The 71262-nt window shown below is 37.8% G+C and overlaps 6 protein-coding genes and 1 pseudogene across 7 annotated transcripts in view; 1 reads left to right on the top strand and 6 right to left on the bottom strand.

Moving 5' to 3' along the window:
- Window positions 1-4225, top strand: part of LOC137713069 (AT-hook motif nuclear-localized protein 5-like) — a 4925-nt gene extending 700 nt beyond the window's left edge. For both annotated transcript variants that reach the window (XM_068452313.1, XM_068452312.1), the window contains 5 exons: window positions 1-384; window positions 870-937; window positions 1693-1824; window positions 3263-3421; window positions 3636-4225. The exon at window positions 1-384 is cut by the window's left edge. In XM_068452313.1, the coding sequence (XP_068308414.1) occupies window positions 1-384; window positions 870-937; window positions 1693-1824; window positions 3263-3421; window positions 3636-3863 (971 nt within the window). In that variant the 3' untranslated portion in view covers window positions 3864-4225. The remainder of the gene's footprint in view (window positions 385-869; window positions 938-1692; window positions 1825-3262; window positions 3422-3635) is intronic.
- A 114-nt stretch (window positions 4226-4339) lies between these two features.
- LOC137713070 (probable phospholipid hydroperoxide glutathione peroxidase) lies at window positions 4340-7905 on the bottom strand. The gene is made up of 6 exons (XM_068452316.1): window positions 7806-7905; window positions 6110-6186; window positions 5810-5871; window positions 5594-5712; window positions 5136-5303; window positions 4340-5011 (listed from the first exon to the last, which is right to left on the bottom strand). The coding sequence occupies exons 1-6, from the start codon at window positions 7860-7862 to the stop codon at window positions 4979-4981; spliced, it is 516 nt and encodes a 171-aa protein (XP_068308417.1). The 5' UTR covers window positions 7863-7905; the 3' UTR covers window positions 4340-4978.
- Window positions 7906-15726: 7821 nt separating this feature from the next.
- LOC137713657 (probable phospholipid hydroperoxide glutathione peroxidase) lies at window positions 15727-18482 on the bottom strand. Its single transcript, XM_068452984.1, has 6 exons — window positions 18376-18482; window positions 17638-17714; window positions 17485-17546; window positions 17101-17219; window positions 16047-16214; window positions 15727-15929 (listed from the first exon to the last, which is right to left on the bottom strand). The coding sequence occupies exons 1-6, from the start codon at window positions 18424-18426 to the stop codon at window positions 15897-15899; spliced, it is 510 nt and encodes a 169-aa protein (XP_068309085.1). The 5' UTR covers window positions 18427-18482; the 3' UTR covers window positions 15727-15896.
- Window positions 18483-20774: 2292 nt separating this feature from the next.
- Window positions 20775-22959, bottom strand: LOC137713288 (probable phospholipid hydroperoxide glutathione peroxidase 6, mitochondrial). Its single transcript, XM_068452577.1, has 6 exons — window positions 22728-22959; window positions 21866-21942; window positions 21622-21683; window positions 21373-21491; window positions 21093-21260; window positions 20775-20998 (listed from the first exon to the last, which is right to left on the bottom strand). Exons 1-6 carry the CDS (start codon window positions 22773-22775, stop codon window positions 20966-20968), a joined length of 507 nt encoding a protein of 168 aa, XP_068308678.1. The 5' UTR covers window positions 22776-22959; the 3' UTR covers window positions 20775-20965.
- Window positions 22960-33392: 10433 nt separating this feature from the next.
- On the bottom strand, window positions 33393-35132 carry LOC137712474 (xyloglucan-specific galacturonosyltransferase 1-like). Its single transcript, XM_068451544.1, has one exon. The coding sequence runs from the start codon at window positions 35130-35132 to the stop codon at window positions 33393-33395; it is 1740 nt and encodes a 579-aa protein (XP_068307645.1).
- A 2372-nt stretch (window positions 35133-37504) lies between these two features.
- LOC137712223 (multiple C2 domain and transmembrane region protein 7-like) lies at window positions 37505-44033 on the bottom strand (annotated as a pseudogene).
- A 9772-nt stretch (window positions 44034-53805) lies between these two features.
- On the bottom strand, window positions 53806-59373 carry LOC137712010 (probable copper-transporting ATPase HMA5). The gene is made up of 6 exons (XM_068451161.1): window positions 59083-59373; window positions 55686-57080; window positions 55325-55579; window positions 54898-55020; window positions 54320-54799; window positions 53806-54224 (listed from the first exon to the last, which is right to left on the bottom strand). The coding sequence occupies exons 1-6, from the start codon at window positions 59371-59373 to the stop codon at window positions 53808-53810; spliced, it is 2961 nt and encodes a 986-aa protein (XP_068307262.1). The 3' UTR covers window positions 53806-53807.
- Window positions 59374-71262: the final 11889 nt, after the last annotated feature.

Below are 71262 nucleotides of genomic sequence, written 5' to 3'. Positions count from 1 at the left end.
CTGGATCACAGGCTACTGGCGGCGGCGGCGGCGGACTTCATCATGCTCCACCTGGGTTCAGGCCCATCTCAAACACACTCATGCAACCTCAATCCAATGTGAGGGTCAGCTCTGCGGGATCAACATTCTCAGTAGAGCCTTCAAGACCCAATTTTCAACATCGTGGCAGTACCATGAATGTCGCTCCCGGAGTGCCTTCAGCTCAGCCTGTAAAGAAGAAAAGAGGGAGGCCCCGGAAGTATGGCCCCGATGGGCCGGTTTCTCTGGGGTTGTCTCCCATGTCTGCAACACCTACTCCTACACCGGGTTCAACCAGTCCGACCCCGAAACGTAGTAGAGGGAGGCCACCTGGGAGTGGTAGGAAGCAACAGTTGGCTACTCTTGGTAAATCTCTGTGCAATTTCTAATATCCTTTTTTTATGCCTTACTTTTGTTTGCTTATGGTTCTAATTTGATCAGTTTTTCTAAATTTAGTTGGCTAGCATGTAGTGGCCGATTATTGTTAGCATTTTCTTATCAACTTCGTTCATTTGATTTCTATAAATGGTGGTTAATTCATGCCAATTCTGCTAATGTTACTAAACTTCCTGCATTTTGTAAATTACTAGTAATGTCCTTGAGGTGCTCACTAAGAAATTTTTAGCACAAACATCTAAACATGTATAGGAGTTCAGAAGCAGAGATGCACGCAGAAGTAACAGTCATAGATTCTAATGTTATGGTTGTTTTATGTACGCTACACCTATTTTTTACGATAGTTAGTGCTTAGATGTTTGTAATTTTCCAGTTCAAGTTTTTCTATTTCTCACATGAAGTATAAAGGTGGCTTATTCTTACTATGTCTTGGACTTTTTAAACTGTTTTCGTAGGGGATTGGATGAACACTTCAGCTGGATTAGCTTTTGCACCCCATGTTATCACCATTGGAGCTGGAGAGGTATGCCATACGCCGCTCGTATTAGTAAGATACTAAGAATTGATGTCACAAACATTTTGTGATCTACAATGGAGTTGCTCCAATATGTTGTGTTCAACAGTCCCTTTGTGAAGACATAGGAGGTTGTCATTGTTTGTTGTCTTTATTTAATTATGGTTTCAATTCTGCATAAGCTCTTAAGTTCATGCATAAGGAAAGTAAAACAGATGAATACTAGAAATGGGCACTGATCATTCTTACCAGCCCGTAGTACGCTTGCTTCAGATAGCTAACTAGAAGCTTCTGAACCAAATAGTTTTTCGAATATTGCAGTGAATGTTTCTGGATCATGAATCTATAGGGGAATAAGAATTACACTATTAAAATTTTGCGTAATGCTTTACCTGTTATTATGTTAAAGCACGGTAGGAATTATTAGAAGTTTATAACATGTACAGTGTCTTGAACTTGCTTTTGGATGATAATTATGTGTTCATTTGTTGCCTAAATGGAATGGCCGTATCACTAGGATTCCAGAAAGTTGAGATACATAGTACATACAATTGCAAAAACACACGTAAGTAAGGCTACTCTATATGAATGCAACACTTGTCTGTCTACTGTTTCCTTAATGGTTTCTTTAGCATTTGGTTCTTGATGAAAGTCTTAATGTCATTGTTTAACTTGCTTTTGGATGATAATTATGTGTTGATTTATTGCTTAAATGCACATGAGCTCCTGCCCCTGTTCAACTTTTCCTTATTGTTTTTCTATAGGACATTGCAGCAAAATTATTGTTGTTTGCACAACAGAGACCAAGGGCGCTATGCATCTTGTCAGGAAATGGTGCAGTGTCTTCAGTAACTCTACGTGAGCCTGCATCTACTGGTGTCAGTGTCACATATGAGGTTAACTCAATTTTATCTCTAATTTTGCTCATATTGTGCCTAAGAAAGAATTCCATTTTAGATGCTTTTCCTTTTATGTTGGACTATATCTAAATTATGGATAATTACAAGAGTGGGATATGCTGCATGTTTTTTCATTTTATAAAAACATTTCTTGCAAATACTAAAGTTGTAAATTAGTTCAGTTAGTGAAGTGTTGTAACGTTTATGATTGCGAAGAGCTGTCCTGGCTCATTGTGCAAGTTTGTGGTTGGTTATATGCATAACACATCTCATTTTCTGTAATAATTTGAGCATTTTTAGTTCCTGATGAGAAATTAGTGCAAAAATTATTTCCGTAGGAAAAACATATGGAGCAGAAGAAATAACTCCATTTTAGTTCCTTTTCCTTGTGGGTTGGACCAGATCTCAGTTTTACTGAGAATTTCTATTCCAAAACTAGGATAGGAAGCTGCAAATTTTCTTCCATTTGTTTAAATCATTTCTTGTAAATACCTTAAGTTGCAACTCTAATTTAGTTGTTGAGCATTGTAACGTTTACAATTGCAAAGAGCTGTCCGCTCTTTGTGTAAGTTTGTGATTGGTTATAATTTGAGTATATTTCATTTTCTTTAATAGTTTGAGCACTTTGTTTGGTTCAAATAGCTGATGGGAAAGGGAAATTAGCGCAGTAATTAGTACTTATCAAATACATATGGGGAGAAAAGCAGTTGGTATACAGTGTGCCAACACGGCCTTCGGGCCACCAATATAATTACAACTAATGAAAAAATAGAATGAAAAGGAGACAAATGAAAAAGAGAAGAGGAGGGGGGCGGGGGCGGTAGGAGGCAGGGAATGTACGTGTGGAAAATGGTAAGAAAATAACTCAAAGGGTCTTGGGAATTGTAGATGTTGCCATGTGACAGCGCATTGGCTGTTTGAAGATTTATGGGTTGATGGTGGCTATAACAGCTGCAAGTCTCAGTGAGATCTCCAGATAATTGGAATGTTAGAATCAGAGATGCTTATGGTGATTATCGGTTAGGCAGTTGCCAACCCTTCTCAGTGGCCAAACCTAACATAATTAAAGTGGACTGGTTAATGCATTACTAAGAGAGAATGCCATTAGGAGTGGGGTTAACTGTTAGCGGACTCTGTTCGACAGTAATTAGTTCAGAATCTCAGATACTATCCAGGTTAACTAAGCTTGAATGCCTACTTCTGTCTCCAAGAAGCAACATTTCTCTTTCTTTTGTTCCATTCTGGAGCAGCTCAGGTTTATATATTCTTCCCGGAAACGTGCCTTGATTTTATCAAGTGGATTGTCTGTCATAGTATTTAATGCTGAAACAGTGAATCATTGCTCATAAAAATGCACTTACTTTTGCAAGTCCAATTTTTTGCAATAATTAGCTCATTCCTCCCTTATAACTCGGTTGTTTATGTGGCTCTGCAGGGTCGGTTCCAGATATTATGCTTGTCAGGTTCTTACTTAGTTGCAGAGGATGGTGGACCTCGCAATCGAACAGGGGGAATAAGCGTTTCCCTTTCTAATCCTAATGGTCATGTCATTGGTGGTGCTGTGGCAGTGCTGATTGCAGCGACTCCAGTGCAGGTATTTTATTTACTGCTCAGTAATTTGTTCAAAGTTTCTAGGCTCAATGCTAATGCCTATTTCCTGCTGGTTGTCTGCACATGCGCACATGTTGTGACGTGATCTTTGTCTAGCATCGGACGATGGACGATCTTAAAAGCACTTTTTATCAGTTCTAATTGTAGTGAAGGAATGTGGAGACCTATTGAGAGATCTGATTCATGTGTTGTTGCAGGTTGTGCTTTGCAGTTTCGTATATGGTGGCTCCAAGACCAAGAACAAGCAACTGGCTGATCCCAATAGCGATGAGAATTCCGAGCCACAGCATAGCGAGAAATTGGGTCTACCAAGCAGTGCCCCACCAACTCAAAATTATAATCCCTCCGGAGCAGGCATATGGCCTGGCTCGCGGCAAGTTGATTTGAGAAATGCCCACACCGGTATTGACTTGACTCGAGGGTGAAGATAAGCTGCAACAGACACATGCCAGGTTTGTATATATGTGTTGTAAATGAACTGAATCTGTGATGCAACTCTCCGACCCTTGTTCACCCACTGGTGGGTAAACAAGTTTGTGCTAACATAATCTGTAACAAAATCCATAACTCCAGGGGATGTTTCGGGTGACATAATTCACTCGTTGAGGAAGTTTCAAGTAGTGTGGAGGTTAAAATACTCATCAGTAGCAAGAAATTCTTTTGGCTTTTAGGTGGAAACTTCCTATTTGAATCAAAAGTCCATTTGAAGTTTGTAACCGATTCAAAAATGACAATTTGTAGAATTGTATGCTGCATATGCATGGATGAACGAGTCTCTTTTTCATTTTTTCTGTCTCCGGAGCAACTTGTGTTTCGCCACTTAGGTGATGAAGCATTGTCTGAGCCATTCAGGGCCCATTTGGAAGTGATTATGAAAAGAGCCATCAGTTCTGAGGAAAAGCGATTATGGCCTCAGAAGTGATTATAGCCCCCTTCGATAATCACTTGCAAGCATCCCGCTAATCTCATTGATTTGTCTGGTATCTTGATGTGTGGTTCCGTGTGTAACAATTTGGAACCATTACGATGTTTACCACTCCTATGAAACTATGATCTTATGGGAGTGTTTTAGGGGCAACACCGCTTGTATTGATCGGAAAAACGTAAAACGCAGTGAATCCAAAACACGATAGTGCAATCCAAAACACCACATGGAATGCTCATCCACCGTCTGCTCAAACAGGTGTGAGTTAGGCGGTGGTGGCGTGACCATATCCATCGGACCTTTATTTCGCGAATGCCACCAGACGGGCAGTTTACTTCAAATGTATATGTCCACGAGATTAGCATCTTTACACTCCTGACAACCAATTAACATACCGTGTTTTACAAGATTTAAAGTAAATTAGATAAAGCTAGTGAGTTTTTGAGACACAGGTCATTGTCAACAATGGTTCGGAAGAGATGATTACATCCCGACTCCCAACTAGGCCAATGTCAATCATCCAAAAAGAACAGATATCGTTTTGTTCGAATAGTGAAACCGGCAGGGAGCATGCACCCTCGGGTTAAGGCCTTTGCATCGCACAGTATTCATAATTCACGAGGCTTCCAAAAGCCTGTTTATGTCATGCTGCAAAAATAAAACAATGTCACACAACTAGAGTACTTGACAAAACCTGCAGATGATCACTGCAATAAACAACAGAAGCAGCATAACATAAGCATATTTGCGAATTCGACGTCTAAGTTTTCACCTGAAGGCTAAGGGGGGAAGTTGATGGGTAATAACGACCGACAGGTTTTCCTTGCTTGTTGACAAGGAACTTAGCAAAGTTCCACTGGATATCGTCTTCGAAGAATCCCCATTTGCCTAACTTCAAGAACTTGTACAACGGAGCAGTATTAAAGCCGTTTACTTTAATCTAACACAGAGAACAAAGGTGGTAAATTTACAAAATGTCTGAAATAATTACAATACCGACCAAGAAACACATCTAAAATTCTTAACCTGCAAAAGTTCTAAGGGAGTTATAAATACCCGCTGATATAGAACAATTATAGTTACAATGCAGTTCTTCGTCGTTTTACAAAGACAATACATGCATGAGGCATAGTCGAATAATCTTCTGGCTTGCCTAAATGCTCTAGTAAGTTTACGCTGTTGGAAAGCATGCAGACGTGACATAATCTAGTGTTTCAGTTCTGAATCTACCTTGTTAAAAATTGGGAATGCTGTTTTGAAACGAGTGCAGGCAAACTCTTGAATCTGATCATTACTTCCCGGTTCCTGAGCGTTAAACTGGTTACACGGAAATGCCAGAATCTCCAAGCCTGTGTCGCAACCACCGGTACATCATACAAAAAAAAACGAACCAAAGAGAAGAGTTGAAATATATGCTGAAGCTGCAAAACAGTACAGAATGCAAACCTTGATCTTTATACTTTTGATATAGTTGATTCAACTCCGTGTAATTTTCCTCCGTCAATCCACTGCAAAATCAGTGAAAACCAACAATGATTATAGAGTTTTTATTTTCTTTTTACAAAAGAAATAAATTAAGGGAATTGTTATTGGCACTCAAAAAATCTCATTTTACACTCCAAACTTTCTATAATTAGAAACAAAAATATACTTGTGAGGAGTGTAGAATGAGATTTTTGAAGTGCTAATAACAATTCCCTAAATTAAGAACAAATAAATGCGAGAAGGGCCGAATATGAGGAATACCATTGGGAAGCAACATTAACAACCATCACAACCTTTCCCCTGTACACGCTGAGATCGACATCCTTTCCCTTAACATCCTGCACAAACATATAAATTATTAACTATCAGATGAACTATAAACCAAAGAACAAAAAGATACTACTTCTAAACTGAATTTCTAGCATGGATTTAATCAAATACAAATCAACATTTTTTGTTCATATTCCCAACAAAGAAACGAGCCATATGTTTTGTGTTTTTCCAATGTTGTGTCAATGTTTCTTTCTCTCCCCTTCAATTATACTTTTGTCTTGGCACCCAAGCCACACTTGAGGAATATTATCAAACATCCCAAAAGGGGAGTATATATCCAACATAATCTCATCTCTTCAAAATTATTGTTTTACAATTTGGAGATTAACATTTGGCGTTTGGTTTGCAGATTGGAGCTCTGGAATGAGTATGAGATATCACACCAATGTTTGGTAAACACACTAGAAGTCATACCCTTGGCTTCCCTCGAGAATTCTTTTCCCATCATTTCGAAAAGCATGCATTATTGTTTTTTTGTGTGACAAATTTACCACTCGTCACACATAATTTCAAAAAACTCGAGTCAAAATTTTCCATTCCATCTCTTGAGAATAGACGTGGCTTGCAGGCTGAGTGACTAAGAGTTAACTACGTTCTTTGGTGATTGATTGCTGATGCAGGCAAGCCAATTTGCTATACAGCTCGGCCGGGCAAATACTTTTTGAGTGTGATGGAATATGCTCCTGACTTCTTAATCAGGTGAAGGAAGGAACACTCCTGGCCTTGGATTCTAGAACCTAAAGACGCAATTATGCCTTTTGCTATGAAATTCAATCTTCTGCACTAGGTTTAGCAACTTCAACTATATTTGTGAAAATATAAGTGCGTCGAATCGGTACCAAACTATAGGGACAAAGATACTCAAAAGAGATGATTGTCTTTATGGTGAAAGTGGTTCGACTATTTGAATGAACTTTGAATGTCATTGGGAAATATCCAATCATGGAACATTTTACTTCGCCGAGAAAGCTAATGAAGTCACCTTGTTAGGTTTAAGAATCAAGGACTCTTAACAGGCAAAGACTTAGGATAGATAATCAGTTTAACTTAGGAAAAGCTGCTGTTTAACCACACTGTCAAGACTCCTAACATAAAACTGATTCTGCAACCCTAGTGTCGTTTAGCAAAAATGTCACCTTCACTGGTTGCCTTTGGAAATGCTGTCTAACTAGATTGTTCTTGTTCGTCATCTGTCAACCCAAATATGTTTAACCAAACGGTATTTGTGCTGACTTTCAGTAAAGCAATTAGTGTTTTTTTTCCTCAAAAGTGAGAGGGTTAGCGTAGAGCGTTGATTTGTGTGTAGAGATGAAGGTCATCTCTACGTCGTACTGACTCCAAAAAATTAACAAGAATATCATTGAGTCCATCTTCTTGTTGAACAACAGTTTTCGTTTTCATCCTCATCTCCAAGCTCATAAAATATTTCTACAAGAGAATTACTATGATAATCCAATAGTAATATCTAGGAAAAATATTAAAATCATATTAACTCGTGAATTCATTCAACAGCCTCGATTGAATGGGGTCAATGGCGTGATATTGGGTCCAAACAAAGTGATATTGACCAGCTAAATAGAGAGAGGAGAAATGCAAAAACTAATTGAAGACAGGACTTGCTTACCTTGACAGAGTATTCGTAAATTGTTCCGTCTGGGTACTCATCGGGTTGGCTTGGCATTTTACAATCCGGTCCCAACTCTGAAGTACCACAGGTACCTGTGCTAGCTACAAAAGCAGCAAAATTAAGGGAGAACAAAAATTGCAAAATCCAGCAAGCAATTTTGGGTTTATTTTGTACAAAACTAAATTAGGGTTAAAGAAGAAAAGAACAGAATAAGCTTAATTTATCTTGCCTTGAGTCATTGTTGTAAAGCAGCCAGAAACCTTGTTTCCCATAGAGGATGTAGCCAATGAGAAATGACGCTCAACAGAAGAGGCTGTTGGAAATCAACTCCGCCACAGAATCAGCTACAATCCGGCCTACAACTCGAATTTAACTGATGCTTTCTACGAAATCAGCTCTTTAGTGCTTGAAATTATGATGTAGGTGAAATTCAGGGTGGGGTGGTGGTTCCCTTTTCTTGACGGTGGAGGTGAAATAACGATGGCTGTTCCGCCTTTCTTTTCCTTTACAACGGTGGACGTGGTTTAGTTTTGCATGCTGCTTTAGGGTTTTTTTCCTCTCTTAATTTTAATTAATTTATTCGATATATTAAATTTGTTCATAGTATTTAAAAAGGTTTTATCACAAATAGTCATTCATGTTTTGCCATCTCGTCAGTTTGGTCATTTATGTTTCAAACTCATCAATTTAGTCCTCATCTATTATTTTGGTTGTCAATGTTGTCTCTCCATCCTTGTCAATAAAAAATTTATGGGAAATTTTATTTAAACCTATGCAACCACTTTCTACACCCAACTTAAATTTTAAATATAAATTATCCTTTTTTCCCTATTGCATAATTACTATCAAGTACAAAATGAAATTAATAATAAAATTAAAATTTATCAATAAACCCACACACTATAATTAAATCTAATCATCACTCATTGTTTATCCTGTGTTCATTCTGGCTAAAACCCTAATAGCTTTTATGGAGAAAAACAAGTTTTTATTTTATTTTTTTATATTTTTAATTTAATTTAGTTTATTATATTTTTAATTTTTTTTTTATCGATGGATGGTAATTTTAAAGTTTTGAATTCTAAGTATAACTCGATTTATGAAAATTTGTGTTCGTCTGATTTCAATATTTCTTAGACTATAGAAAGATGAGTATTTGGGTTTCAAATTTTTTTTCTGTCAACGTTCTACAACAGTCGTAATGGAAGTATTGATATGTAAGACCCTTTCTATGGAAAGTAGAAGTATTAGTAATTTGTTTGGCTTTGGCATATCAGAGAGCAAAAGTTGTTTTCGTGCTAGCCTATCCTCCTATACGAAACTCTTCACTTCAACTTCATATTATAAATTTGTTGCAGTTCTGATTGACATTTGTTTTCCTTTTGAGAAATTGCTTGGGTTAGTGCATGTTAGTGAGTGCAGGTTAGATGAATTTCTTTCATCAAATAAAATTAAATAATTGCAGCAAAAAAACACACACAAACACCGAAACACAAATAAATGAAAAACAGCCATGGATGCTATAATGTTGTGCTCTTGTAGAAATTTGAAACTTTATCAAAAAATCAAATAATATGCAGCAACAAATTGCAGAGAGAAATTTGTAAAACAAAAAGCTCTGTTTCTAAAGAGCTCAAGGTGGGAGGGGAGACAAGGGACTCAAAAGAATTTTGACTTTCGAGTTTCTTTGAGATTTTATTTTATAATGGGTGTAAAGTTAAATATACTTTTTAATTGGGTTTGGTAGGGTACTTTAGGTAATAAATTTGGGTTTAAAAAAATATTTATTCTTTAATTAAAAATAATATGGATATAGAGAGTAAGTTGGATGTAGAAAGTGGTTAAATGAGTTCAAATAAAATTTCTTAAAATTTATTAGTGGATTGACGTGATACCCATGTAGGTTCCACAAAACAAGTCAAGTGATGCCACATGGATAATTAAGAGAATATGTTAGTAATTGAGATTATTAAAAGTATGATATAATTATTTTTAAGAAAAGCTTTATTGACATGGAAGTTAACATGTGTGAAGATGCTAATATTGGTATTATCTTGTTAATAACAGGCGTTTAAGGTTTTACTCCAAATCTAATTGGACAATGGTCCAACTCCTTATAAGCCTCTGCAAAATTTCTTGACTTTTCAACGTCAAACAATTCTTCAGTCCTCACAATAAGAACAAAATACATACTAAAAATAACCAACATCTAGATCAGAAGAGATCATAAATCCTCACTGCCAATAAGGTCATTGTAAATCATCACACAAGTAGAAATGGTTTTATTTAGTCTGTGAAACAGCAGGCTAGGTACTGCAATTGCTTAATGTTTTAGCAATTAGCACCACACATTACAATAGTAATGAGTCCTGAAGCAACACAATGATACAATAAAACGTACACAAAAGCAAAGCTTGAACTTATTTCCCCTCTTGATCATACAAAGCTTGAAATTATTCAGCTTTCACATCTCAGCATCCATTTTAATGACGAAAATAAATGAATGTGCTGCTTCGAAAAAACACTAAAAGGATTATAATTTAATCTAACGGTCATATGGTTTCCAAATATGATGATCTTTTTGTAGAGATGGTCTTTGAGGAAGACAAGATACATATTGGAAGACAATATCGTTTAGGATACTTGATTGATTCTCCTTGATCATAGGGACAGATTTGATCCACATAAATCAATGTAAATTATATTCTATTTCCTTCCTAGAATAGGCTACCTTGTATTATATAAGTCTTGTGTTCTATTGTAAAGAAAATAATGAAAAATATTCAAAAGTTTCTTCCCAGACTTCATATTCCTAGAACCCTAGCTGAGTTGCTTTTCAACATGGTATCAGAGCACCGTTTCTGGTGACTTTGAATACCCACACAACTTTTGCAATCCTAACAAACACAACATCACCTAAACCACCATGGGCGATCCAACAACAAAACCCACTAGGACGTCCATCGACACCCAAAACCCAAAGTTTACAGAGACATTCACAGATGTCTCAAACCCATTTACTCTACATCCTTCAGATCAACCTGGGAATATCTTGGTCTCCAAAACACTTCAAGGAGACAACTACAATACCTAGAGTCGTGCTATGCGAATCAGCTTGAGCGCGAAGAATAAACTTGGCATGGTTGATGGCACCATTGACCCTTCACCAGAGACTGACAAACAATTCGCATCATGGCAAAGATGCAATGATATGGTCCTTGCCTGGATTCTCAGGTCCCCGATGACATTGCGAGCAGTGTTTCTTATTACACGACAGCAGCCGATGTTTGGGCTAACTTGCAAGATCGTTTCTCACAAGGAAACGACTCACACATTTATCAAATCAAGAGAGAGATCGTTGAACACAAACAGGAACAACAATCGATCTTGGTCTACCACACGAAACTAAAAGCGTTGTGGGATGAACTGGAATCCTACAATGAAACTTCGACTTGCACTTGTGGGGGGTTGAAGAAGGTAAATGATCAGGATGAGAAAGAAAGGGTGATGCAGTTCCTAATGGGTTTGAACGACTCTTATGCAGTAGTACGTGGACAGATACTATTGATGCAGCCACTACCAGACACTCGGAAGACATACTCCTTTGTTCTCTAATAGGAGAAGCAAGTAGAGGTATCTCTGAATCGTAACAATATAAATCTACATGCCATGAATGTAACCCATAACAGGGAACCTGTTGCACCGAAAGGAAACACCCTTCAATGTTCATATTGTGATAAAAAGTACCACACTGTGGATCGATGCTTTTGCCTATATGGTTTCCCGTCTGGCCATAAGTATCATGGCAAATCAGTCAAGCCACTAAACAAAAGAAAACCTGCGGCAAACCAAGTGAAAGTGGAGATCGAGACCACCAAGGGCTCTGACTCATGACACAAAACGATGTCTAGTGAAGGTCCAAAGTTCACCACTGAAGAATATAATCAACTTATGGAAATGCTCAAGAAGAGCAACATTATTGGTAATCTGCAACATTTTGCAAATGCAACAGGTACATTCACACCTTCCTCTAACTTGTCAGAAGTCTCCCCAAAGAAAACTTTATATTGGATCATTGAGAGTGGGGAAACAGACCACATCTCTCCTTCTCCTCACTTGCTAGACAAGAAATCATTATCCATGCTGGATTCTATTCAATTGCCGAATGGAGGACATGCCTTAATAGACTCGATCGGTTCTATACAAGTTACCCCTCACATTAAACTTGATGGAGTGCTCCACATGCCTAACTTTCGAGTTTACTTATTATTTGTTAGCAAACTTACTGAAGCATTACGATGCATAGTGATTTTCTTCCCTGATTTTTGTGTGATACAGGACATGGATATGAGGAGGACGATTGGCCTGGGCAAGCGATATAATGGGCTCTACTACTTGGCACCAGAACAAAACCCTCGTCTTGCTCATCACATTAGCCGCAAACTCCATCCTCTGTCACCAACGATTAAGGCACCCTTCCGCCGGTCCTCTGCAAGCTTTAACCAAACAAGTTCCAACAATAATGTTTGATTCTAGTCATTCATGTGATGTTTGCCCTCTTGCTAAACAAACTCGTTTATCTTTTCCGTCAAGTTCTATTTCTTCTAAAACTCATTTCGATTTGATACATTGTGATATTTGGGGACCTCATCGAGTCAATTCCTATTCAGGGGCTCGATATTTTTTAATGATTGTTGATGATTATTCTCGTTATACTTGGATACATCTTATGCGTTTTAAGTCAGAAACACAAGGGTTGTTATGTTCCTTTATTGCTTGGGTCCAAACACAATTTAATTGCATGATCAAAGCACTTAGGGCTGATAATGGTGGTGAATTCACCTCTTTACGCTCTTTTTTTGAAAGCAAGGGTATCATGTTTTAGACTTCTTGTCCGTCTACACCCCAACAAAATGGGGTTGTTGAACGGAAACACCGTCATCTCCTAAATGTTGGTCGAGCACTTCGGTTTCAAGCCAATTTACCACCAAATTTTTTGGGGGAAAGCATACAAACAACGTGTTATTTAATTAATCGTTTACCTACACCTCTCCTTGATCACAAAACTCCTTATGAGATTTTGCATCGCCAACTTCCTGATTTTTCCCACCTACGGGTTTTCGATTGTTTATATTATGCTACCAACCTCCATCCTCACCATAAATTTGACTAACGTGCTCAAAAATGTATTTTTGTTGGGTACCCATTAGGTCAAAAAGGATATCGCGTTTATAACCTCACCACACACAAAATTTCTTCCACTCATGACATGGTATTCCGTGAAACCACGTTCCGTTTCCTCACTTAACCTCCTGATCATCAACCTTATACACTTGTCTTACCTATCCCCACCGACTCTCTTTCTCATCCTAATCCTACACAACCTACTACCACACAATCTCCTCCAGAACCCCATTTACCTACACCGACAGAACCTTCTCCTCCCACACTGACCACCATTGACTCTCTCATAGCACCTCACTTAAAATCTCCACCACCCTCTCCATCACGTCCTAACCCACTTGCCCCTCGACACTCTGGCCGCGCTCCTAAGCTTTTTGTAAGGTTCTAGGGCTACCATTTATATCATGTGCAATCTCTTGCTCCCAGCGCCACTCCTTCCTCTATGTCAAATACTCGTTATCCTTTATCTCACTATGTATCATATGCTCACCTTTCACCATCGCATCGCTCTTTTGCTTGTGCTATTTTGACTATTGTCGAACCAACTACATTTGCACAGGCTAATAGTGATCCTCAATGGCGTGCTGCCATGGACTCTAAACTTCTGGCCCTTGAACAAAACAACACATGGACTCTCACTACCCTCTTTCTTGGTCGTCACGCCATTGGTTGCAAATGGGTATACAAAATCAAATACAACTTTGACGGTACCGTCGAGTGTTATAAAGCTCGCCTCATTGCCAAAGGTTTTACATAATGCGAAGGTATTGATTACAAGGAAACCTTTGCTCCTTTTGCCAAACTCATCACAGTCTGTTGTCTATTAGCCGTTGCATCTGTTCGTAATTAGTCCTTACATTAAATGGATGTCCATAATGCCTTTATTCACAGTGATCTTTGTGAGGAAGTTTATACGAAGCTGCCTCTTGGGCTTCGTCGGCAGGGGGAGCATAATGTATGCTGACTTAACAAGTCCTTCTATGGCTTCAAGCAAGCCTCTCGCAGCTAGTTCCATGTGATAATCATGTCGTTAACATAAATCAAGACGATTGTAAACGAATTTCCACGCACCTTAGTGAATAGGGAGTAGTCGGCCATTGACTGCTGGTAGCCAGCTTGGTATATGGCAGTGGAAAAGGCAACGATGAGGGTGCCATCCATGTTCTCAAGCAATTTCTTCAATCCTACTTTCGAATTAAGAACCCTAGACAGTTGAAGTATTTCCTTGGTGTGGAGATGGCTCGATCTTCTCAAGGAATCTCCATTTCACAACGTAAATACACACTTGACATTCTTGATGAAGCCGGCTTACTCGATGCAAAGCCTGCAAAGTTCCCCATGAAAGAAAACTTGAGGTTATCTCCAACGGAAGGGCAACTTCTCCACATTGCCTCGAAATACAGGAGGCTTGTTGGGAAACTTATTTATCTCACAATCACTAGGCCGGAGATTTCATACTCGGTTCATATACACAACCAATTTATGCAACAACCAAGAAAGCCTTATCTTGATGCAGTTCATTATCTCCTATGATACTTAAAGGGATCACCTGGACAAGGGCTTTTTTCCCCTTAAAGGGGAGTTTAACATTGAAAGGATATTGCGACACCGACTGGGCTTGATGTCTACTTATGAGAAGATTTGTCACAGACTATTGTATATTCCTTGGAGGTGCACTAGTATCTTGGAAAACCAAGAAACAATCTACTGTTTCGCGATCCTCAGCTAAAGCGGAGTATCGTGCCATGGCCTCCACTACATGTGAGTTTACATGGATGAAGTTCTTATTGGCTGACCTGCAAATTGATCACAAGGGTCCGACAAAGTTACATGTGACAAACAAGCTGCACTCCACATAGCTGCCAATGCAGTTTTTCACGAACGCACCAAACACATAGAGATCGACTGCCACGTTGTTCGTGAACGAATACATTCTAGGGTTATTTCGACAGCCTATGTACCTATTGGATAACAACTTGCCGATATATTCACCAAGCCACTTGGACAATCAGCATTCCGTTCTCTACTTGGCAAGATGGGTGTTCTTGACATTCACACTCCACCTTGAGGGAAAGTATTGGAAGACAATATCGTTTAGGATACTTGATTGATTCTCCTTGATCATAGGAGCAAATTTGATCCATGTAAATCAATGTAAATTATATTCTATTTCCTTCCTAGAATAGGCCACCTTGTATTATATAAGTCTTATGTTCTATTGTAAAGAAAATAATGAAAAATATTCAAAAGTTTCTTCCCAGACTTCATATTCCTAGAACCCTAGCTGAGTTACTTTTCAACAATACATGGTTGGATTGTTGAAAAACAATGTGAAGTTGGCTCTACAAGGGTAACCGTTATATTGTTTCCAGTTATGATGATTTGGTAGAGATGGTTTTTGAGAGAGACAAGATATGCAGTGGAATCCTTAAGTACAATGCGAAGTTGGCTTTACAAGGTTGTTCCTCAAATAAGGTTACTTAGATGATCCCTTAACTAAAATCTCACTCCACTGAGAAATATATATCCTCAATGTTTTTATTGTACTCACCATGATGCGAGGTCACGCAATGAGTGCTAACATGAAAGATATATCTCGTGGAAAAAGAGACAGCTAAGTCTTTTCCCTATACATCAATCTGTGATCAAAATAACAAACATATCCAGATTAGGAAAGATGATTGAATCCTGACTGCCAATTAAAACATTTTCCATCATCCCACAAGGAAATCAAGTTTAAGAAACAAGCAGGGATTGCAACTGCTTAATGTTTTATTAATTAGCAACATGCCTCCATCCTTAACAAGCCTTCTGATATAATATACATACACAAAGCAAGCTTGAACTTTTATTCCAGTGTACGCAAAAGGAAAGCATATGTTGAAATCTTCACATCTGAGCTACTTACGCGATTCCCAACAGCGTCTTGATGTCACGCTGTGGAAAATGTATGTCAAAAGGCTAGAAAATTTGACAAATCTATAGATGAATCGAGATGATCAATCACAGTAAACAACAGAGGCAGCATAACAAGATTAAATTTGAGAAACAGACCTCGATGCTAAGGGGGGTTGTGCTTGGATAATAGCGGTGAGACGCTTCTCCTTCTTTGTCAACTAGAAACTTGGTAAAGTTCCACTGAATATCGTCTCCAAAGAATCCCCACATGCCTTCCTTCAAGAACTTGTACACTGGAGCAGTATTATCTCCGTTTACTTCAATCTAACACAAGAACAAGGGCGGATTCAGAAAGAAAGATCTAACATTATTGCAATACCACAAGGTTCTAAAGACGCTAGGTGCTAGTTGGGCGGCGGGCTGGGGCCTAGCGCTTAGGCGGCTAGGTAGGGTCTAGGTGGGCGCCTAGGTGGACTAGGCAGATTTAAGTAAATATATTATTTTTCATGTAAATAAGTGTCTGTTTATACTTAAAATATATATAATTTCATCATAAACTACAAAATAGAGTGACATATATATTATGAAGTATTGGAACATAATGAAAACATGGGGAATAAACATATAATGAGTATTTATTTAACCATTCAACAAGTCTTTTATAATTTACTGAAAAAAAATAAAAATACAAAATGAAAGTTATCTATTTTCTATCTAAGTGAGTCGCAACCTAAGTGGATGCCTAGGCGGGTCTGGCGGCCTAGGTGGGTGCCTACACGGCCTATGCAGGTGCCTCATCAAGTCTAGGTGCCTTATCTTAATTTTCAAATGCCTAGACATTAATCGGGATGGTGGCCAGTCGCCTAGCGCCTAGGCGGGGATTTTTAGAACAGTGCAATACCATCCTAGCTCTCAGATGCAGTTGAAATATCCGTAGGGAAAAACGCATGTGAAAGTTCTAATTTGCAAGAGTTCAAATAGAATTAAAATGAGCACTCATTACTCATTAGATAGGTTTTTTTTTTTTTAAACTTCAGCTATTAAGGTTTCAATAGCCTAAATGTATCGACTTTGAAATCCTTGAAAGTTGGAACTTAAACTTGTAGACACAAAGATCTTCAACCACCATCTGCTCTTCATCGTTTTACGAACGTGAGCTAATGGAAAATTAGAAACAATCATACAACATAATCTACTTTTCTGGATCTACCTTGTCAAAAATGGGAAACTCCGATTTGAACCGAGTGCAGACAAAATCTTCAATCTCTTTGTTACTTCCTGGTTCCTGATCACCAAACTGGTTGCACGGAAATGCCAGAATCTCAAAGCCTGTATCAACCTCGTAATATATCATACAAAGGTGAAAAGTAATGGAAAAAGGTAGAATTTCAACAAAATTTTTGAGGGAATTCATGTTTTTCTAACAAAAATTCGATCATTGCATATGCAATATATTAATTCGAAAGTTTTCGAACAAGCAGCAGATTAGCATGTATCACAGAGGGGCAGTCAGAACTCAACTTGTAGGAGAAGTAACTACATAGATATCAGCTCAAGAACATGTAAGAAAACCATACAAGTTCAAAATGCAAACCTTGATCTTTATACTTTCGATACAGTTCATTCAGCTCATCGTAATTTGAGTTGGTCAGTCCACTGCCGGGAAAATCATTGAAAAAAGAGCAATGAATCAAAGAATAAAATGAAAAAAACACGCCTAGGGATGAAAACAAGGGGGTGTATATACCATTTGGAAGCAACATTGATGACCAGTAGAACTTTTCCCTTGTAAATGCTAAGATCGACATCATTTCCCTTAACATCCTGCACTTACACAAATTAAAACCCCATCACAAGAAGTACAAGATCAAGACAAACAAATCACATTTCTCAGCTGAATCTCCAACAAAGGTTCAATACAAAATAACATTTCTTCTGTTCCCAATATATATTTGTTTAAACTTTTAACCTTTCAGGTATGATTTTTTTTCTTGTCATCCGAACAGGCGAAGGAAAATTCTCAAGACATGCCAAAAATAAATACCGAATTCCCATATGCTTATTGTTTTGATTGTGAATACATTCAACATAATCACTTTATTCAAGAAACTACTGATCTTCTGCAAGTGGTAGATTACCGGGTGGATTGACCTGGTGCTTAGGCTGTTCATCTTTAATCAACTGCGTCTCGAAGTTCAAACCACATAATTACTTTACTCAAGAAACTACTGATCTTTGCAAGTGGTTCATTACCGGGTGAATTGACCGGGTGATTAGGCCATTCAACTTTAATCAACTACGTCTCGACGTTCAAACCATCCCCCTCCCCCTCCTCCTCCTCCTCCTCCTCCTCTTCCCCTCCCCCCTTAATGTATTTAGACTAGAGTAGTTATATCGCTCATATTATGCAAAAAGAAATAAACCAACAATCTGCAACAAATTAAGAAAATTAATCATAAAGTAATTGAGGATAGAAAGGATTTACCTTGACAGTGAAGTCATAAAATGATCCAGGGGATGGGCTAAGACTAGCCATTATTTTCTCTCTTTTTTTTTTTTTTTTCTCTGTCTCAATTATTTGTCAAGCTAAAGCTCTCAGCTACCAGACCAACTATGAGCTGTATACTATAGATAGGAAACTCAGATAGTGAACCATTTAGTAGTCTGCCTTGTTTGACTTGGGTAGCTCCAATATTGATTGATTCGTCCATGGTTGTTGTCTTAAAGCAAATTCTGCATCCTGGAAGATACTAATTAAATTTAATATGGTTTAATTTCTTTGATTGATTCCTACTATAATACAATTGATACACAGCATGAAATTAATATCTGGCTATTGATACAATTAACACTAAGTGAGAAGGTAATCATTCCAACATATTTGCTCAAATTAACGTTGATTGGATTCTAATCTAAGCATGTTGACTTTCTCAACAATACTGCTGAGGGTCTATTGGACCAAACTTTCTAATTCATGATTTGGGAAAACTTCTATAGAAAACATATGAGGAACTCCAAGCTCCCTAAACAATGCTAGGTTGTTCATGTATATTAGGGTTTAGTGCACTTCAACGGACGTTGAGTTAAAAAACAAGATACTTATTTACGGTCTTCTATGTGGCACGGGTTGAAGCTTATTTTTCCTATTGTGAATAATAATAGTCGTTGGGTTATTGGTGATGGGAAGTCAGTTTCCTTTTGGTTCGACAAATGGTTGGATAACTTGATTAATGGCCCTTCATTATCTTCGTTCATTTCACCTACAATTCTTCCTAGGGCTTCAAAAGTGATTGAAGCACAAAGTTGGTCTTTGCCAGATTATTTTGTAAATTTATTCCCTTTTGTAGTGCAGTAGATTCTATGTCTACCTTTGCCTTTAAATATAAAGGATGACAAAATTGATTTGGGAGCCTACATCTACTGGGAAATTTTCCTTTTCTTTTGCCTATCATGTTATTCGACAAAAACATAGTGATTGTGCTTGGGCTAAGGTTATTTAGTGACATTTTATCCCACCTCGACGTCTATTTTGGCTTGGCAGCTTCTTCATGATAAACTTCTTACTGAAGGTGCACTTCAACGACGTGGTATTTCTTTAGCGTCCATTTGTTGTTTATGTCTTAATATGAGGAATCTATTGTAATCTTGTCTTTGATTGTTGGATATCTAGGCAGCTTTGGAGGTGGTTAAGCATGTCAATTCGATACCTCTTTATCTTTTTTAGATTCTTTGGTTGTTTTTGGCATGCCTATGTACGTAAGCCATTTTCCCAACAGTTGGACAATCTCTGGGATTTTGCGGGTCTTTCTACTATTTAGGCTATTTGGAACGCTCGAAAGAAGTTTATTTTTAAGGGTCGCCCAATCTATTTTCGTCGTCTTTGCATGTCTATCAATTATGGGGTCATTCATGGTGGGAAGTTTATTCCGGGTTATTCTTATAGTTTTGACACTCGTAACATTTCTTCTTTGGAGATCTAGCCTATCCCTTGTAAGGCACCAATAATTTTTCATGTGCTTTGGTCTTCTTCTTGGTTCCTTGGATTAGACTTAATACAGATTGTTTGTCCATAGGAAATCCTGATCCTGCTACTTGTGGAGGAGTTTTCAGGGATTGCCATGGTCAATTTCTTGGTGGTTTCTGCCAAGGGATTGGCCATTGCAACTCTTTCTTTGCAGAATTATTAGCAATTATGATTGGTGTAGAGTTTGCATATTAGCGGGGTTGGCATTGTCTTTGGTTGGAAAGTGATTATTCTATTGTTATTTCTGCTTTCCAATCGATTGATTTTGATCCTCCTTGGCCTTTTTGTACGCAATGGTCTATTTGTTTGGACCGCATTCGGAATATGACTTTCTAGGTCTCTCACATATATCGCGAAGGAAATGTTGTTGCAGACAATTTTGCTAAGATTGTCTTGTCCTCGCCAAATTTGGTATGCCATAATTCCCTTCCGTTGGCAGCTCATGCTACTTTGTTTTCAGACTGTGCTTGCTTTCTTGGATATCGCTAAATTAATTTGCATATCAGCATACATGTTTGACTCGCTTTTTTTTGTCTTTTTTTTTTTCTCTCAACCTTGTGATGTTTCTTAACTTGTTTTGTAGGTTTAAACTTTTATGTTTGCCATTAAAGGGGTTAAATTTCACGCCCCCCATCTTTTCTTGTATCTTATTGTTTTCGTTTCTAGAAAGGTAAGATTTATGTCCCTCTTCTTTTTCATATTTTTTTTATCATTTTTTCTTGTATTATGAGTAACTTCGTTTTTGTTATCAATAAAATTACCTTTGTACCGTCATGGTTTTCTAAAGACATACATATATATATATATATATATATAGTGCTTGATTTGACTAGCCTAACCTCAAATCTTGAAGCTAAAACTTGAAAACACAGACCCTCAACTCGTCTGAATTCCGACTGTTTTTTTTAAGTTATACTTCCTTGAAACATCAACAGAGTGCAACCCTTACAAAATGTTGAACAATACAAAGAGATGCATTCTTATTACAGCAAGTGCCTTTTATTCCTCAACTAATTTACTCCCTCTCATTTGTTCATAGAGAGCTGCCTGTTCATGCGACCCCCAACAGTTTCTTTACATCCTTCTGCAAAACGAAAAGGAGACAACAAACCGCAATTTCATTATCCTAATTCACTTTTTCAGTTCAATGCAATTGTCATGAATGTATGATTTCTTACCTCGATGCTAAGAGGAGAAGTTGTAGGAGCATAACGGTCAACGACTTTCCCTTCTTTGTCAACCAGGAACTTGGAGAAGTTCCACTTGATGTTGTCGCCAAAGAGTCCACCCTTGCTCGACTTCAAGTACTTGTAAATTGGAGCAGCTTTCTCACCATTCACATCCACCTAAAATTGGTTGTTTGTAAATCTCCAGCTCTAGAAAATAACACAACTCCATGAAAAGAAGACGCTTTCGCTGTTTGTTCATATTGGAAATGACATCCTAAGAAACTCTTACCTTATCAAAGATGGGATACTCGGCCTTAAAGCGAGTGCAAGCAAACTCTACAATCTCATCATTTGTCCCCGGCTCCTGAGCTCCAAACTGATTGCACGGGAATGCCAAGATTTCCAATCCTGCAAGGCAACAGAAGCAAGTGTGAGCTACAAGCCTACAAGGCAACCAAACGATAGGGAGTTTCTATGAAAACAGCCATGGGGTGAAGTACAAACATGCATACGTAATAAAAGATTCACAAAAGCAGACCTTGAGTTTTGTATTTTTCATACAACTGAGCTAGCTCTGTGTAGTTTGAATTAGTCAAGCCACTGCATCAAAATTAAATAGCAAACTATAATAAGCTCACACTTCAGACAAAGACAAACAACGTTGGCTGATAATGCATCCCATTTTATGAGAATATAACCATCCTTATCAGATTTTCTTTCTTTTAGTATTTTTGTATGGAATGCACGTAAAAACTCGAAAGAAAATAGAAGATATTGCGTACCACTGCGATGCGACGTTGACGATCATCAGGACCTTCCCTTTGTAGGTGCTAAGATCAACATCGTTACCCTTGGCATCCTGCGAGTAAACGGACACATTATATATATTCAATTATTGGACCCACCAATTTTTGGGGATCAAAACTGAAATAAGCTACAGTGGTTGGCTCCAAAGGGTCAATCCAAAACTACTAAAATTTCAATTATAAGGAAGATAATTAGAACTCAAATTCCTTTCTGTTTGGTTTTATTATTAAAAGCGTATTCTACAATAAACTACACTAAGAGAGAGAGTGGGGATGGTTTGATCGCGGGACGCACTAGATTGAAAAGGAAGGCTGACAAGGGCTATCCACCCCTTACAATTAAAACCCAAATTCTAACCTGCTAAATTAAACGCAATTTAAATTAAAGCATGGACATTATCATAAACTACCCAAATTCTAACAAACTGGGGAAAACCCAAGCATTCCCGACATCAGTTTTTCTTTTTAACAACACTATTTTCGAAACGGTAATGTCAGGAAACTAAAATTTTAAATCAAATTTGCAGACCAAACGGTGTCACTTATAGGATATAAGTACGTTAATCAATACTTAGTATAATTCATATCTAAATTTGCAAACTAAATTATGCGCGTCATCCAAATGATATAAGCACGTTAATCAACACTTCCGTAATAATCTACCCATCAACATCTATTTTATTTATTTTACAAAATTTAATTTAAAAATTTGATCCCCTACCATTTTCATTTTCAAAATTTAATGGAGAACGATACGCAAAAACCCAGCTTCTAACCAAACAAAAATCCCCAATCCCAATTGAAAAATGAAAATAATCAAAATTCGTGAAAAGCCAACCTTGACAGTGAAGTCGTGGATGGATTTACTCTCGGACTGGCTAGCCATTGTACGATTCAATCGGAAAGTTGACGAAACCGGGCTCTACCTTGATCGACGGCGAAAGCAGCGAAATCTGCGACGACCGCAAAAGGGTCTGCCGGGAATCGGCCGAGAAGTTCTTTTGCAGAAGCTGAGAAGCAGATGCAGTGGTGACGGTGAGATTTCGTCGGAAGAGAAAGCGAGTAGTAGCACAGAGCAAACGGGACTCAAAGCAGAGAATTGGCTATCATCTAAAGGAGTGGAATGTGTTGATTTGCGGGCCCACACGTGGAGCGATACTAGATTGACACGTAGGTGCTTTCGTAATCCCACACGTGGAAGTGTAATGACAAACACTTTGTGTTGTCTTCGAAATGGGGAAAATGGACGGGTTGACCGTTGATGGTCGGACAAACTTTGTTTGATCATTTATAATCTTTTTCTATACCAAACTTAAATTTTATATTTAAATTTTCTATTTTATTATATTGCAAAATTATCATTAAGTACAAAATAAAATTAACAATAAATTTAAAATTTATAAATAAACTCACATTCAATAATCAAACCCTACTATCACATAATCTTTATCCTATGTTCCTTCTGACTTAAATCCTAAGAGCAGTCATAAAACCCTACCATCACCCAATAATCAAACCCAATTACTTTTGTTTCCTTTCTAGCTTCATGTTAACTCACAAGAGCAATAATTACAAGCCATATCATCACAAGTTCTACTTCCAATTCAACTAGGTATACTTGTAAAAGCAACACATATCACTCCAATAAAATTACTACCATGATCCTTCAAGAAAATGTGATGAGAAATTCTACTGAAATTTACTATCATTAAGGTGTCCACATAATTTTACATGTTTCAAACTCCAAAAGCACCAGTTCAACTGCTTGCCTAGCTGCTATTGAACCGTTTAATCTTGAATTAGAAATGCATCACTCAATTTCGCGAATCACATTCAGATTAACTACCTGGACTACTCTATTAAGAGCTTGGCAAATATCATTTCCTAGCAGCCTTGCACTATAAACTGGCAACGTTGAAAAAGTTGTAAAACAAATTGATGCTACTGATCAATCCATCTATAACAATTGGTTGCCATGACAAATAAAACAATAGGCTTAAAGAGAGATTGATTCTTTAAGAATGAATTTACATATTGAATTGGGTTTAAGAGGTAGTTTAGGTAGTAAATTTGGGTTATAAGAGATATTTATTCTTTAATTAGAACTAATATGGGTGTAGAGAGTAAGTTGGGTGTAAAAAGAAGTTATATGAGTTCAAATAAAATTTCCCTAAGCCAAACGGGATGTGCGGTGGAAGGTGTGAATAATGCGAACACGAATTTTTTGTTTTTATAAAAAAAGGGGTGTGAATAATGTGAACGTAATTATATTTAACATAATGTAATTGTGTTCTAGAAGATCTTTCTTATTACACTTTGTATTACTTGGAAAGCAGGTTTTATCTCCGTCTTATTAGTTATTACTAAATAAAGGCACAAAGTCTGAAGAATAACACACAAATTCTTAAAATAGGTCACAACACGTTATTATCACGCTTTTGACACTGCACTAAAGAGAAGTTGTTCATATTTAATCAGGGGATATTCCGTTTCAATCATTATTATTACGATTATACTTTTTTATTTTATTGAATTCATATGCTTCTATTAATTTTTTTTTTTTTTTTTTTGTATGTGTTGAACAGGATACAACACTCTGAAAATGGAAATCCAAAATTGAAGGAAGAACTCCTACAAATCCTTCACAATATTTATCATCTCAATCTAGGTTCTTTTAAAACACGGGTCTTGATTGTTGATATTTTTTTAGCCTGATTGCATGAACCCGACTTTTCACGTTATGAATTATAGATTATGCTAAAGTTGTGTTTTCTTTTATTCATAGCATAAATTGTATACTATGTAAATATTTTTTTAACAACTAATATTATCTACACTAGGGGGCGAGTAGGCTAAGCCTCACAATAGGTTAGCAATAATGTGGTTCAAATTCAATTTTGACGAGAATCAAGCCTAAGACATCTCACTTATAAGGGAAAAGAAATACCATTAGGTCGTGGAACTAAATGGTTGTATACTATGTAAATTATGTAAATTGAATATGTGCGAATAAACATAGAAAAAAGGAAAGAAAAAACATAGAAAAAAAGGGAGTTGTGATGGGCCTTGCAACATGAAAATTTTAGGCTACGTCTTGAATTAAGATCCAGCGCTTGAGCATGCAGCTCACGCTGGAGCTGCGCCACCGAGCTCCCTGATGACTCATGCAACTTCCTCTGACGACCTACAAGTCATCTTTCATCTTTGAGGAGACGTTTCCATCATGGAAAGATAAGATTCCAGACGAATCTTGCAAAGATTCAACTTTGAAACTCGACCCACAGTCGAGACACCTTTGTCGAAAAACTCGACCCACAGCAGGTTCTTCTCAAGATCCATCGATAAGTGCAAACCATTCTTCACCGCAATAGAAAAGAGTAAAGGCCTGCTTCGGACAAATGAGTGTGAAGATGCCTTTACGAACCTAAAAGAGTACCTATCCAAACCCCGCGGAGAAGATTTGTACCTATACCTGGCAGTGTCAGACAGCGCAGTAAGCACGATTCTTACTCGAGAAGACTCGAGGGAGCAGAAACCTGTGTACTACATGTTAAAAGCTCTTCTCGAACCAGAGGCAAGATACCAAGAAAATGGAAAAATTCATCCTTGCACTAGTGACTGGCCATAAAGCTTCAACCATACTTCCAATCGTTCAGAGTAATCTACATGACAGAGTACCTGCTACAATCCATCTTGCACAACCCCGATGCATCATCCAGAGTTACCAAGTGGGCTATTGAGTTAGGAAAACATGAAACCATTTACTGCCCCAAGACTTCAATAAAGCATAAGCACTAGAGGAAGTCGAGTTCACTTCGGCTGCACAAGATGTTACAGACTCGGACAACCTCTTCACTTTGGCAGCATAAGATGTCACAGACTCGGACGAACCCTCAATCCCCAACTAGCTCTGGCTTGCGCTCACCCATACTCACCATCTTGCTATCATATCTAATTTTGCACTCCTATCTTGCCCCAAATCTCATGCTCAATCACTCTCTTGAATGTCAAAACTTCCCTTAGCTACAGATCTCTTCACCTCGGGCCCTCTCTTCCTTAGCTATCTTAGACATTCCTTGGCGTGCTGCAGATTCATTGCTTGATGGATTTGGGATCTTAAATCGTATTGTATCCACTTGTCGACTGATTATGTGCGTGACTATGTCCCCATTTTTATATATTCACTTGTTCTTTTTCTTCTGACTTGTTTCAATGATGACGGTGTTTTTTAATTTTTATAGCAATAGTTAGGGTGGGTTCGGTATGGTTACCGTACTAAAACTCTCGTACCAATTACCGTACCAAATTTTTGGTTTAGCAAAATCTATTACCATTGTCTTACCAAACTTTCAGTATACTGAAGTTTAGTATTGCCAAATAGTTCGGTTAGCATGGTATGACAATGGTAATTGCCACTTTGTTATGGACAAAATCTATTTTTCTTTTTTAACCCAATTCAAGGGCAAAACATTTTTTTTGTATCTTTATCTCATACATTGTAGCCTAAATTCATCTGTTAATTATCATTTAGAATTCACACACAAAATAATTCAAATGAAGCATCAAGATTCATGATGAAAATTAAGCTTACAATCTAAATAGAAGTTACGAACCAAAATAAATAGAAGTTAAAGTTTCAAACCAAATGAAAATTGGAACTAAACTTCAAAAAGTAAAATCCATTGATCAATTATTCAAGTTTGAGATGTTGAAGCTTTTGGAGGAGGCATTGAACTTGTAGAAGATTGAGCTTGTGTTAAGCCTATCATTAGTACACTTTAGTTCCTCTATCATTTTAGGAGTCAAGGATGCCTTAAAAGGGTTCACAAACTTCCTTCCTAGGCTAAATGCATTTTCACTAGCAACGGTAGAACTGAGGATTGCAAAGATATTCTTAGCTATTTCTGAAAGAATTGAGAACTCTTTTTTGTTTAATTTCTACCTACTCAAGAGATCAAAGCCACCAACAACAATGCTAATATAAGAAGCGGTGAAGTACTTATCACCTTCATCGGATATCTCCAAAAGGTGTTGCTCCCTCCTTTCTTGTATAAGCTCCTTCATCATTTCAACTTTGTTCTCATCACCCCCATGAACTTGAATTATGAACTCCACATTTAGTTCCACATCTTCCAAAGAAGCCCCAGTTGTAGTAAAAGAACCCATCCTATACTCATTATACAAATCAAGCAACCATTTTTTAATCTCCTAAACTCATTATACAAATCAAGCAATGAAATATTATAAATATGTGTTAATATAATTATATATTATATAATCTATAAATTATATATTATATTTATATTTTCGGTACAGTACGGTACAATACCGTACCATTACCGATTGTCACAAAATTGGTATGGCATGGTTGGCAATTCGGTTGGCACGACAATTTGGCAAAAAAATCCACCCCTACTTATTACAATAAATAAAGGCACAAGGTCTGAAGAATAACGCACATAAATTCTTAAAATAGGTCAAAACATGTTATCATCACACTTTTGACGTTGCACTAAAAAGAAGTTGTCCATCCTTAATCAGGGGACATTCCGATTCAATCATTATTATTATGATTAAACTTTTTTATTTTATTGAGTTCATATGCTTTTATTGATATTTTTTATTTTATTATTTTATTATTATTTTTTTTTTTTGTGTTGAACATGATACATCACCCTGAAAATGGAAATCCAAAATTGAAGGAAGAACTCCTACAAATTCCTTCACAATATTCATCATCGCAATCCAGGTTCTTTTAAGACACGGGTTTTGATTGTCGATATTTTTTTAGCCTGATTGCATGAACCATTACATAATGCATGAGCCCGGCTTCACGTTACGAATTATAGATTCTGCTTAACTTGTGTTTTCTTTCATTCATAGCATAAATTGTATATTATGTAAATTTTTTTTTTTAACAACTAATATTATCTACACTAAGAGGTAGGGGAGTAGGCTAAGCCTCACAATGGGCTAGCAATAATGTGGTTCAAATTCAACTTTGGCGAGAATCAAACCTAAGACCTCTTACTTACAAGTGAAGAGGAATACCATTAGACCGTGAAACTATGTGGTGGTATACTATGTAAATTATGTAAATTGAATATGTGTGGATAACCACAAAAAAAAAAAAAAAAAAAAAAAAAAAAAAAAGAAAAAAAAAAAAAAAGAAGGGAAAGAAAAAACATAGAAAAAAGAGGAGTTGTGATGGGCCTTGTAACATGAAAAATTTAGGTTAGGTCTTGACCTAAAATCCAGCGCTTGAGCATGCAGCTCGCGCTGGAGTTGCAACACCGACCTCCCTGATGACTCATGCAACTTCCTCTGACTACTTGCAAGTCATCTTTCATCTTCGAGGAAACGTTTCCATCATGGAAAGATAAGATTCCAGACGAATCTTGCAAAGGATTCGAACTTTGAAACTTGACCCACAGTCGAGACACCTTTGTTGAAAAACTCGACCCACAATAGGTTCTCCTCAAGATCCACTGATCAGTGCAAACCATTCTTCACGGCGACAGAAAATAGTAAAGGCCTGCTTTGGACGGATAAGTGTGAAGATGCCTTTACGAAGCTAAAAGAGTACCTATCCAAACCCCCGTTACTATCAAAATTGGAAGATGGAAAAGATTTGTACCTATACCTGTCAGTACCAGACTTCGCAGTAAGCACGACTCTTATTCGAGAAGACTTGAGGGAGCAGAAACCTGTGTTCTACATGTCAAAAGCTCTTCTCGAACCAGAGACAGGATACCAAGAAAACGGAAAAATTCATACTTGCACTGGTGACTGTGACCATAAAGCTTCGACAATACTCCCAACCGTTCAGAGTGATCTACATGACGGAGTACCTGCTACGATCCATCTTGCACAGCCCCGATGCATCATCCAGAGTTACCAAGTGGGCCATTGAGTTAGGACAACATGAAACCATTTACTGCCCCAAGACTTCGATCAAAGCACAAGCACTAGAGGAAGTCGAATTCACTTTGGCTGCACAAGATGTTACAGACTCGGACAATCTCCTCACTTTGGCAGCACAAGATGTCACAGACTCGAACGAACCCTCCATCCTCAACTAGCTCTGGCTTGCGCTCACCCATACTCACCATCCTGCTACCATATCTAATTTTGCACTCTTATCTTGCCCCAAATCTCATGCTCAATCACTCTCTTGTATGTCAAAACTTCCCTTTGCTACAGATCTTTCCACCTCGCGCCCTCTCTTCCTTAGCTATCTTAGACATTCCTTGGTGTGCTGGAGATTCATTGCTTGACGGATTTGGGATCTTAAATAGTATTGTATCCACTTGTCGACTGATTATATGCGTGACTATGTCCCCATTTTAATATAATCACTTTTTCTGTTTCTTCTGACTTGTTTCAACGATGACGGTGTTTCTTTTTTACAGCAATAGTGGCAACGACGACATTTGTGTCGGTGTACGGTTTGATGTTAGAGCTTCTTGTATTTTGGACTTCAAACTTGGTTTTGAATTGGTATATCTTTCTTTTTCTTATTTGTATTTGTGCCCTTTTAAGTTGTTAAATGAAAATGAGCTTTATATATAGAGACAAAAACTTTCCCTATATATCAAGGAATTGCACTAGTTTTTAAATATGTTAAGGAGAGACAAAAACATAAAAACAACTAAAGCTTAGTCCAAAAACATGGAAACAATTTTTTAAAATACCAACTATACCCCTAAGGCCTTAAAGCCCTTAATAGAACACATCCCTCACAACTTAAACAAAATTAATATGTGCCATAAACTCGACCCATCCTTGACTATTTCTGCAGAATCAATTTTGAAACTATAAATAGAATTAGTTTGTATGCTTTATTACTAGAATCAATTCAACTCATCCTCGACCATTTTTGCAGAATCAGTTCTATCAGTCATCGATCATTTTTGCAGAATCAGTTCAATCCGCCATCGACCGTTTTTGTAGAATCAGTTCAACCTGTCCTCGACCATTTTTGCATAATCAGTTCAACCCGTTTTCAAGCATTTTTTGCATAATCAGTTTCAAATACATGTAGAATCAATTTTGTATACTTTTTTAGTAGTATCAGTTTGTATATTTTTAGTAGAATTAGTTTATAACAACATAATATCGACATGATTTAGAGAGGGAACAATGTTAGGGAAAGGGTTCATTTCTTCCTGTTGTGACTCTATCGAACCTAAGATACATGGAGAACAATTTCTATGGACCAAGCTTACCGCGATGTAGCGTTTTGGTTTAATAATTTCATGTCATATGGAGAAAAACTTATATATGACATGATATTTTGGCCCGAGTGACACACCCCGATCGAGATCAGGGCATGTTGGCCGTCATGTGGAAGTGACGTAACCATGTGCACAGTGCGGAAGCTAATAAAATAATAATAAAAGTACGAATAAATAAAAAAAAACCAGCTTACATGTGCAAGCGTAAGTGTGAAAAACAAAGTTCAAAGCTCGAAGACCTAATGCAGTCCGGGAGAAATAACACTACAAAAACACACCCAAAGGTGGTCCTACACTGGTGATAATCTGTTAGATATGCTGGGGAAATCCTCTGGGGAGCCACCAAAAGTGTTAGCCAACTAGAGCCTGGAGGGGTGCAAAACAAAAAGTGTGAGTGGGTAAAAACAAAGCTTTTAAAAAACCATTTCATAAACAAGATTCTAACCCCTCGTCGTAAAACCTGTATACTTCCCAGAAAAATAGGATATACATATATATAAGTCATGCTCAGAAATATGCCATGCCAAAAGCCTCGAAATAAAATGCAAGTGCTCAGGTAATGTCAAATCAATGCCATGTAATCTGTCAGCCGGAGTCACCTAACGTGAACTGTACGGCTGAATCTAGAGCTCAGATCTCCATCTCACTAACTATACATGCACACGAGTCGGAACCACCTAAAGTGGTCTGTACGACAGGACTGGGTGTAATATAAGTACGCTCAAGTGCTACGATCACGTGAAGGCTGGACGAATAATCGCGGGTCACCTACGAGTCGGAACCACCTAAAATGGTCTGTACGACAGGACTGTGCACCTAACTTGGATCCAAGATGAGCGTGTGGTGCGGGAGGTGAACATCATGTGAAGGACTGTGCCCAACTCTGGGCGGGAGCACTAACGCTGGGGGTGTAGGTTATGAGCTCTCTATGCATCTCAAATCACTACTGAACATAAACATAAATCATAACTCACCTGAAACTTACCTGTGCGCCCGCAGCACCAACATACAAACATATATATGCTACTAATAATACATAAACAAACGGCAAATATAATGCATGGCATATAAATGTATAAACGTTTCCATTCACTTTCCGGGAAAAACGTAAGTATATAGGTATATACGGAAAACCAAAAGCCCACTCACTGGTATGTAGAAGGGTCGTAACCCCCTTGCCTCGAGTGACCACGCTCGTCCTCGGGATAAGTCTCACCTATATGCGAAACAACTATAAAAACGTTAATTTTAAAGCACATAACCAACATCACGAAATAACTTCTCATACAATGCTCAAATGGTGTGTATGAATACACCAACATGATCTACTCAACCTCAGGAACATCCCCATATTTTTAAAATAATTTTTCGACGCCGCACGCGCCCCCACGCGCCGGCCAAGGCACGGCCACACGCGCCGCCCATGCGCAGGCACGTGCTTGGCACACTGACGGCGTCAGTTAATGCCGTCAGGAATATTCTGTTAACTCTGACGGATTCCGTTAACGTCGTTAGGAATATTCCGTCCAAACTGACGGAATATTCCGTCATCTTCTCCAGCGAAACTCCGGCGCCGGAAAACCGGGAAAACTTTAAAACCTTGTATCTTCTTCGTTTTTCAACCAAATTTCACAAAATTGGTACCAAAATGAAGCTTACAACAAGAGGAACAAATCCATACCACTTTTAAGCACTAAAATCCACGGAATCTCGTCGGGAAAACACCACCAACTCCGGCCAAGCTTGTAACTCACGATCCCGACGTCCAAAACCTTCAAACGAACCACCCTGAGTCTCCTAAGGACCTCACCAAGCTTCCTACAAGCTTGAAATTCCCAAAAACACAAGAATTAACGTGTGCATGAACAGTGACCAAATCGGGGTATCCGGAGTTCGACGTGAAAACGAAGGTATCCTTACCTGAAATAGGTATGGTTGAACTCCTATGGAACTCACGAGCACGAATATGTGCTTTGTTTCCTCAATCTGTGAAGGTTTCGATGGTTTTGGGTGTGTCCGTACATATGGGGATAGAAATGGGGGAGAGAGAGAGAAAGGGACAGGGATACGGGACAGGGAAAAGGGTGAGGGGGTGTGGGAGAGTGTGTGTGGTCCAAAACCAACCAAACAAAACCCAAAACAACCACACAACGAAACAAACATACTAGGGGAAAAACCGTCATTTCACCCCTACGGTACAAAAAATCCAGGACGGGCTGTCACACCGAGACCCTACAATGACAGTAAACTGTCCCATGTAAGTCATTCTCTTTAATATGAACCATAATCTTAATATGTCACGAGAAAAAGAAAAGGGCCAAATTATAGTTTTAGTCCCTGTAGTTTGGTAAAATTTGACTTTAGGTCGTATAGTTTCAATTATCGTAATTTAACTACTGTAATTCAAGAACAATGGCTTGTTTCCTTGAATTTTTTGCCCAATTAAAATAGTACCGTGAATGCAATGTGGGAGATGTCGTACAATTCCATAAACTCCATCTTCCACTTACGTCCTGAATCCTGATTCCATAAAAAGAAAAATCTTTGATGAATCCAAGCCCCTTTTACTTAAATTTCAACATGTAGTAAACTTCCAGACTAAAATTGTGGCAATTAAAATTACAGGCCAGAGTGGAACTTTATCTCTACTGCAAACAAACATCAAAACCGCAACACTTGCCGTTTATGACTTGGAGAATGGGATGGTAAGCTGGGTAGAGGTCGTAGATTCACAAGTTCATTCATTCATTTGAATAATCAAATTGAATAATTAAATGAAACCAATATTTTTTGAAGAGAGAAAGAGAGAGAAGGAGCAACATATGAAGAGATAGAAGTGCGAAAAGGACTTTCCCACTAGAAAGGGTAATTTTTTAACTTACACTTCAGAGAATAAAAAATGTCAATGATGTCATCTTTTACATGTATTAACTTTTGTCTCTTATTGAAATATTTAAAAAGTATTGTTTCAATATACAAGTAAGTATTAATTATTAAAAGTAAACCCTATTGTAATTACTTCTAATGAAATGTGTTTTCATTAAAAAAATGTATGTGCCAATAATTACAAAGTTAAATAAAACAATATGAACTGTTTTTGTGCTCCTCAAATTTTCATTTCCCTCCCCACATTGCATTGTTTACAAATTCAAAGGTGAGACAAAAAGAAATTAAAAATAAAAATAAAAATAAAAAAAGAAAAAAAAGAAAAGAAAGAAAAGAAAGAAAGAACAGACAAAAAATTAAATAAAATATGTATCCTGAAACTATACTTTTGATTTCAATTTGGTCACCCTCTCCATGAGATTAGTCATTGTGATGGAAAATGCATCCTCAAACATTTCAAATTTTGCATGTGAATCCCCATACACCAAACCCGGCAACAACTCATACACTATAAACCTCCTCATATCATCTCTCTTCTCCTTTGAAATCTTCTTCAGCGTATCAACCACATTCACCTTCATCCCCCTCACTTCCTCTTGGTCCACAAACACAGAATACTTTCCATGATCCTCTGGCAAATGCCACGGATACTGGTAATAAGCAGTAAAGGGATCAAAAAGCACGGGAATGCAGCCCGAAATCAACGAGTCAAATAAGGATTTTCTAGTAGGGCTGTCCCCTGGAGGCTGCAGGCAGAACTCAGACTCCATGAAGAGCTCAATGACTGGCTCTGGCTGATCACATCCGCCCAAACTACAGTCAACAAACCGGCATTGGTTTCCATTTTCGGAAGATGAACTGCACTGTTTGATTAATATAGACCTTATGCTCTCAGCTTGACCAGGCCTTGCTGCACCAGCAAAGCTCACTAACTGTTTTCGGTGTGAGCTTATGATCTTCCATTGCCATGCCATGATGTCATCGTCTGAGCTTGGATGGAAGTATGTTGGGTGTGGAATTCCTATGTCATTTGGCTGCCATGGCTGCCTCTCAATCAAAAGCTTGACGGGGTTTTTCATTTGATCAATCTCCAAGAATCTAGTTCCCCAAGAGCGGTCCTTTCTCCGAAAATCCCATGAAAATTTTCCCAACACAATGACATGGTCCTTGCCAGAATTCTTAGTCCATGACCTTTGCTTCCGAAGCCATGTTATGAGCTCCAAACTCAAAGTGTCTTTCACGTCGCTGGAGACGTTCTTGAAATGCCATCTTAGAATATCCAAACCGCCATAAAATGGAATGTAGAAAAGCTTGGCTTCATCCTCATTGTAAACCCTGCAAGCATGCTTCATAACCCTCTGATGAAAAATTGGCTCCAATGAGTGCTGATGTGTTTGGTACCAACCATTTCCAAATTTTGGAATCGGTTCTCCCATGGCTTCATTTTTTAAGTACTTGCAGAAGTCCATCCATGTAACCATGTCTCTGCACTGACCAATCAAGTCAAAATTAAACTTGGATGGCAAGTTATACACATATACTCCCCTCCCTTCGCACCCGGCTTGCTTCTTATCCGAATTCCATGATCTGTGCAGTCGCATCTGTTCTTCAACTTCCTTCTTTGCGTTCACAACTTCCTCCTCTCGGTCTTTGTTCTCGCCATTCCTCATAATTATTGGATCAGACTCAGCTCCGATAACTTCAGCGGTCTCTCTCACCTTCTTGCCGTTGACAGTCGGTTGAGAAGGACTAGTGGAACCATTGCCGTGGTACAAAGGAAGCGATAAGGGAAGAGGGATGTTTGAACTCTTGTCAAGAGTGTGGAGGTAAATGGAACTATGATTGATGACAGGAATTGGGATTTCAAACTTGGGTTGGGTTTTACCAGCAGAAAGGCAATAATGGTAATTGAGCTTCCGGGAGGAAACACAAACATGGACAATGTTGCCGGAGATAATGGTGGTGGAGGAAGACCAGAGGTAGATAAGACAGAGAAAGAAAACTGCAGCCGGGGCTCGATAGATGAATTTGAACAGAAAAATGAAACAGCTACAGCATTCTTTCGGGGGTGGTTGCTTGGGGACTTTGGGTTTTCTTTTCGCCATGGAAGCACCGACCATTTTGAGAAAGCTTGATGTGTGCACATTGCCCTGCCTCTGGTTTTAAGTTCTTGCGGGGGAAACGTTGGGTTGTTCTCTTTCAATAATTTTGATCATGGAAGCACGTTTGAGAAGTAGCTTCTGATTTGATTGCACGTTGGAATGCAATGATTCGTTATCTAATACTTAATTCCTTGTATCAGTCATTGTTTTTCCTAATTAAATAAAATATTAAGGTTTGCATTTGACTATAAATCTCAATGATTATATTGCAAGAAAAGTTTAGGAGATGACCTAATGACAGATCTACATGCATGCATAGGGAAACAAACTGTGATGTCAACGTATAAAGATGTACCGTACTTATCGAAGACAAGCTTCATAAGGGTGGGACTATGTTATGCTCGTAAATTTGCTATTATATACATATTAATTCTTCTTGTTTACATTTTTATTTTACTCTTTTATATAGGTTTTTACATTCTATTTATGTTTTGTAGGTTGTAACAAGTAAAGAGTGGAAAAAGAGCTAAAAAAGAAAGTATTGAGACTAAAAAGGGTTTGCAATTCTATGTCATCAGAACAGCCTCTGCAGATCAGTCGAGTTCTTGGATTAAACTGTACAGACTCAAGAAGAACAAAGAGATGTGCCATATATTCTTGGAAATCTATGGATGTCTATTTTCCGTAGAATTTTATGGTTCGTGAATATCATTTTTCTAGAGGGAGTTATGGCAGCTCTAGTACTTTGTATTCGGGGTATTGTACAAATATGTATCAACGGGGCAGATTAAAGGAGGTTAAAATAGGCTATTCAAGCCTTGGGCTGTGACAAATGAAAACGGGGCTTTATCCCTGATCAGCGCAGCAGCAAGGCAGCGTGCAAAAACAGATTTAGAAAAAAAAAATAAAGGAAGGTAGCAGCAGCCACCAAAACAGAGAAGGAACAACCCACAGCATAAGGGAGAAAGAGGAAGGACCAGAGCACCGTTCAATTCGTCATCAAAGAGTTTCTTCTTCTCTTTTTCGTTTTTGATACAATTTTGTTACAAGACAATTGGTTGATACTTTAATGGTTAATTTCTATTTTAATTCCAATCTTATCGAGTTATTTTTGTGCTTGATCACCATAGAATAACTTTATGATTGAGTTCGTTATATAGGTAAATTTGGATGACCAAGTCTTGTGGCTATGCTAAGTAACAAGAGAACTAGTTATGGTTCTTGGAATTAACTAGCATGAATAACCAGAATAGACGAATTCACGTGTTTGTCAATTTCCATTGTATTATGCTTTCTCGAAGTGTAACTTAATAGATACCATGCTAAATACTTTGAGAACGAAAAGAGTTAAGAATAGACACCCATACCTAATTCGTTTTTGGGAAATCAACAACTTAAAGAGTAGATACCATGCCTTTAGGTTGACAAACGTTAAACATCTAACTTGTGTATCGATTGCTTAGGCAAAAAAGATTCCTAGCCGTTCAAACATCTTTCAAAACCCTTATTGCCAATTACTTTTATTTATATTGTGTTTTTATACTTTTAATTCAAGACAACTCAAACTATTTTGTTAAACCTTTATGTGCATATTGATAGCTTTTGTAAAAGAATTAGTTTAAATTGTTTTAGGAATCATAATCTAGATACATATTAGTGCAATCCTCGTGAGAATGAACTCGTACTTGCTTTCTATACCATATGTCTAGTATTGTGCACTTGGGAGTTTTAAACGTGTAATTAGTAGCTTAAAATTTAAATTGCTAATTTCATAATAGACTAACAACCACGGTGAACTCAACTTGTTTAGAGATGTGATTTACAATGTAATCAAAAATAATATTAGCATGTGGTATAAAGAAGGTGTACTGTACTTATTGAACACAAACTTTATAAAGGCAGAACTAACGATCATGGTGAATTCAGTTCTTTCAAAGATGTGATTTACAATGTGATCGAAAAATTATATTATTGTGAGTTTTTAGCAGACAAATAATAGAGAATTCAAAAATTTTCTTGAAAAAATTATTTTACTTATTCATGTTCCTACATCATCCCACTAGCGGCCCAAAGGAAGCAAGAAACAGGAAGAAGAACAACAATATCAACAAATATTAAGTCAGTAAAATGATCCCAGCAGCAAGAAACATTTGAGCTTTAGTTCACAACATACTGTCGGTCCTTGAAGGCAGCCTGCGGAAGAAGTTGATGGGTGCGGATGGTAGCCTATGGCGAAACCTCGGATGCTTCATTATAAAGAACCCGGCCAATGCCGCCACTACCTGGAATGGTGTAACGTGCGTCACCAAGGCAGCTATGAAGCAGAATGTGACAGAAAGTGCTGAAGTGTGTGGATCGCGCCAGCTTAACAATGCCTGAAACCATTCCCCTTAGGTAGCTGTATCGCCAACAACAGTCTGAATTCTACCAGCTACGCTCCTTACGCGATCATACCTCAGGAGATAATGCTTTGAATTGTGATATATTATTCTCAATACGATGTATTTGAAGGTGTACAACCCTAACAAAATGGAAAGTGAACTAATTACAAGTGATTACATGAGAATACACGGGATTACATGTCAATTAGGGATCCCACCTAAAATACAAAAGTCAACACTCCCCCCTCAAGTTGATGCATATATGTCGCTCATACCCAACTTGTATAAGAAACTTGAAAACTTGTGACTTGAAACAACTTCTGTGAGGATATTTGCCAACTGATCTTTTGTTCTTATTGCTGGTACTTCAATAATTTTTCCTTCCAATTTTTCTTTGATGAAGAACCGGTCAACTTCAACATGCTTTGTTCTATCATGTTGTACTGGATTATGTGCAATATCACGGGCGCTTTATTATCACAAAATAATTTCATGGGCTTATCATGTTGTATACCCAAATCGCATAGCAGAAGCTTAAGCCACAAAATTTCACAAATCCCCAAAGCCATACCTCTGTATTCGACTCCTGCACTGGAACGGGCAACCACATTTTGTTTCTTACTTCTCCATGTAACCAAGTTAACCCCAACAAATGTAAAGTAACCTGATGTTGAGCACCTATTGTCAATCGAACCTGCCCAGTTTGCATCAATATAACCTTTAACACTAAGGTGATTATTCTTTTTAAACAAAATTTCTTTGCCTGGACTTCCCTTCAAATATCGCAATATTCTCATCATGGCATTCATATGTTGTTCTCCAGGATCATGCATGTATTGACTCACTACGCTCAAGGCTTACGCAAGGTCTAGTCTTGTGTGTGCCAAATACGTCAAACGACCTACTAACCTTTGGTATCTTCCTTTGTTAACTGGTACTTGATTAGGATCAACACTAAGCTTCAATCCTTCTTCTAATGGTGTAGCTACTGGATGACAAGCTGACATGCCAGTTTTATGCAACAAATCAAAAATATACTTCATCTTAGATGAGAAAATTCCAAAACAGCTTCTTGATACCTCAATCCCTAAAACATATTTCAGGGATCCAAGGTCCTTCATTTCAAATTCTGTAGACAGGTATCTTTGCAAGACCACAAGTTCTTCTGGATCATTACCTGTTACCAACATATCGTCTACATACACAATAAGTGTAGTAAGCTTCCCATTCTATCTTTTCAGGAACAAAGTATGATCAGAGTTACTTTGTCTGTAACCAAATGCTTTCATAGATTTTGTGAATCTTCCAAACCATGCTCGAGGGGACTGCTTCAAGCCATACAAGGATTTCTTCAACTTGCACACTTTTCTTTTGTATTTATCTGGAGCATTACATCTAGGTGAAAGGTCTATATAAATCTCTTCTGTCAAATCTCCATGCAAGAAGACATTCTTCACATCGAACTGTTGTAAAGGCCAATCAAGATTTGCAGCCAAGGACAACAAAACACGAACTGTGTTGATCTTGGCCACATGAGCAAATGTATTTGTATAGTCAATTCCATATTTTTGAGTGTATCCTTTTGCTACCAGTCTTGCCTTGAATCGATCCACCGACTCATCAACTTTATACTTCACAGTATATACCCATTTATATCCCACATGTTTTTTATCAGCAGTTAAGTCTGTGATATCCCAAGTAGCATTTTTCTTCAAAGACTTCAACTTTTCATTCATTGCTGCTTGCCAACGTGGATCAGCTAAAACCTCCTGCACACTATTAGGAATATATACAGTAGATAATTGATACACAAATGACTTATTTGATTCTAACAGGTGACTGGTAGACACATAATTAGTTAATGGGTATAACACATTGGATTCAGGGTTGAGCTTATTCATTGGATACCTAGTTTTGCATTTAGGGTTAGCTTCATAAGTAGGTTTAGGAATACCACGGTTTACATGGTAAGGGAGGTGATGTGGCGGTGGTGCATCCGAGATTGGAGGCGATTGGTTATGGTTATTAGGGCTCAAGGGCGATGAGATCGATTGTGAGGTAGTTGGTGACACAGGGTTGTCCGCTGGTGAGGAAACTGGCAATGAGCTGTCAGGTGGAGAGGAATGCTGTGAGTTATCTGGTGCAGTCAACTCGTTACTTTGAAAGTTTTCAACATTGTTTCCATGTGAATGATCACCATTTGTCTCCAAGACATTACCACTTACTTCTAATTCATCCGCATTATTATTTTCCTATGAATGATCACCACTTATTTCCAAGACATCACCAGTTAAATCTAAAACATTCACACTATCTGTCTCTGGAATAGTACAATAAAGAGTTTGAACTTCTATTTGATTCTCCCCCTGAAGTGAAGACTTGGGATTAGCAAAGTACATATTATTCTCATGAAAGGCAACATCCATAGTGACAAACAACTTTTTCGTTGGAGGGTGATAACAAGGATATCCTTTTTGATTTGAGGCATACCCCAGAAACATACATCATAAGGCCTGAGGTTCAAGTTTACTCCTCTGCTGTTTATGGAGATAAATGAAAAGCCACACAGCTAAACATATAAGGTGGAAAATTGGGGACCACATGAGCATTAACGTGTGAAGAGAGAGCCTGAAGTGGTGTTTGAAAATCAACGAATCGGGATGGAACACGATTAAGGAGATACGCAGCTGAAGCGAAGGCTTCTCCCAATAGGATAATGGGAGACGAGCCTCGAGCAAAGAAGCACAAACAACCTCCAAAAGTTGACGGTTCTTGCGTTCTGCAACCCTATTTTGCTATGAAGTATATGGGCATGTGGTTTGATGAACAATGCCATGATGATTAAGAAAGGCACGAAGGTCAGAGTTAACATATTACCGCCATTATCACTCCTGAGAACCTGTATGTGTGACTTATATTGTACCTGTACCATTTTATAAAACTGTTGAAACAAAGAAGGAACTTCACTTTTGGACTTCATCGAATAGACCCAAGTCATATGTGTGTAATCATCAATAAAAGTAACGAACCAATGAGCACCACCTAACGTAGAAGTTTTAGATGGCTCCCAAACATCAGAATGAATTATCAGAAATGGAACATAACTTTTATTCATACTGGACGGAAATGAAGTACGATTACTTTTAGCCATTTCACAAACACCACATTTAAAGCTAAAAACATCATGCTTAACAAATAGGCTAGGAAGCAACCTTCGTAAATAGTCAAAAGAAGCATGTCTAAGTTGATGATGCCACAACCAAGCCTCCGAAACCTTTTCCCTCTCCTCATGTGATCTGTCCACGGCAAGAGCTTGAGTCAAATTTCGAGAACTGTTCGATGTTAGCTCTAGGTAGTAGAGTTTTCCCCCCTAATACCATAATCAATCGTCTTGCGAGTCCGAATGTCCTTAAAAACACAAAAGAAAGGCCAAAAAATAACAAGGCAATGTAGGACGACAGTTATTTGAGCAACATATAATAAATTATAGTTAAGGGAAGGAACAACAAGTACGGAGTCAAGATTCAGGGTATCAGAGAGGGACACATCACCTTCCCCAATAATAGGGACAACATTACCATTGGCAACACTAACTATGGTATTGGTTGATGGTTTTAAGGTTTGTACCTGTCTACAATCACAAGTCATATATTCAGTAGCACTAGAATCAATTGTCCATGTACTATTTATAACATATGCAGAAACTTTTAAAGCCTTACCATCATTACCTATATGGTTAGAATCTACCTTAGCTTCGACAACCAATGCACGCGACTTGAACTGGTCACGATTGGTCTTATAAGTTCGGCCTACCATTAGTCTGGGTGCAACATGAGTAACTGATTAATAAAGCCCTAGCCCAAAAAAGCCACACCTAAGCTCGGCTGCAATCTGGATGGCCGAAGAAGGAAAAAAAAAAACCTAATAATCAACCAATTCTTTTCTCTCCCATGGGCTTGTGATTCCCCTTTTCTTTTCCTTTTTTTCCTTTTCTTCTTTTTTTCCTCTATTTATCGTCTTCATTTCTTTAAACAACAACAATGGTGTGGGTGATTCAAGCCTTCACACAGAGAAGACATCAATGACAATAGCAACAGTTTTCAAAGCGAGTTGTAGCAACGGTGATGGTGGGTTGTTCGGGGTTGATAGAAGTCAGTCAGACAAGATGATTTGAGGTAGGTATAGATCAAATCTCAGGGTTGCAGTTTGGTAAGTCGAATCTGGTGTAGGAACACAAATTCGTACTGAGTTCGGGGATTCTGGGCATGATGGGACAACAGTTGTGGTGAAGTCATGGTCTGATGTGAAATTAGGTTGGGCTGCAGTGATACGGGGTAGCAAGTCTGGTTTGTCACATAACGGAGTGAATCGATTGGGTAGATTGGGATCAACAATGACAGCGTCGCTCGCTGTTCGTTTCGAATTCAAAGAGGGTAGCAACGACAACAGTCGCTCACTGATCGAAGGATAACAACGACGATAATCGCTCGCTAATCAAGGAAGGTGAACCAAACACAGCTGAGCCGTGACAGTGCTATCCAGCTAGGGTTTTTTCTTTTTTGTTTTTTTTTTTTCGAACCTGGCTTTGGTGCCAAGAAAAGAATGCTTTGAATTTTGGACTTAGGTTATTAACGAGGGTTCTTGTCTTGACCCATTTATGACCATACTTTGCCACACAATATGTATCTGATGTGCCCTTTTCATTGCGCATTTTCATTGGGTGAAGCCCTGATGCATTTAAGATTCCGAGCTCTAGTACCTTAATTGATGGCCTCTAAAGCTGTTTTGTAGTAAGGCTTGAATCATTGCTGTAATGAGTTGACTCATCAAGAACATGATAACCTCAATCAAGACAAACTCGAAGAAGAAGACGACTTGAGAACTTGTCCCTTTTCAACTGATCTATATCGACAACAATTGGCTTTTCTAGATTAAACCATCGGGAATGGGTCATACGATCATCAGCATGCCTATCTACAACATTTAGTGGTAATATGACTCTCCGAATAATTTCATCTCTTCTAGGGTTCACATGATCCTCAGCTTCAAAGGGTTCAGAAGCGATAAACAAAAGATCTTCATTCCAAAAAGGGTGTAGATTTCGAGCCTGAAGTGTCTTTGTTTTCAAAACCTGGTTTCCAAGCTATATATACCTTGACATATGACTCCGGGAAACGATTATTCTCTGCTACAAAAAGGTCTTGTGCCTCGATCAAATTGACACGCACATACCACAACCTCAGTGCATCATAGACCTTCAAACGTATTGATGTGGAGGCAGCTGGTGTGCTATCAACAGGAGTAGCTGCATCAGAAATGCCATGCATCAGAAAAGGCCTCATCTGCTTGCGTTCCAATTCAGACTGCGAGCATCAGCTCATTCTTAATCTTTTCTCCTTTCTAGCAGGTACCATTCTGGAGCTAGAGGACCATCTGGTGGGACTCTCATCGGCACCTCATTGATATCGAATCTTACAAGCCCCACCAAATCATCTTTAATTAGATTGTTGTCCTTAATCACAACTTCTAATACAGATGCTTGCATTCGATCTTTTGAGAAGGTAAAAACCTGATTTCATACAGGATTTTGCTGCTTCTCAAAGTGCTTTGTAATCCCTCTGTAGTTTCCAATTTTGACTTCAACAAACAGATCAAGACTCCCTGTGACATCCATAGCAGGAAGCTCGTGAGCCTTGACAACCCTTACATATAGAAAATACATGCGTTCCACGAGGTCATAGGTGTTTGTAGTCTTGTCTTCGTGAATAATGCGGCCATAAACAACTCTTCCACCTCCAAGGTAAGGGCTAGTCTCTTTTAGTGCAAAATCAACCAGTTGTGATGATGCAGCAGAGTGCATGCGAACCAGCATTGCAGGCTACGATTGTTGCTGTTTCATTTTATTAGCTTCATACTTGGGCACATAGTGCTCATCCGGTGCAAAAGAAACATGATCCTGTTGTTGTTAGTCATGACTTGAATGAGGAAGACGATGAAAGCTGTGTCTTGTTCCAGCTCTCTCATTTCGCAAAGCGTTCATGACAGGATTTGAAATTGCTTTGGTGTGTCCATGAGCTGTGCTTGGATATGCATTTGCGAGGGATTCGGCACTAGGGACTGGACTGTAAGACTTGATTGACGGATCATCAGTAACATACACCTTGAGGCCAAGCTTTCCTCTTACATGTGAAAAGATGCTGCGCTTTTCCAAGGGGTAATGCAAGACAACATCATCGGAGTAGGGGACAAATGAGTTCCCGGTGAGGCTAATCTTTCCAAGGAAGGACCTGGAGTAGGTAGCTTTGACATTATTGTTGACATAGGCCTCCAGTGTAAGATAATGCAGGTTCGAAGGATCAGAAATGTTGAAATAGAAGCTCTCATTCCAAATGGGGTTTAGATCCTTTTCTTTGATAGTGGTGCGGAACCTCTGACCGTCAAAGTAAAGCTCGACAAAGGCATTGGATGAACCTTCCCTGTCTTTAGGCAAAAGATTGTGCGCGCTAACCATATCTACCCCGAGCTTAAGATTGTTCATCACAGTAAGAGAACAAAATCGAAAATAACTACAGGTAGCTACAGAGAACAATATAAGTTTAGACACTGATATAGATGTGTAATTGCAAGCACTGCACGAATAAATTTAAGAAACCGAGATGCAAATAATCAAGATTTCGGAACTAAAGTGCTCAACTTGTACAAAGGTAGAATCAATGGCAAAAAATTAAGCAAAAATACAACTGACAGAGTGTAGAACATCTTGTTTTAATTTCTGCATATTTTGCTGGACTAAAAATTTTAATTACTGCCAGAAAGATTAAGCTAAAACGATTTAATCAAATCCCAAAACTATTTGTTGGCTATTTAAATCTGCTAAATTGCAACAAAAAGGGGGACTTAAATTAAACAAGTCATATGGATTGGATTGGGAAAGCAAACAAAGTCAGCAACTTTTTATTAGAGCATGTGCAGTAGGATTTTAAACCCAAATTAAATAAACAAATTCAGAACAAAAAATAAAGCAACCCTAATGAGATCCAAAAAGCTCGCTTAATACACACAAGCTTTTCGCTGAATATCGACCACTTAAAAAAGAGGTATTTGTTGGTTTGTCTATGAACTCGTACATAGATGTCAATTTCCTCTTAAATTTTAATTTTAGCCAATTTTTCCCTTGAACTTTTATAATTAATCAAAATTAAACAAACCATGAACAAACCAACACATATTCCCTTATAAAGTGTCAGGAACCAAACAGGGAGAATAGGCTAAAATTAAATTAAGTTCAGGAGGGAAACTGACAGCTCTATACAAGTTCAGAAGACAAATTGACAAATATGTCCTTCAAAAATGTCAAGAGAGTATAAAAAGTTATCAAGAAAATGCTGGAAATGTAACAATATAATATAAGTCCAGATAATTAAATATTTGCAAGACGTGAGGTATATGGTTCAACTATTTTCCTTCCCTTTCTCAGGAACCAAACAGAATCCACTGAGAAAACCCATAATATTTCTTAGAGAGTTGTAAAGTCCTCATTTTTCTTACACACCGAAGCAGAACAGTAAAATATAGAATTAAGGGGCCTAAAACTGAAAATGCAGGTAAAACTTTCTGACTTAATTTCTCAACACACGCACTTTGACAAACCAAAATAAAAATACATAAAAAAATTACAAGCAGAGAAGCAAAAGTAGAATTTAACAAAGCTAGAAGCTTTTTAATACCAACATATAATATTAAAGAGTGGAAACTTTCAGAGTTTGTACCTTGATTATGTAACCTTCTTTGGAGCTAAATACAGCTGCTTTCAGATTTTGGCCATTTTCTTTCCAAAGTTCTGAGAGAGGAAGAGGATGACAATGCGGCAAGGTTTGAGAGATTTAGAAAGAGAGAGAGAGAGAGATGAAAATAACGTGGGATTTGCTTTAGTTAGGAGGGAGTGATATAAAAAAAAAAAGGTTAAAGTACAAAAAAACTACCTCAACTATTGATGTCACGACACTTTCATACTTCATCTTTTTAAAATGACAATGTTATACCCCATCTTACGAATTTGTGCCAATGTCATAACTCCGTCAGTTTTTCTGTTAATTTTTCTGTTAAGTGCAGACGTGGCTAGATACTGGGGCCACTCACTAATCCAATTGGATTCAAATATAATTAAATATATTTTTTAATAATTAAAAATTAAAGAATTAAAAATAATTTTTTTTTAATATAAAATTGTGGATCCACCCTCTCTCTCCTCTCTCTCTGGAAACCCACCTGCATCCCCTAAACCCTCCCACCCTTCCCACGCATCCCCCCCAACCTTCCTCCCCCTCACCCTTTCTTCCCCCCGCTCCCATCTTCTATACGCAACCTCTCCCTCCAAAAACTCTCCCATCTAGAGCCCTTCGACCTCTCCGTCTCCTACCTCTACTTCGCCACTTTCCCGCCCCACCGCCCCTCCCTCTCAATCACCTGTCTCGCCGTCAACCACAACCTTTTCTACGCCGTATCGGGCCGTGAGAAATGCCTCTGGATCTTCGCTGCGTCGAGTCGGTCAAGGCGCATGAGGACGCTATGAATGCGTTAGCAGTGTCGAAATACGGGACATTGTACACCGGGTTAACGAATTGTTGGATCTGGGTGTGGTCCAAACTGTTCGGGGAAGATGGAGAAGACGGGAGCGGGGTGAGATCTAGGTTGGGTGGTTCTAGTTTTGAGTTTGGAGCAGGGTGGGATCTGGGTTGGGTGGTTCTGGTTTTGAGTTTGGGGAAGACGGGAAGTGAGGGGAAGAAAGGGTGAGGGGGATGAAGGTTGGGGGGGGATGGGTGGGAAGGGTTTGAGGGATGCAGGTGGGTGTCCACATAGAGAGAGAAAAGAGAGGCGAGAGAGAGAGAGGGTGGTGGAGGAAGGTTGGGGGGGACGGGTGGGAAGGGGATGGGGAGGGGGGTCGGGTGGGAAGGGGTTTTAGGGATGGAGAGAAGAGAGAGAGGCGAGAGAGATGGGGGAGAGAGAGATTTAATATAATTTTTTTTAATTTTTAATTATTAAAAAATATATTTAATTATATTTTAATCCAGTTGGATTAGTGAGTGGTCCCCATATCTAACCACGTCAGCATTTAACAAAAAAATTGACAGAAAAACTGACAGAGGTATGACATTGACACAAATTCGTAAGATGAGGTATGACATTGTCATTTGAAAAAGATGAGGTATAAAAGTGTCGTGACACCAATAGTTGAGATAGTTTTTTGTACTTTACCCAAAAAAATATAAATATTGTGTGTTTCTATAGAGTGGCGAGTGAGAGAAAAAAATGTGGGTGTTGTTACTTGTCTTTCTCTTCCAGTTCGCAACTCCTTTTGTCCGTATTATTTTCTTCGTCTTCTCAATTTGGTGTTTCTCATTCGTTTCTAAGAGTAGCTCTAGCGTGTGCTGAAGCCAGAGAAACAGGCCCATGAACAATGGTAGAGAGCCCGAGCTAGCAAGCCTAGCGTGTGCTGGCGAAGGAGCCCGAAGGCATCGTGACGCACGATTGACGTCGCCCAAACATCAGCCCCTTTTTTATTTTTTTCTATCAGGCGAGTGGACCTCAAGCGCGTGTATGCGCGCATCGGCCGACAGGATTTCCGTAACTAGGGCTTGCGACGCACTGAGACAATGTTACCGTTGGGAAGCCACGTGGCTTCCCTGAGTCCGTTGGATTTCAACCGCAACAATTTGTGGACCGTTAGATTTCCAACGGTAATAATAATTTAAAAACCTTATTTGATTTCAACCGTTAGATCTAAGATCAACGGTCCACGTTATTCACCTTTATAAATTAAAAAAAATAGTTTAAAAATCAGAAATCTTACTATTATGCCACGTGGCACAATCTGGAGTGTTGGAATTCAAATTTTTTTAATCCAACGACATAGATTAATTAGGTGAATAAAAATTTAAAAAAAATGTAAAAAATTAATAAAAATCAGAAAAAAAAAATTTGAAATTTAAAAAAAAAAAAAAAAAAAATTGATTTTACTTTTCTATAAATATCTTCTCATTATCTTCTACCTTACACCACAATTTCATATTTTCTCAACTACTTTCAACCACATTCCTATCTTTCTCTCAAAGTTTCAATCCAATTTTTTTCCAACAAAATGACTACTGATGCAGGTACGAATTGGACGCTTATTGAAGATGTTGCGTTGTGTACTAGTTAGGTTGAAGTTACTCATGATCCAATTACGGGTAATGAGATGCAATTGCGAGAAATGTGGAGTCTTATTCATACCAATTTTCTTGAGAAAAATTGTGGGAAAAGAACCAAAGAATCGATGTCTAGTCATTGGAAATTACTTAGCCAATCGTTTACTACGTGGAGAGACGCCTTGGCACAAGCTAGTGGTAATCTTCGAAGTAGGGAAAATTTAGCGGATCGGGTAACAATATATTATTTATTTGTTTATGCTATACCCAAATTTACATTATAATTATTTGTTTGTATTATTTATTTGTTAGCTACTTTGATTATAATTATTTGTTTGTATTATTTATTTGTTAGCTACTTTGATTATAATTATTTGTTCGTATTATTTATTTGTTACCTACTTTCATTATAATTATTTCTTTGTATTATTTATTTGTTACCTAGTTTCATTGCTGATTGATTTCTTCTCCCACATTGTGTAGGAACTTCAAGCACAAGCTTGGTATAATGCCAAAACCAAAAGTAAAAACAAATCATTCAACCGGTGGGAATGTTGGAATATTGTCAAAGATTGTTCTAAATTCAAAGTTATGCCTGTTGGTCCCGAAGTTTTCATGAACAACACCTCTTTACACTCTACGCCCAATCATTCCTCCCATGTTCATGAAGACGACGCATAAGAATTGCCTGAAACGCTGACCCCTGAACAAGCGTCGAGGTCGACCCGTTATCCAATTAGGCCTCAAGGTAAGAAGGTTTCAAAGAGAAAAGGGAGTGCTTCCAAGAATAATTATGCAAAGTATATGGAAGAACTTGCTTGCCAAGGTGAATTGAGTTTGGCGTGAGAAATGGTTAAATTTGAGGCTGATAAGGCTAAAGAGGAGGCAAAAGCTGCAGCTATTGAGAGAGAATTTGAAGCTAATGAGAGAGAAAGAGGGCTACTTAGGCAAGAAAGGGAACAAGTTAGAGAAAAAAGAATGGCTCAACGAGATCGTGACATTATGAACACACCTTTTGAAGGGAAGTCTCCAAATTCTAAATATTTTTGGAACTTGGAAAAAGCGGACTTGGTGCGAAGGAGGCGTGCAAGAGAAGCGAAAGCTAGAGGAGATGGTCCTAGCACGACAAGAGAAGATTATCCTAGCACCACAAATTGGGTAAGTGATGATGAAAAGAGTACTTTTTGTAATCGGAGCCCATAATTTTCCAATCACTTCGGGTTGTAATTTATTATTTATTGAATAGAGTACTTTATGTTGTTTCCAATTTATTGAATTTAGTACTTTATTTAAAGTGAGAGCAAATTTATTTAATTTGGTAGTTTATTTATACTAAGAGAATCTTTATTCAAATGACATAAAACACACCAAATAAAATTACATAAACATACCAAATAATAAAAAACTCACTAAATGAACTAAAAAAAGCACACCAAATAAAACTAAAAAAACACACCAAATAAAATTACATAAACATACCAAATAATAAAAAACACACCAAATAAAATTAAATAAACACACCAAATAAAAACAAACACATTAAATGAACTTAAGTATCTTGAGCTTGTTTCAATTCCCACTGGTGCTTTATCAAGTCAATTTCCGGGCATTGTGCATATATGGCCTTTGAAGTGCAGTATATCGTTGAATGACCCCTTCATTGTAACGTTCATCCCTTTTTAATGGCTCGTGTTGCACGAGTTCTTCGGTGGCATCATGAGCACAATATATTTGTGTTCTGGAATTGTTCATCGTGTCTGGCTCATATTCATCAACGACATCATAATCGTACTCATCTTCCACAATCATGTTGTGAAGAATGATGCATGACATCATGATGGATCGAAGAGACTCTACATCAAACATTATGGCAGCACCCCTGACAATCGCCCATCGAGCTTAAAGGATACCAAAACAACGCTCCACATCTTTCCTACACCTCTCTTGACAGCTTGCAAAGTGTTTTTCCTTTGCACTTCGCGGATGTGGCACTGTTTTGACAAATGATGACCACCTTGGGTAAATGTCGTCTGCTAAGTAGTATGGCCCGTCGTACATATGTCTATTGATCCAGTACATGACTTTTGGTGTCTTTCCTTGCAGAATATCGTTGAACACTGGGATTGGGCAAGGACATTGAGGTCATTTTAAGCTCCCAGAACCCCAATAAAGGCGTGCCAAATCCATGTATCAAAAGATGCCACCGCCTCCAAAATGTTACTTTTTGCTCATTTTCTATCCTCGTAAGCGCCTTGCCATGCACTTGGACAGTTTTTCCAGGTCCAATGCATACAGTTGATGCTTCCAATCATTCCAGGAAAACCTCGCATCTTGCCCTTCTTTAGAAGCCTTTGCAAGGCCATGTCAGGAGGTTTCCAGAGGTAGTCTGCGATGTAGATAGATTCGATTACTCCACAAAACCTCATCAGGGATTCAAGAATGGTTGATTTCCCCATCCTCGCTATCTCATCCACTTGGTTTGTAGATGCTCCATATGCAAGCATCTGCAAGGCATCAATAATTTTTTGCTCAGGAAGAAGACCCATAGCACCAAAAGCATCCTTATTTTGCACAAAGTAAGAATCATGGTTGCAAACAACAATCATGATTTTGTTGAACAAATGTTGTTCCATTCTATAACGACGTCTAAAGTACGTATCAGGGAATGCACTATTGCGGACAAAATAATCGTCCAAGAGTTTCGTACCTCGTCGTTGCCTGCTTCTATCAAGGTTTGCGGAACGGTTGGGCCTGCAGATCTGACCCATAGATTAGATGATCCGACGGGAATGTGAGGTTCTGGCCATTCTTGCTTCGTCATCTTTCCTTCTACGTTCCTCATCATCTTCCATCTCATTTTGGGCCACCTCGCAATTGAATATTCCTTCTGATTGGTTAAACAATTCTTCCTCTTACTGATTGATTTCCCACATCATCTTTGAGGAAGAATAAGACATTGTAAGAAGGAAGCATAAACTATGACTAGTGATACAAATTTTGATTTTGGTGAAGAAGGAAGCAGAAACTATAAATAATGATAAAGATCTTGAGAGAAATTGGTGTGAGATTTGTGAGGATGGATGGTGAATTATATGGAGGATTAAAAAAGGATTAGGTTGTACATAATGCCACGTGGCATGCTATCATTCGTTAAAAATCTAATTGAAATCTATCCTCAAAGATTGTAAACAGACTATGACATGTGGCGTGACGTGATTGGTTAATAATCTTATCGGAAATCCATCACCAATAATTGTCTTTTCGGATAATGACACGTGGCGCAACGAGAACGATTAAAAATCTTATCCGAAATTACAAATAAAATTATTTTGTATTATTTTATAAATAAATAAATAGTAATTTTTTATTGCTAATTGCCAGGGCTATTCAGTGTAAGGGTGGAGATGCAAAAAACGGTTACTGTTCATTAAGGGCAGTTACTGTTCACTGGGTGGATAGCATAGTGGATAGCCTTAAGGGGCCTCCACCACGCTGGAACTGCTCTAAAGTCATTTCCAATCAAAAGAGCCAAATGTAGTCTTGTTTAAAATTATAGTCATACAAAAATTATATTTAAAGGAACAGTGTCAGGTAATATTCATTACATCTCCAACCGAACGGGCTTAATCTAGTCCCCTCAATAATTTATTAGTTTTAAGTTTATACTTTAAATTCATTGGTTAATTTAATTAAACTACTGTTAGATGTTTCAAATCTAGCCGTTAAATTTGAATTAATTATTGCAACTGAGGAGTTGAGCCCCAATGGGGTCTATGAAATTATAGTCTAACCATCGGTTGGAGATGAACTTTTACACAAATCAGGCCTTTTTTTTTTGTTTCTTCACTTTTAAACCTTTAGCCTTCTCTATTGGAGATGGCTTAAAAGGAAATGCTTCTAGCTAACGGTTACTTTTTCAAGTTTCATTTCAAATGTGTCCACTTATCTTACTCAAGTAATTAATGATGTAATGACTAAATTATAAGGATAAAATCATGTAAGGAGAGAATATTGGTAGACAAAATAAGAGAACTAATTGATGAAATAGGTGCCAAAGGAGATTAGCACATGGGAGATTCAAATAGGCAATAATTAAAGTCAATCAACTCGAAAAGGCATGAACATTTCAAAGTGGTTTGATTTCACGGTCATCATATCCCATGATTAAGGTGGCCGTGGAAGGAAGAGTTTTCAAAGAGGCAAGACTTATCGACCAAACAGATGGTCGATCTAGAACTAATGTTTATACTATTGTTGATCTTAAAAATTACAATACCTGCTTAGCGCACAGACTGAACAACTATGAGCTAACTATGTCCTTCTTATGAATGCGGGCCTGCTAACTCGATTTCGAACTCGGTCGGTGACTAGAATAGATGAGGTGGTGGTGATGTCGAGTGCTCTGCTGACTTCAGCACTTGAGTGAATACGGTAGAGGAAGGAACACGTCTCGGCCTTAGGTTCTAAAACCTAGAGATAAGGTTACTATATCACTACAAAGTTGAATAATTGGTTTGACTTTCAATGTGCCGAACACGAGATAGCCTGGTAACACCTCACTTCGTCGAGAAGGTAACGAGATGACCTCTATAGGTGAGACTTAGATACTCTTCGTATGCCAAGACATGGATAAATAACCAACTGAGCAAAAACAATGTTGTTTAATTATCCAAACTAAAGGTGTTATTGGTTCACCTGGTTCTACAACTTCAATGCTGCTTAGTTATAAGATGTCGCCAGGTGTCAACATAGTTCAGCTTGGACAGGAGGGTTATGATAGTTAATTTATTGCTCAGAGATGTGAGAGTGAAGGTTTTCACGTAAAGTGTTTTTGAGTTATTTGTTGAGTTGAAGGGGCTTTCCATGTTGTAGATCCTCTTCTATTTTTAGGCATGGCTTCCATGATAAACAAGCTTGCCAAGACAAAGTCCTGTTGGGATTATGTTTGCTCGGCATCTACTTGAATATTCCCTTTTATCTCTTTAATTCCCTTCTTAACCAAGACTTCATCTTCATCTAGTCTTAGCCTTTTTTACTCCAACTATGATTATGAATTGACCCCATTATGCGATTAATTCATTCTTATCTGATCAAGCATGAATTCTGATCCTTGGGATAATTCGCATTTAATACTCTCACATTTCTACTTCTACGAGGACTCGGTCGAACCAATCCTTTCTTTGGCTAAAAATCCACTGGCCTGAGGGATCTTTATTGAGTCGCGGACTATACATTTTCAACTCGGTTTAGCCCATTCTCAGTCCAAGCTTTTATTTTAGGTTCAAATATTGCCACGTCGTTTCTGAAACCCTCAGCCATGGACACTTGGCCTAAAGGTTTTTAAATAGTAAATATTCTCCAAATTGCCACTATCTTGCATTATATGCCTCGATCCTAGTTTACACGCCAACTTTGCCTTGACTGACACACTTCTCCTTACTTCTGCCACATGTCAGATTCTTATACCGTCTCTCCATATTATGTAACAATTAAGCCACATCGACATGTTGTGTTGAATTTTTTTATAAAGAGAGAAAGATATAACGAAAAGTGAGAGAAGAGGGGAGGGGAAGGGATTTAGAAGGGAGAGAATCTTACTTCCTAGTAACTAAGTTACTAAAAGCTCTGACTTCCATGTAGATGCAAGCCGACCGGCCTACCTAGTGTGAAGACTGAGCACACACTTTAAGGACACCCATTAAATATTGTGCATCTACAACCTCATGGATAATGCTTGTGTACTCATTAGAGAGTACTTACCTTTTGGTTTTATCCAATGATATTTTAAGACATGTTTTATTATTTTAAAAAATAATTAACATGTTATTTATTTCTTCTTGAGCTTTAAAATAAGGGAACACGTGACATGTTTTGATTGGGCCAAATCATAAAGTGAGTACATAGAATGCGTGATCTTCCTTTTTCATGGATGATTTAATTTGTTAGATTTATGATTGTTAAGTATCCATCAATTACGTAAGATAACAACACTGCAAATTCTAATAAAGAATGCATTTGTACACGCATATATACATATTTGCTTCTTCAACCAAACCACTACCCAAATTACTAAAACTCGAGTCCTACACGCACGCACACAACAGAATTAAAAAGCTCCTTATTGATCACTCAATACTTATTCCGCGTACCTCAAAGTTGTCCAGAACCTTTGGCTTCTTATAATTCTTCAACAGCAGAGAGCAGCAAACAACACTGACAGAAGAAGCTGCCATTGCAGCTCCAGCAATCCATGGTGGTAAACGAAATCCAGTAGGTGGGAAAAGGGCTCCTGCAGCTATTGGAATGCCAAGAACGTTATATCCCAAAGCCCAGATGTAGTTCAAACGGATACGGGTGAAGGTTTTCCTGGAAAGGTGAATCGCAGTTATCACATCTTCCAAGTTGCTCTTCACTAGAACAATGTCAGCTGCCTCAATGGCAATGTCTGTTCCTGCACCAATTGCCATTCCTACATCTGCTGCCACAAGTGCTGGTGAGTCATTGATTCCGTCTCCCACCATTGCCACAGTGTAGCCTGAAGCCTGTGAACGATGAAATTATGTGTATGCGGTGCGCATGAAGTGAAGAACTTACTCTTGTAGTTTGTAACATATTAACGAAGTTACATCATATGTACCTGCAAGTCCTTCACTTTCTCTGCTTTCTGATCGGGTTTGGCTTCTGCTATAACGGTCTGAATTCCAACTTCCTTAGCGATAGAATTTGCAGTTCCCCAGTTGTCACCTGTCACCATTATGCTTCGAACTTTCATAGACTTGAGTATGGAAATTACTTCTCGAGCACTTGGTTTCAGTGGATCAGATATGGACAGAACTCCAGCCACTTGTCCATCCATAGCTATTAAAATTCCAGTTTGAGCGAGTCCTTCCGCTTCTGCAAGTATCTCTTCTGCATCAATTGGAACCGCAATGCTGTGCTCCACTATCAAGCTCTTGTTGCCAACAATTATCTCCTTGTTCCTAACAATGGCCTTCACCCCATGGCCAGTAATGGATTCAAAGTGTTTTGCTCCTGGCCAAGCAGGATTCTCTTCGTCTTCTCTGAACTTTTTGGCATACTCAACAATGGCCTTTGCCAACGGGTGTTCGCTATTCACCTGATATGTATAAATCATATACATAATAATAACGTTTTAAATCAATGGGGCTAATAATGAAAATACTGAGCATATGTGTTTCAAATCTTTAAACCTACCTCAGCTGCAGCAACAAGTTCATAGAATTCTTGAAGCACCATATTTTTCATAAGTCGCGTGTTGACAACCACTGGCTTTCCAACTGTTAGAGTCCCCGTCTTGTCGAACACAATGCAGTTCACCTAAAACATCATTAATCAGATATATAGAAGAAAATATGAAAATTCTGATGGACACCTCAGGGTAAGACTAAGGAAGAATATAGTTAGACTTCATCAACTGATTTAAGGAAAATCAAACTATTTTTCGGTCCATAACTTTGTAAACAAAATAAGAACATACCTAAATTGTTAAAATTTAAAATGAAACTACACTATTCGTAGACTTCGCTTAACATGTGAAATTGCATAATTTATTGTTTTTATACTGTCCCAAGGCAGAAAAATAAGAACATATCAATCTACAAGAAGGATGCTGCTTTCTAACCTTATGTGCACTTTCTAATGCTTGGCCTCCTTTGATCAATACACCTTGAAATGCGCCTACTCCGGTTCCAACCATGACAGCTGTGGGAGTTGCTAGGCCTAAAGCACAAGGGCATGCTATAACCATGACAGAAATTCCAAACTGGAGAGAAAGCTCAAAGCTATCCATGGAAGATGGTATCCAAGATTCAGGGTAGCTGTGGTATTTTCCAGCCAAAAACCAGGAAAGCCAGGTCAAGAACGAAAGTAGGATCACCTGCAAATTAGAGCCACATCTTAAGAAAAAGCCTCCGGTATCCTTTCAATTAAACCAAAAGAAAACCATAAAGAACTTAAGTGATTAATCATGTTATAATTATAACCAGTGGCACAAAGTATTTGGAAATGCGGTCAGCAAACTTCTGTACAGGAGCTTTGGCCATCTGAGCTGACTCAACCAGCCGTACAATCTGGGAAAGGGAACTTTCTGAACCAACTCTAGTTGCCTTGATATGTAGGACACCATTCTCATTCAAAGTACCTCCAATGACTGAGTCACCCTTTCTTTTTGCGACTGGTCGTGCTTCTCCTGTTATCATACTCTCATTAACATGGCTTTGCCCCCATGTAACATAACCATCTGAGGCTACTTTCGCCCCTGGAATAATTTTAAGTATGTCATTCTTTTGTATCAACCTACTATCAATTTCCTGTTCATTTATCACATTTCCTTCTTCATCTAGTGTCAACAATGCCGCTGTTTCAGGTGCCAAGTCCATCAATTTGGCAATGGCATCAGATGTCTTCCCCTTAGTTAATACCTCTAGGTACTTTCCAAGGAGAATGAATGAAATAAGCATGGCACTAGTCTCGAAGAAATCAGTCCCCATAAAATCTGGAGAGGTAGCAGCTCTCACTACCGAGTAGACCGAATAAAAATAGGCTGCATTTGTTCCTAATGCGATTAGCACATCCATATTGGCAGAACCATGGCGCAGTGATTTGTATGCCCCAGTATAGAACCTCTGGCCTATAATGAATTGCACCGGGGTGGCCAGAATCCATCTCATGAGCTCCCCAATCATGAAATTATTCACAATTTTAGTTTCTAGGCCATGCTTAATTCCAGGAATATACATGAAGACCATGGAGGTTAAAAACACCGGAATAGTGAAAACCAAACTCCACAGAAAGACTCTAAAATACTGCTTAATTTCCTCCTTTCTATGACTATCTCTTCCTGCTTCACCTCCTGGAAAAATCCTTGCCTTGAAACACCTGGACCCGGTTGTTTCAATCACATGAATGAAACTTCTTGGCCCTGTCATATATGATTTGTAATAAAGAGATATTTTCTTGATTTCAGAATCAAAGTCTACAGCTTGCACACCAGGGAGTGCTTGAAGAGACTGTTCAAGTATCCTCATTGAACGATCGCTCCTTACACCATCAACTTCAAGCTCTATCCGGCTCATGTGTTCCCCTGCAGTAATGAGTATGCCTTCGAATCCAGTGTCTTCAATGGTTTGCAACAGCTGGTTGTAGCTCACAATCTTTGGATCATAGTGAACATCTGCTTCTTCAGTTGCTAAGGCAACTTGGGCTTTTTGTACACCATCAACTGCCTGTAAAGCTGATTCAACAGTGGTCGAGCAAGAAGTGCAAGTCATTCCCTTTATCCGAATTCTACATATCAATGTGGACTTCTCATTTCCCTCATCATTAATCAAAGAGGCTTGGAATCCAACGTCTTCAATCGTCTCGCGAATAGTCTCCGCCTATGATAAGAAATAAGACAACAGCTATAAAAAAGGCCAACTGCCAATACAGAAAAATTCATTTTCTTTCAAAAAATTAAAAGACAAAAATCGAATTTCCCCCGCGAACTTCTTCAGAAAAATTCATTTTCTTTCAAATCATGGCATCTTTCTCAAACTGTTCATCGTTTGTTTATTTCAACTGGTTACTCTTGTTGTTAATAGAAGACATATACATAGGCTAACATGCCAGAACAGTTTCTGAATTAAGGTGCAAATCTGCTATATATAGGATTAAATTATGAAAATAATTTTTACACTTTCATTTTCTCTCCTCACACACCAATCTTTATTTTCTTGCCGTTGGATTAAATAAAGTAAACAAAAATCAAATGACAAAAGTTAGTGGTCTGCTCAAACAAATGTTGAGGACGTTGGTGAAAGACTGAAAGTGTTAGGCGTCATACAGTATTAGTTTCGTTTTTACATACATATTTTAGAGGCTAAAGCTTGCTTATATTTTAATAAACTGTAGTTTGGGTTGTACTTGGTGCGGAAGACAAGTCTTTTTTTTCTTATTAAAGAAAAATAGGTTTGTGAATCTCCACTAACTATGTAGCTAAGTCAAAGATTAGAACTATGATTAAGACTCTTTGTCAGCTAATTAAGGCCGTGACTTAAGAGGTTTATGTTGGAACCCCCAGTCCCACATCGGACAGAGGGAGAAGAGAAGAGTGCTTTAAATAGAAATACCCCTCTCTAATTAACACCGAGGTCTTTTGTGATAAAACCCCACACCTGAGGATTGTGCAGATGGTTAAGTGGGGACAGTATCGGTGTTGTTGGAGTGGGCCCGTACTGCCACGTGATTGGGTGGGTCCCCATTGGCCCCGTGTGATTGTCCACGTAGGCCAAAGATGCCACGTGTTTGGGTGGGTCCCCATTGGCCCCGCGTGATTGGGTGAGTCCCGACATGGCTCCACGTGGTTGCCGATGTGTGGAAATTCACGTGTGACCCATAAGTGGGGTCTCACGTGCGGGGGAGTGTTGGAACCCCCACGTGGTTGCCGATGTGTGGAAATTCACGTGTGACCCATAAGTGGGGTCTCACGTGCGGGGGAGTGTTGGAACCCCCAGTCCCACATCGGACAGAGGGAGAAGAGAAGAGTGCTTTAAATAGAAATACCCCTCTCTAATTAACACCGAGGCCTTTTGTGATAAAACCCCACACCTGAGGATTGTGCAGGTGGTTAAGTGGGGACAGTATCGGTGTTCTTGGAGAAGATGCTATACTTATATATTTTTTGTCTTAATACTTGATTCATGACCAAATCACAAGGAACCTGGCTTTATATTAGGGTAATACTAGGGAGAAAAATTTTTTTAAACCAAATTCACAAATCAAATGATGTGATTGTAGATGAATGGATGATTAGTTAAGTATCGATTAACGTGCTTGTTTCTTATTGTGATACATCATTTGGTTTAAAAAAAAAATATAAACATAGAAAAATATATAAACATAATATGAACTTATAACATCTCTTTTGTTGACATTGGATTAGGTCTCCAAGTACATCATTTTTCCGTGGAAAGAAAATTTTGTTAGAGAAATGATTTCCGCAAACTCGTTTTTTCATTCAACAACTTATTGTTCTTTTTTATCTTTAATTCTTCTTTGATGCACTCAATTCAAAAGCTAAAAATAATAGTTTAGTGTGCAAACTCAATCCAAATGCCACAGCTAAGTTTTCTTTTGGTATAGAATTGATTAGGTCTGAAATTGAAGCTTAGAAAATCCCAATTTCATTAACCTATTTGTAAAATTAATAGGACAATTTCTTGGTGTGCAAAAGTGCAGAAGCAATTCCAAGACACATCACATATAAACATGAAGATAATTATTTAGATCCCGGCCACAATCAACACAAAACAAAATTAAAATTTTACATTCAATGTGACACCATCAATAATCAAAAGAAAAAACAAATGAAAGATCCTCGTGATAGGTAAAGCGACTTACGTTAACGTAATTGGGAAAGAAGATGACTTGCGCCCGGTTGTTCAAGACGTCGACAACAGCCTCGCGAATCCCAGGGAGCCTCTTGACGGCCTTCTCGACTGACCCGGCACAGGCGGAGCACGTCATGCCCATGACAGAGAACAAAGCCTTAGCCTCAGCTCCGGCTGCCAGGCTGGTCTCTTCAGCCGCCACACCTTTGGGGAACTTTGGCATGGACGGGTAGTGGGGCCGGGGTGAGAGGTCGCCCCGGCTCTCGTTGCGTATGCATAGGGCCAAGAGCTTGGTCGCCATGAACGTGAGGTTGGTTGGTGCCTATGATCGGAGCCTTCTTTTTGGTCTCTACAAGCGACAATGATAAAGTTTAAAAATTGGAGGGTAATGTGTTGGCGAAGTAAGAATTTGATTCGAATGCAATGAGTATTTAACGGCGGGGGATATCGGGTGGAGGGTGGTGGGTCCCGTCATAACCTAATTCCGATCCTATTGGGTATGATGAAGTTGGTGGCAATTGTATATGCAGAAAAACCCAAAAAATCTCTTCTCTTTTTTTTTTTAATTGAAAAAAAATAAAAATAAAATAAAATTAAGAAGAAACTCAAAGTCGGTTTCTGCCCCCAAATTAATGAGCCGGATGAAAAGGATTAATATTTAAAAAAAAAGATAAATTATGTTTTTAAAAAAAAATTTAAATTAGAACATTGGTGATCAAATAGACTGTCTTAGTAGATAGAGCAATCTACCACTCATCTCTTTAGTGCTAAACCTTTGTTTTTGAATAAAGGTAAATATATTGGTAAAGGTTTTTGATAATTAGAGTAGGGAGTGATTTTCTGCACACTTATTTTTACTTTTTGTATACCTTCTAATTTTGGTTTTTGATTTTTGATTTTGATTTTTTTTTTGTTGGTAAGATCCGCTTTTTTATTAGCATGACCATGAAATTGAAGTTGACTTACTCGGTCGGCCAATAATTGGAACCCCCCACCACAAGCACCCCCGGCTTAGGGAATGTGTGATGTATATTTAAACTAACCTAAATAATAAATTAATTTAAACCAAATTAAACTCGCAAGTACACGAATCAATTGTAGTAATATATGCAAATAAGAGGTCGATCCCACAGGGATTGCTTTAACACCAATTTAACCGATTAATCACGCTAGACTTAATTTAAACAAACAAAGGATAGATTGAATTGAATAATTGTGTAATTGATTAAGACTTAAATTAACAAGAACAAGAAAAGACAATTAACTAACGCAAACACACAAGAAAGCCTAAGGTTATGGATCCACCAATAACAGTCCTGTTTACTTTTCCTAGAGTCAACTACTATCCAATTACCATGCCAATGTTAAAGGTTGTTCTTTCTAAGGTATGAATAAATCTGTGGTCAGGCATCAACTCTTGTATCTCTACATGATAATTATATCCTATTGGTTAGTCATATAATTAAACACATAAAAACCCATTAAGTGTAGAAGAATCATGTCAACCAAGTAGGACAAGCTTGATATTGGTTATCCTCACTAGTTTGTCTACTCTTCTTAATCTTAGTTCCAATAAACCTAATTGATTGGTCATCCTTATAGATTTATCTAGATGCAAAATTCCTAAAGGTGATCAGTCATTAGAAATTCGAACCTAGAATAAAATACCCACAAAGATTAAGAATCTAACATGGCATATAATCGAATAATAATCAACAAAGTACTTCGCAAATATTCATGTCATGGCTTCAACGTATACCTTAGAAAATAACTTAGTTACACATAGAAATAAAAATAAAAGAAAGATAGAACCCGGAATCCATGGCAAAGCACGTCCCTAAGCTCTTCTTCACAAATTGCGGAGATGGTGAATGGTGTATGGTGTGGTGGTGATATGAGAGATGCGGGGGTTGGATGGATGGATATGTAGAGAGATCTTGGGGACCTTATTTATACTAGAAAAATCCTAAAAGGTCTGGGAGAAACTCTCCTAAAACAAAACAAACTCCTAATCTGAAACTGAGAAAATGAAAGTAATAAGGCTCATTTATAATCAATTCCTTAACAGTGCATAGGGATAAATGATATGAAAATATGATAAATAATGCACCCATCAATGTGCATGAGGTGAAAAATGATGCATACAGTTCAGTTTCCTTGATTTATAGCAGAAAGTGAATTTCAGCTTTCTTAGAAACGAATATGAATATCAGACCAAAAAACAAGAAATGAAAATGAATAAAACAACATATGCTATGATGTTGGGCAGGAAAATGAATAGAGTTCCACGTATTAGTTAGGAGAATAAGAAATCCACATGTTATATAGGACGATGAAAAGAAAATCTAGCAATCAAATAGATACTGTGATGGGTGTATATTTTCATATATTTTTATCATATATTTCCTTTGGATTTTGTATATATGAATAGGTTAAATGCACTAATTTACATTGTCTTATTTTCTAGGCATTCAATATAGGAGTTAAGTGAAAAAGAAGTGGAAAATGAAGTTTCGGGTGGGTACAATAATTTCAATGGAGTACGAGGCTACCTAGTTGCGCGAAGACATTTGCATTACAACACGATGATGAAACCGAGTGGTTTTGGAATCAAATAGACATTCAATGGACTTTAGGAGAGAACTTAATTTCTAGTTTTTATTATTTCCGTTTATTTCTTATTTTTTTAATAAATGTTTAAAGTCCATCATGTTTAGGAGTTTAGTGGGGTTTTAATTGGATTTCATGTAGCCTTCAATACCTTCTTGCCGTGGGTTTTATATTAAGCAGATCCATTCTCCTTGTGGAGAGTCAGCCAACAACTAGAAGACGAAAAAAAAAAACACAATTCTACATAGGGGATGCGGCAAGGAAGGGCAAAGAGGAAGTACATTGGAGTTTTTCTTTGCTAGGGCTACGATTTAGTCTGATTATGAATACTTAATTGACTTGTGGCATTGTTATTATCAAGTTTTTCATCTTTATTGAGTATCTTTTGCTATTCGTAATGCACTTGATTTTTATTTAGATGCTTGATCACCATCTAGGTTTAAATTAGGTTGATTTGTTGCAAGTTAGAGTAGATGCCATACTTAACTTGGGTTTAGCTTCTTGCAATTGATACCATAAACACCTATTTGCAGATGCCATACAATTAGGGTTTGTGTGATTTTCCAACAATTTCCATAGAGCTTAATGAGTTCTTACTTGTTTAAATTCATCTAGATGCCATAAAGGGTTAACAAGTAAGGATACTTTTGATGCAACCAGATCCCATAACCATTGAATAATTTAGGGAAAATCGATTGTTTAGGGAACTACGTACTTGAGCATAACATATTAAGGGAATTGAGTAGAATTGATTACGGTGAAATCGGATGCCCTAGATTTTCTGCCGACCACTTTGTGAGTACGTAGGTGGCCTTGTTTTTTTATTTTATTTTTAGAACTAATAAATTTTGTCTAGCACTTCAGTGTCAATTTCTCTTGAAAACTATTAAATTGGAAAGTCTTTTTTTTCCCCTCGGATAAAGTAACTTAAAAGGTATTCTTTCTTATGAGATATTAATAATTATGAGGTGATGAGATGCTAGTCTATTGTGAACTAAGCTTGGACCTTCTTTTTAGTTTAGATACTATCGTTTGTTTAAAAAAAAAAAAAAAAAAAAATCTAGTAATAGTCAGCCAAGGGTGGCTCTTATACTTACTAGGCGACTAATTATTGTTTTTCACAATAACCAATCCCATCCAGTCCTCCATAGAGTTTTATCTAGGGTTTAGGGTGGTCCTCCAAGGTACTTCGTAAGTGTTTCTCTTGATCTTCTGAGGATCCCCGGCACACCCCGGTCCGTTTTTAGATCCACCCATCGTCATAAAAGCATACTTCTGCTTGCAATTGTTGTCAGAATTTATTAGTTTATTAAGAAAATTAAATTCTGTATACTCATAGGATTTCTTAGAATTATGTCGCTATAAGCTTGGAATTTAGTTTGAAAAAACAAGTTAGTCACAATGTAATTTTATAAATTATGTAGTCGTCTTGACAAACTTACTCTGCTCTCTTTCGTTTCAATTAGTAAAGTTTTATTTATAATTTTATATTCGGTTTGTTCATCACGTACTGTGATGTTCAACTATTGAGTACAAGGCAATCAAGTATTCTATATTCCTCAATATATGTATATATAGAACTGCCCAACGTACTCCAAAAAGAAGTGACAGAAGCAAAAGCTGCAGTGAATATTCATATACTAATTAATAGACTTTTAAATCTTCAGAATACAACATAGACAAAAAAGATAAATTTTATATGATTTCAACAAATAAGAAATGACACGACCTGCCAAAACAAATAAGAAATGGAAAAATTAAAACCCCATATATACAACCAACCACTGATGTTGGAAAAAATGTTTCAACTAATATATACAAAGAGAATAAAATTTTTTATTGATAATTTATATATTTGTATTGTATGAATCATAAAGGGTATTATTATTTATTTTATTGGTATATATATGAATCGAGTGAATTATATTTTATGGGGTGTGGGTTGTTGGAAACCTGTGTTATGTGGGACTGCCAGTCCCACATTGCTCATACACCTTTTACAACAACTCTTTATAAGTGAGTTCACTCACTTATAGTTTGAATTGAATTTGACCAAAGCCATGGACCTTGGGCCTTAGAGTAGGAGAGTTTGGGTGTATATATTAAATGTCAAAGATGGGCCTTGGGCTCGGATGGACGAAAAACACAAGTTACGTTTTTTATTTTTTGGATTCAGTTTTTTCCAAAAGGATAAAACTGATTGAACAGTTGCTTTCGGTTTTCTTTTTTAAAAAAACTGATAAGCAAAACGGTTGGAGAAGTTCAAATTATGCCATTATATATATGGCAATAAAATCAGAAACAAGAATCAATTTTTTTTTCCAGATTCATTCCTCCATATTTCACTGAGAACCACACAACCAATTCGCCAAGAATCCAAGTTCGAGTGCAAGAACTTGGATTAGATAGTTGTATCCTGCAAGATAGACGTCCAAGGACTGCTGCACTGGTGTAGGGACGAATTTCTGTCTTAGGAGATTGCTTCTGCAAGCCTCTATCTGCAAGAAACAAGTCAGTGATTTGTGATTTTATATATAATCTCATTAGTGTTTATGTTCTAATATATTGTGTTTGTTGTTGAGTTTTTACATTTGAAATAAAACTGTGCAAATTGTTATATAATATACACTTGACGTTTGATTGGTTCTAACATGGGTTGAGTTCAATTTGTGTTATATGAATAGATCGGGCTTCTAAGTTAACTGTTTGGTTGTATAGTGCAACAAATATGCGTGTGAACACCTTACAATTGAGGTGGTTTGAAATTGTAGCTTGATTTCCATATCACTAATTTTTCGTATCCAAAGGCTTCCCTAATTTTTTTCATTATTTGCAAGACCATAAAACAAATTATTAAACACAATAAGAAACGTTTACATCCTTTACTAAAGTATTAATCAACCAAATCAAAAAAGCTTTTCTATTTGTCTGTTGTTAAAAATTCAAATCCCTACCGAGCTTAATATGATACACTTTTTTTTTAATCTATGAATATGATACGATTAATAAACTAATAAGAATACACCCTTTATTTCTGTTTTTGCTTTTGTTGTCATTTCTTTTGCAAGAGATTGAAAGGAAAAGAAACGAATGGGATGAGAGATATGTTGGAGAACAATTTAGAAATAAATAAAAATAATGGAATTTGAAATACTAATTCTTCATTAATGAAAAATATTTAAATACATAATGAAATATCAAAAATAATTATAAGAATTAAAATGATACTAACTTGATTGAATCATAGATAGAGGCTAGCGCAAAAGCTATGTCTTTCGAACAGTATTTCCGTCTCACTGTTGTGCTTGTGGTTCTACGATGTCTGCTCAACCATAATACAACTATCTAATTCTACAACCTGCACTGGACATAGAATTATGGCGAATTGTTTTGTGAGTCTACTCTCTGGGAATTTTGTACAAAAGAGAAAGAGGTAAAAAGATTATTCTGTTGGAAACTAAGACTTGCAAATATATAGGTTGTTTCATACCCTTTCAAATGTCATTTGAACGTATTTGAAAGTACATAACTATTTCTAAAAGCTGTGTCTCTTAATCAAAATGATTGTTAATTAATATGTTAATTAAAAACTTAATCTGAAATTAAAATTAATTTACTCTGATAAGGCCCAAGCCTTCAATCCTTTTCTAAATGGTCCAAATCCTAACTACTAATATAAAGGACAAACATACATAAATACAATTGGGAAACATTTGTTCCCCAATGTGGGACATGGATCTCAAAACTCCAACAAGAAAAGGCGGGATGGTGGTAGAGGAATGAGGGATAAGTGGAGAAGCGTGGATGAAAAGAAAATATAAGATAAATTCAATGTTGGAGCCGTCCACTTATTTGTGGATAATCTACCTATATCGCAGATAAACTGTTTTTAGCAACCTTTATTACAAACCTTTTGCTTGTAATATCTATCTCTTTTCGACTTAGTTGTATTTATTCTATCTTATTTTTTTTCTTGGAAAATTTGCAATCTTCTTATGATATAGATATGTTGACACACCTCGCCGTGGAATTAATGTCCACTTAGACATCTGAATTAAAGGGTGTTGGCTGACACAAGAAGGGTGATGAAACTATAAAGTGATGGTGATGTAGAAAAGTGTGAATAAATGAAAACCTAAAAGTCTAGAAATAATTTAGTCTAATAGTGTGAGTACGCAATAACGGGAAAGACCCTTATTACACATGCGATGTCAGAACATAAGTATGACTGCAGTAAAGTAAAGAATGTTTATACAAAACAGAGAAACTTAGCACGTTAACAATAGTGAATGTCAACGTTTGCTAGAAATCCTCGTCACCACAAGAGCATCGTCACTAAGTCCTCGAGGAGCAAAAAACAAAAATGAATAGGCCAAAAGCAAAGTTTTGTAAAACTCTTGTTGCTTAAAAGTTGTAACCCATCGTTGTAAAACAAGCATATGGATAAAAAAACATTAAAAGCAATAATGATAACAAATAATGGTAGCCGGTAGGACCAAGAAAACTTCGTATCACGGTGACATATCATGGACGCTTCCATTTCCCACTACTGCTACTTTCCAGGTATTAACAAGAATACCATCCTCTGATATCACGTGTCTAAAGAAAGACACCTGATCTAGACAGGCACTTGGTGAATTTGGCGTAAAGCTTATTCTTCTTGAGTTTCCTCAAAACACATCATAGGTATTTGGCATGATCGGCTTCACTTTTGATAAAGACTATAACGAACCTGCCAGGATATGGGCTGAATGCCCGATCCATCAGGTCCATGAAAGCTGTTTGAGCATTTATGAACTCGAACAAGATCAAAAAGAACTCATAATGACCATATTGAGTCATTAACATCTCACCTCTGATCTTCAGCTGATAGTAACCAGACTTCAAATCAATCTTGGAGAAAAGTTGGGCATGCCGGAGTTGGTCGAAGAGATCATCAATTCGAGGCAAGGATAACGTTTTTTAGTCGTCACCCAATTGATTTGCCTGTAATGTAAGCACAACCTCAAAGTTTCATATTTTTTTTCTCCGGGAATAGGTTCAATGCTCTCTATGTAAGGTGTTGGGTTGGATGAATCTCTTATCGACGAGCTCTTGAAACTGAGCCTTTGGTTCTCTCAATTCTGCAAGATTCACACCATAAGATGGAAATGAAATATGGTTTGTACTTGGAAGTAGATCAATGGTGAACTCCACTTCTTGATCGATCGATATTTTGGGTAGATCTTCGAGAAAAACGTCAGAAAATTGGTTGACCGCATGCACACCTTCGAGTCGTACCGGATTGCCTGCTTCCATTTTGACATGAGCTAAGAAATCTTCACAGCATTTTCTTAGCATCTAATGCGCTTTTATGGGTGAGATTAATCTGTGCTTCAGTTCCCTATGTTCGCGTGTGAAAGTGAACACAGACATGTTTTATCATCAGAAAGTGTCCACTTTATGCCAGCAATCTGCCAAGATATGATTTTGATGCAGCCAATCCATTCCTAAGATTACTTCGAAGTCCTTGATATCTAACAGAATGAGATTAACTGGCGTCATTTGATTGGTAATGAAAATGGGCCATCGTCCGTATTGCTATTTAAGGTAACATATTTCGCCTCGTGGCATAGCAATCTTCATGTCGTACTCGATAAGAGTACCTTGTCGTTGAGTCATTTAGCAAACAAGGGTGATATGGCATAGTAGGTGGCATCCGGGTCAATCAAAACCCTAGTAAAGTGACCAAGAATATTTAACGTACCTGTGATGAGGTTGGGATTGTTTAAAGCATCGTGGTGGGTGATATTGTTGATACAGCTATGGGTCCCCTGTCTTCCAGCACGATATGTTCCTTGGTTTCCCCGACTCTTATATCCTCGGCTCTAGTTGCCTCAGTTAGCTTGCCTGTCAGTTGCACCTCTATGTGATGCTTCTTTGATATTCTGGTATTGTCTACCTCTATACCGCTATGAGCCGGCATCCTGGTACTGAGGCATAATTCCCTAGTACTGCATCGTTTTTTTAAGCATAAGGAATCATGCCGCCTAGATATTGGTTGATTGCTTCCGGATACATATTATAGGGTCTAGTCCAACAAGTAGGTTCTGTTGATAAGAAAATTGCTCATGTGAGCTGCTGTTGTTTCTAGGACACTGGCTGGCCCAATATTGGTGTTGTCCACAGGTCTAGTAACTTGTACTCCCTGCTACAATCGCCGTAATGACGGGTGTTGCATCAAAAACCATTCTTAGCATTAGTGTTGCTGGGACAGCCCTGACGATGAAAACGAGAATTTACCATCGGCTTTACCCCAAAACATGGTATGCTGGAACTCGAACTTCTACAAAAAGATCGGGTTGTAACCACTGCGTTTAAAATATTGACTTTGTTGGGGACTGAAGAAAGAGTACTCCCATTGTTTTTCTACTGAGTTCTACTTCTTTGAATACCAACATTGCCACTTGGGGCATTTTTCGAATCCTCGACGCAAACTAAAGTCTCGTAGAATCCCATATATATGTACAAGGTGTGGATGCTACCAAAGAATGAAGTTGTTTGCGGGTCCCTTTCTTGAACTGGTAGAGGATCTCGAATGGGCTGGTAGCAATGGCATGACAGTAATGGGACAAATCGGTGAGCTTTCGTTGGTACTCAGTTACCGAGATTTTCCCTGCTTCAGGTTGACGAACTCGTCTCACTTCTGGGTCTTGTAGTCTAGAGATACAAACTTGTCGACGAACCATTGCTTGAATTTTTCTAGTGTTTCCTTTCGTCTTTCAGGATTTGTTCCTTCTAATACTTCCACCACGAGAAGAACCATATTGACGTCGCGACCATTGTTCAACCGAGAAGTTTCCTTGCCTATGCATGTCGTGGAATGTCTTCTTAACATGTCCAAACCAAGCTTTCGATGCTTTAGGTCTCCCCATGTGGTAAAAGTTCTTCACTTAAAGATTGGAGGCAATCTTTCCAGAAGGGTTAAAAACTGTGTGGATAACGTTAGCGTTAGTCGCTTTGAATTGCCCAAAATCAGCAAAAGTTGTTATGGTACGTGTTCAACGAGGTGGTATAATTCTGACATTAAAGATCGAGAGTCGAAATTACTTACATCACATGTTTGATGAATGCAGGATTGCCTAAACCTATAATCTGATACTTTAACCACAACGAATGTCACCGTTCAGAGGATATATTTAATTTTATTTACACAAAATTCGTACGACTTTGGCCCACTAAATTCAAAACCCAAACCAGGGTTCAGACAACCATCTTACTTCGTTCCAACATGTTCAAGGCTTCGAACAAAATTCCCTCTGAAGTACACGTCTGCATGCAGAAGACTAGAGCCCGAGAATATCTCGCTCCTTAAATGCATATGCACGCGTCATCCGACATGCTGAAGTCATTATACTGCAGTCATGCAAACCGCCACAAGACACAACTGAATGCCACATACCAGAAATTACAATCACTGCTAGCTCCAAATGATTGATCTATTCATGTTCCAGCTCATCGATATAATCGAGGTTGCTTTTTCTCCCCTATCTATAAATAGAGTCAGAGGCCTTCAAGAGCTTAAGATGTTCATTAAATTCAATATTTACGATTAAACAAAACATGAAGTGATTCGTCAATCAACCCACCCTGATATCTTATCTAAGGCACCGTTTTTTTACTAAGTTCAATCTGACATCAGTGATCTCAGTGGCATTTTCTTGCATTATATTGCCCTTTATGGCCTGAATCTTGCTAGAGTTTTACTGTTTCTTTACATTTCAAGTCATGTAGCTTGACCCATCGGCCTAGATTTTACATTTGTAAATGTTTGTAATCTTGACTACATCATGTTTCTCATTTTAGTTTCTATTTCTTTTTCGCTTACCTTCTAGGCAAGCATGCATGAAGTTACACTGAATTTTAAGCCTTCGTTTGCTTGAGCATAGAAAAGAACTTAATAGAACCAGCATTCCACTCGGTGCACATTCATTTTGGTTAAGAAGTCAGATTTACATGCAACTTTCACACACACTTGAGCACCAACATTGTTTGTTAGCAGCCTCTAACAGTGACACGTTTGTTCTCTTTCTCTCAAGCCATCCCATAGCACCGAGACTAAAAGCAACACTTGAAACAAATACGTGTTGAACTAAATCTAAACTCCGCCCCAATTTTGACACCAACACACTCCTCTTTTACATTCAAATCATATTATTTCATAACGGAGACAGATACTCGTCCAACAAGATAAAAAGTCAGATCGAGACAATTATTTTTTGGATTCCATCACAATATGCTGATAGGAGAGGGGCTGACTAAAGCTTTATTTTATATAAAAATTAAGACTCCCATCGCAGGGGATTATTTTACCAAATGTTAAGATCAATTTGTATTATCAGAATCTTGTTAGCATTCCAGCACCGTTCAATGGCATAATCAATAGCGTCACTTGTGAATAGTGTTCAGTGTGTAATTTATTGGTAAAAACACTGCAGCAAGATCGTGGTGTTCGCCGAAATCGTTAGATATTTCTTATTTATTTGGAATAATTACAAAGAACCATGGATTGCTTAATTAATTATTTTATCGGATGTCCCCCGAAAGGACGGATTGCTTAATTAATTGTGAACACTCAGACAAAGCAATCGCATATATATACATGTTAATATATATTCAGAAAGATACAAATTATATCGATTAATAAAATGGTTGTGTTAAATCCTAATTAATAATACAACAATTTAGGCGAACCTCGATAATAATTGTTGTGTGTTTGTGCTTGCGAAGTTGCCATGTTTACTTCTTTTGTTTACTATTTCGCATTTTCACGGATCATCATTCAAACTTTTAGTCCATTGAAAAACATGATAATTAAGAAACAAGTTATGATATTATTATGAACTTGCTGAAAGCAAACCAATACTTTTTTTAGTAAGGTTGCATACTTAAATTCACTGTATGAAGGTTTTGCTTTCTCGTCGACTCATCAAGACCGTGTAGTTTTTGTCTTCTTTTTCAATGTCAACTTTGAGCTTCACATGCGAGTCCAAAGTGCAAATATGCAATTGAATTTTAGTTTTCATCGACATTGTCACTCTCTCATCTAACTCATCTTATCACTTGCGGGATGAATCACTAACTATGATGTTTTTCAAATCCTTCTTTAGTTTTCTACAAAATGAATTTGGACATGGAAGGAGGACGAATGCACCAATTGGTCTCCAAATCTTTATTTTTTTAAATTTGTTTTTAGAGAGAGGCTAATTTGCCTGCTCATCCTTGGGATCGACACACATTGTCTTAGATGGTGATTTATCTATATGAGGAACCTCATGTGATATCATTTCGGTGTTTATAGTTCTTAAATTAGTTGGTATACATGCGATGAGGACAACTTGTAAATCATAATTTTATTAGCTGGTTTTAATATGCTGTTGACTCTAAAAATTATCAACCTACGTGGCACCCATGCTGAATAACTAAGAGCTAACTACATCATGTGGTTGGTACAGGCGTGCCCACTCGGCACCAAGGTGAATTGGATGAGTAAGATAAATGCACTGGTGGTACCAAATCACATGTTGACTTCCGGATCGAG

The sequence above is a fragment of the Pyrus communis genome, chromosome 13 (genome assembly GCF_963583255.1).
Source record: "Pyrus communis chromosome 13, drPyrComm1.1, whole genome shotgun sequence".
NCBI lineage: Eukaryota > Viridiplantae > Streptophyta > Magnoliopsida > Rosales > Rosaceae > Pyrus > Pyrus communis.
Note: the sequence above shows the minus strand (reverse complement) of the source record. Positions and strands in the feature narration are given on the sequence as shown.

Coding starts and splice junctions, on each gene's coding strand:
- LOC137713070 (XM_068452316.1), bottom strand. CDS start 7,862: ATGCCAAGCCAACCCGATGAGTACCCAGACGGAACAATTTACGAATAC. Junction 6,187..7,805: donor TTTACGAATACTCTGTCAAG/GTAAGCAAGTCC, acceptor ATGTTTGTGCAG/GATGTTAAGGGAAAGGATGT. Junction 5,872..6,109: donor GTTAATGTTGCTTCCCAATG/GTATTCCTCATA, acceptor CTGATTTTGCAG/TGGATTGACGGAGGAAAATT.
- LOC137713657 (XM_068452984.1), bottom strand. CDS start 18,426: ATGGCTAGTCTTAGCCCATCCCCTGGATCATTTTATGACTTCACTGTC. Junction 17,715..18,375: donor TTTATGACTTCACTGTCAAG/GTAAATCCTTTC, acceptor GTGTAAGTGCAG/GATGTTAAGGGAAATGATGT. Junction 17,220..17,484: donor TCGAAAGTATAAAGATCAAG/GTTTGCATTTTG, acceptor AGGTTGATACAG/GCTTTGAGATTCTGGCATTT.
- LOC137713288 (XM_068452577.1), bottom strand. CDS start 22,775: ATGGCTAGCCAGTCCGAGAGTAAATCCATCCACGACTTCACTGTCAAG. Junction 21,261..21,372: donor AGTATCCCATCTTTGATAAG/GTAAGAGTTTCT, acceptor AACCAATTTTAG/GTGGATGTGAATGGTGAGAA. Junction 20,999..21,092: donor CTTCTCCTCTTAGCATCGAG/GTAAGAAATCAT, acceptor TTCGTTTTGCAG/AAGGATGTAAAGAAACTGTT.
- LOC137712474 (XM_068451544.1), bottom strand. CDS start 35,132: ATGGTCGGTGCTTCCATGGCGAAAAGAAAACCCAAAGTCCCCAAGCAA.
- LOC137712010 (XM_068451161.1), bottom strand. CDS start 59,373: ATGGCGACCAAGCTCTTGGCCCTATGCATACGCAACGAGAGCCGGGGC. Junction 55,580..55,685: donor CCAAATACTTTGTGCCACTG/GTTATAATTATA, acceptor TCTAATTTGCAG/GTGATCCTACTTTCGTTCTT. Junction 54,225..54,319: donor AGAAAGTGAAGGACTTGCAG/GTACATATGATG, acceptor CATCGTTCACAG/GCTTCAGGCTACACTGTGGC.